Raw genomic sequence first — 72,089 nt, 5'->3', positions numbered from 1 at the left:
CAAGATGTTGAGGAATCCAAAACTCAAGAAACAAGTGCTAATCTATCATCAACCTTTGATGATCTGGATGAAGCAACAATTGATGAGGATAACTCATCAAGTCAACCCTTCGCCTCTGGGGTAAAAGAGGAAGAGATCAATCTTAGGCCCAACACTGACAAGGGAAAATCTAAGATTGATAGTAATCCATCTATTATTTCTCCATTCCAGGTTTATCAACAAAGGTGGGAGAAATTGAATACAAGGAGTGAAATCAACCCGAACACTTGCAGGGTTGATGTTGTAGGAATATATCCAAGGGTTTGGCTAAAAAACAATGTCAATCCTAAAGATGTAAAACTCTGGTATGAATTTGGGGCTTTGACCTCAGTTTATACAACGTCACCAAGCTTTCCGGAGATATCACAGTTACCAAAATGGATCCAGGAAGCAGTCCAAGAAACATGGGCAAATAATGATCATTTGTCCAGAGGAGATGTGCTTGAGTTATATTTTTTTAGTGCAGCTTCAGAACCAACAGTGAAAGGATCACATGAACCCTTTCATTTCATCAAGCTGAGGAGACCTGATATAAACAGTCATAAATTTATCAAGGATCCTAAAACTGAAGAAATATCCTTGGTGTCCACTTTCGGGGAAAATGTGATCTCAACCAGAAGGGCATGAGGTATTTGGGTCTGTCTTACTGAGATGGATAGAGTCAAGTTTCCATTCAAATTTTATTAGAATTCTGTGAATGAATCGTTCCTGTTGAACACAATGACAGGAAAAACTACAGCATTTGCGGAAGAACTCTTCGAAAAGAAGAGAAACATTTTGTGGAATAGCAAGCTGCCGGGGAGTAAAGAAACTCGCCGAAAATTTTGTAACATGACTCATATTGGACGATGGTCAGAGAATATCTTCCCAGAATGCCCAAATCAGAAGGAGCCAGAATTTGGAAAAACCTTTAGACCCCGAACGGATCGAAAGGATTTTTTCGAGACAAGCAAAGGTGGACAAGGACCACCGAAGATGCGTTTTCACAGGGGCCTACTTCAAAAGCAAAAGATGCCCCGACAACAATAAAGCAGGCATGTGAGGAGAATAAAGCCAAAAGAAAGTGGCAGACATGTGATTCCTCCACTAGTAAAAGATGCCATCAATAATGGCATAAAAAATTCCAGACAGCTGCCTCCTCCACTAGTAAAAGATGCCATCAATAATGACATAAAGAAATACAAGACAGCTGTAAGATTCCCTGAAGTTTCTCGATGAAACGAGTGGAACTACAACTATAAATACAGGCATTTGAGGAAGCTGAAGATATCGATCATTCCCTTCAGTTTTCTTACAAATAAATTGTTGTAATATTTCTCTTTCTATTGTATTAAGTTTTTTTTTATGTATTTCAAGAACAAGGCTACTATGAGTAGCTAAACAAATTATCTTCTCCTCTTCAAAGGAGTTGATTTATGTAATAATATTATGTCTGAATAAATTTCCTAAATCTCTCGTTCTTCATGCTCATATTTTATAATTAAATTTATATATCATACGCCTTAAGGTAGAAAACAAATTAAGGTTGTGCTGGGTGTCGTTGAAGGAGCTTGTGCAGAAACCATCTGTTGCGACTGCATGGTTGGGGTGTGAGGAGCACTTCGTAAAACTCGGCAGGTATGACCCGATGACATTATGGTCAAAGAGGTATTTAAATTCAATTTATCTTACGGAAGCATGTTGGACCCTTAATCCGGAGTATATCGGATGGAAACCTTGCGTAACTGATAGTCTTACATGGCCGGGACTGGTTTGATAGGTATAACAAAGCCACGTACAAAGGATGAGTTTTATTTAATTTTTAATTCAAAAATGGAGACCACTAGAGAGTGAAAATAAAGAAAAGGGTGGGTAGGGAGTTAAGTTAAAGAAAAGTTTGGTAGTGGAGAGTTTAAAATAATTTGCCCATAAAATAAACAATTTTTCATCAAAATTGATGGTCAAATAAAAGATAACTCTGACACTTTTTTTTTGGTAAAGATAAAGAAATAACAAAGTAATATATCACTGCGGAGTCAAAACTTTTTTTTTTCAACTATTTTAATTTTTTTATTTCATTTTAAAGAGAAACAAATATAAAAAAATATTTAAAAACTATGAAAATGGTGTAAATCCGCCACAGATTCCGAAAATGATGAAAATAATATTTTAATCAATATGTGCGTAAAAAAATGGTTAATAGAAGGTGTTTTAGGATTTTAATAAAATACAAAGCCATACTATTTCGCATTTAAGGCTATGTTTTATAAGATTATGTCTCAATTGAGACGATCTTATGTATTTATACCTGTTAAATAAATCGATCCAGTATATATTTATAATAAAATATAATAATTTTGACATAAAATAATATTTTTTTATGTTTGAGGTTGAAAAATATATTCGTCTCACAAAATTGATGGAATCGTTTTTTAGTAGGTCTCTTGTAACGAGACAATCTAAATCGTGAGACAAGATGATGTGATTCATACATGAAGTTAAAAGTATTACTTTTGACATAAAATATAATATTTTTTCAAATGTTATGTTTGGTCGGAGATCCATTTCACACAAAATTAAATCGTAAAAAAAATCTCAAAAGAGTTTTTGTATAAAATATATTGGAAAAATTGCATATATTACCCTTGTGAAATCTCGGGTTTGCTGATAACCCCCTATTAAAGTTTTTTAAGCTAATAACCCCTTGAGATTCTAGATATGTAGCAAGCAAATTGTTGGGTTTTGGAACAGAAGCAATCCTGATTTTGATGATCACAAAACTTGGATAAAAATATGAACATTTAAACTCAAGTAATGCAAAAAATCATATTTTTAACTAACATATTTCTCCCCTTTTTTGTGTGAATCAAAAAACACATAGTTGAGTTTTTTGGCAGCTTGCAGCGACTTTGGAAAAAATAGCATAACTCTTTGTTCAAATGTCCAAATGACAAACCGCTTTTTGCATTGCAAACTAGACTCGTAGAGGATCGCAGCGGTATAAAATTTGCAGCTTGGTTATGCACGAGAAAAAAACAGTTTATTCTTTGAATTCCGACTAGTGTGCTATCGCAGAAAACAGAGCATAGGACATGAGTTGGTGTTTTTGCCATAAAGCTCAAGGATGTTGCACTCATCGATTGAAGGGACATATTACCTCAAATCACAGTCATAAATCGTCAAGAAAACTCGGTACACTCATTTTTAAAATTAGCTTTTAGAGAGCGCTTGAGTTTGACTGTCAATATGATGTTTTACTTGTGCTAAGCATGTCCTTGATATCAAGCATGTCTAGTAATTTCTCTTACATCAGTGGTTGTGCTTAAATATTAAAAAAAAACGCTTAATAGATTTATGAATATTACAGTTGGCATGTCAATCTTGATTTTGTGTAGCTTGGCGGTCGGAGCTAATTCGGTCCATTCTTGATGAAGCTTACTTGTTGCTCAACTTGTTTCATTTGTGTTAGAAATTTTTGTTCATTGCATATTTTGAAAATATGTTGGTTAGTTACTCCTATACTCTTATCGATTTCAAATTTCAAAAATATAGGGGGAGATCTAATTATAATTTTAAGGGGGGGAATTTTTTTTTGCTTAATTTGTGTCTTTTTGATTCACACAAAAAGGGGAAGAAATATGTTAGTTAAAAATATGATTTTTTGCATTACTTGAGTTTAAATGTTCATATTTTTATCCAAGTTTTGTGTTCATCAAAAAGGGGGAGATTGTTGAGTTTCGGAACACAAGCAATCCTGATTTTGATGATAACAAAACTTGTTATTGTGTTTCTAACATATTTACTCTAAGTGTGAAGTTGATAACTGAAGATGGAAGCCAAAACTCAAATTTAGCAAAACTGAATCTCTGGCGAGCTCTACTATTTTGATGATATTTCATAGATCAAAGATGAAAATGATTATACGCCAAAACAACGGAAAAAAAGCCTCAATTTTGAACATATTTTATTTCACGTCAATTGAGAAAAAACGGATGTTATCTTGGTCAAACAGACGTCGCAATACCAAACTGAATCCGATCAGTTTAGCAGAAAATACACCATCGGTTTACCTCGAGCAGTTTTGGTATTTTGGCCATATCTTGCAGCTCAATTATCCACATTGAACGATTCACCATGCTTTGGAAATATAAGACAATGATCTACAAATCGTATTCACAATTAGAAGACTTAATAGGATCCTAAGGAGATGCTAAACTGCATTGAAGTTACTGGTTTGGAACAGAAATTCTGCAGAGCAGAATTTCTGGAACAGTCTGGTGTATTAAGCATAAAGTTCGCATATGAACTCCGAATTGAGTGATTATTGATTCCATAGAAAGCTAAAAGAAAGGGCTACAACTTTCATGTTTATCACTTTGCCCAAAAATCAACGAATCAAGATATATAGCACTAAACTGATTGTATGCACTCAACTGATTTTGTGCTAAACTGATTTTGAGCAGCTCTGGTATTTTGAGCCTAACTTTTGCATATGAACTCCGAATTGATTGATTTTGATGGCGTTGGAAAGCTAAGATCAAGGTATAAAACTTTTGTATTCATCACATTGCCCATATGTCAACGGATCATTCTAAATAGCATACATGTTTTCAACTCAGTTATGCTTGCTAAACTGCTACCTAAGTTGAAGTTGGCCAAGATTAGTTTACCTACCCAAACTGAAGCTTTCCAGGACCAGTATATCTACTAAACTGAAGATGCGCTCAACTGCTTCCAAACTGAGGTTTGCTCAACTAATACCAAACCAAAGTTTGCTCAACTACTACAGTACTGAAACTGCTACAGTACCCCGAAGATCAGTTTAGTACTTCAGAAAAAGTACAGAAACAGTACAAAAGTATTTTAACGGCTCTATTTCTGTGTCTAACGGCTATATCACTCTTGGAGCCTATAAATACAACATCTTGGAGTTCAAACACAAGCTTTTAAAAGGAGATTCAAAACATGGGCATCGAAATCAGATTTACCAACTAGTTGAGAGCAAGCCCAAGGTGTGAAGAACACATCAAAATTCTTAAGCGTGAAAAGTCAAGTTCTTCACACCCAACTCACAAGTCTGAAAAAGAGAGATTAAAGTAAGTGGGCGTCGAAACAAGATCTATCAGCTAATTGAGAGCAAGCACAAGGTGTGAAGAACACATCAAAAGATTGCTTGAGCTTCTACAGTCAAGTTCTTCTCACCCTACCCACTCACTCACATATATACGAGAGATGTACTTTGATAATTAGTTGAGTGAGAGTCTTTACACAAAGATGTTAGATATTGTGTTTATAGTCTTGGCATAAAGACGTAAAACTATATGCTGATTGTGAGGTTGCGGTCTACAATCGAGTGGTGGCTAGGAGTTCTAAGATAGGCAGTGAGTAAGTTCTAGTCTTGGAGTGGGTTTGTACAAATGAGTTGTATAAATCAAAGTCTTCAAGTGATATCATTTCGAGAAGGAAGAAGGGGTGACGTAGGAGTTGTTGAAATCTCCGAACATCCATAAACAAATCCTTGTCTCTTTATTTCTTGCATTTATTCATTGCTACTGTTTTGGATTACATTGTTGAAGCATTTTATGTGTTTGATAAAATACCTAAATGTTGCATTCAAAGTTTTTTGATAAAATGATTCAACTAAACTATGAAACTTATATATAATAATTTTATATTAATATTTTCATTTTTTAAAGCAGGGGTTTTTTCGTCATTTTTTCGTTATTTTTAGTTGAAAAGGGTGTGCATGCATGATACATATCTAAAATCACATGAGGTTATTAGTTTAAAAAACTTTCATATGGGGTTATCAGCAAACTTGGGATTTTACCAGGGTAATATATGCAATTTCCCCAAATATATTTTATGTGAAGAGAGTTGATGAAATAATCTCTCTTCTTGAGTCATATATATATATATATATATATATATATGTATGTATTTCTACTAGAAAAAGATGAATGATGGGCAAAGTTTTTTCATTGTGAATTTATAATTTTGCCCTCAAATTGCCTATGGATCAAAAAACATGTATGGAAAATTATGAAAAAATGAGGTAAAAAAACATCTATTTCTATTATAAAAGGATTAATGATGGAAAAAAAATTTTCATTGTGAATTTATAATTTTGCCCTCAAATTTCCTATGAATCAAAAAACATGTATGGACAATTATGAAAAAATGAGGTAAAAAACAAGGGTAAAAAAGTTATTAGAATTTTAGTCAAACTTTAAGGAGAGATTTATTGCATCATGAGTAGTGAAGGTGTATTTAATTTTTCATTTATATTCAACTGTCATCTCAAAATTAATTATTGATAGACAATGTATAATATATAATATAAAATTTCACAAACAATATTTGACCACAATATATTTATATTGTCAAATATTTTAATTTTTCATATATATGTTTGACACAAATTTTTTATAAGTGTAAGTATTGCTAAAAAAATATTAGTTATTTTTATTGTGATAGTGAGAAACAGGGTTAATATTTCGGTAAATTCCCCTTAAATGCCCAAACCCAAACTCATGTTTGTGCACAGTTCCCATGTCAGTCAAAATCACTTTCAACTACCTTACTCATTATTTTATTATTTCAAACTCCCCAAATACATTATACACATAAATTATATTATTTTTAAACTGTATATACCTTATGAATACATACATAAATAATAATAAACTCCATTTCCTCATTTACCGGATCTCTATTTCCTTCTCGGCTCTTCTTCTCACCGTCGCCTTGTCGTTTAGTTCGTTCTCGTCACCGGAAGGCATCGTTTCAGAAAGTTGCACCATGAAGAATTTTTCTCAGCCCAAGAAAGTTAAGAAAAAATTGAGATTTGAAAAGCAGGAGATTACTGCCGATCGTAAATCAAAAAAAGGTTTGCATCTCGAAAATTTTCTGTTAATTCGTACTCGTTTCAGGAAGATTTGGAAGTATTCATTGCTATTTGTGTGTTTTTGAGTCTTTTTTCTCATCTCATTTGTTAACCATTTTATCCCCAAATTTTAGGGTTACGTTCTTCGCGATGTCTCGGTTAATCCGTATTAGTTTCACGAAATTTTGAATTATTCATTGTTATTTACGTGTTTTTGAGTATTTTTTTCTCATCTCATTTGTTAACCCTTTTTTTTCAAAAAATTCTAGGGTTATGTTCTTGGCCATGTAGTTATTCGTTCGTTTCTATTATATTTTTGCTAGGGTTCTGATGATATGATTATTTGTAAATTTAAAGTGAATGATTACTTTTGTTAAAAATGTTTTTGATACTGAAATTGATTTTTTTGATTTCTTGTTTGCTGATTATGTATAAATTTGTAAGTTTTGTATCTTATTGTTGTTTGTATTTATTTAGGAATTGTTATTGAAGGAAAAAAAATTGATGATTTTGCGAAGAAAGAAAGTGTTAAAGAATATTGTAGTCGATGCTCTCCTATTATGTTTAAAGATGTGATGACAGAATTAAAACCAAAAATAGGGGAACAACAGAGGATTAGGATAACAGATACTCCTCTTAATAATTGGATGGACATGCCCGAACTTGCAACCAGCAGCCGTAGGATTGATTTCATCTTGAATAGATTTGAGGTTAATTCATGCTCTTTGATTGTGGGTGATGATATTAAGATTTCTTTCACTCTAAGCGAGTTTTCAGTTATTCTTGGTTTGCAAAATTTTGGCCAACCAGTGGATTTGGATCTGAAAATGGAGTCTAAATTTCTTGCTCGGCAATTTGGAGGATATCTGGGCAGAGCAAAGCGAGCCAAAATCCATGAAAAACTTATTTCTCTTGCATGTAGTGACAGTGAGTTAGAGATTGATGATTTTGTCAGACTTTACATCTTGTTCATATTCAATTGTGTAATATTTTCTACGGGAAATTATTATACTCCTAGTTTTATATTCCCTTATCTCGATGACTTGACCACATTTTTTGACTATGCTTGGGGTGATGCTGCATTTCGATATCTTTGTCGATCAATACGCAACATCGAAAGTAAAAGTTATTTAGATGGATGCACAATGGTACGTATTGTTTCTATTTAGTTTATATTGTCTTATGTTTTCTATCTATTAAATACTACTGATTTATTTTCAGGCTTGGGTGTATGAAAGGATTCCTTCATTGGCTGTTTCTCGTAGTTTAAAAATGTTCCCTCGGTTGTTTCGATGGGGTGACAGTAAGATTCCTTTGAAGACTGCCAAAGCCGAATCATTGTTGAAATCTATAGATTCAACGAAAGTAATTGTTAAGGATGCAATATGTTTATGTCTTTTTAAATCTTGTTTGAATTGACACTATTTTTTTTTTTTTTTTTGTATTTCCATGATACAAATTCTTTCGATATATCCATTTTATGAGGAAAAAAAGTTTTTGGAGCCGACAAAAGTTAACATTGATTCAATAAGGGTGGATAACATTGTGAGAAAAGAAGTGGACGAGATAAAGAAGCGGTTATGTGTTGAATTGAGGAATTGCGAGAAGCAAAAATGCTTGTTGATAAAGAAGTTCACGAGTTTGGATCAGATTTTCAATTGAAGAGTAAAAATGAGTGTGGAGTTGTGATCGAGGAGTACGAGACTTCTGAGAAAGATGAGGACGAGGTTTATTTAGTTTTTCATAGTTTGTGTTTAATAATATTGTTTCAGATATTTTTGAAAGAAGAAATGAAACGAAATGATATGAGATAATTTATTTTAATTGAATTTTGGAATGATTATTTGTTGATCTTGGAACTGATTACATGTTTTACTTGCAGGTTAATTTGTATGAAATGGAGAAAGAAATTAATGAGGGTATAGGTACTGATTCAAGAAATGTATCATTTACTGATTCAAGAAATGTATCATGTGATTCGAGTCAGATTAATGCTTTGTTGTTGAATGTTGTTACTGATATTCAAAAAGAAAACAATGATGACGTAAGAGGTGATAAAGAAAATGATGATTCTGGCACCTCTGATTTGAACAAAGGTGTGATATGTGCTGGTACTCTTGAAAAAAATGAAATGGTAGGCTGTGAGAATGTTTCTGAGACGGGTGACAATAGCAAAGGTTTGAGCTATGTTTCTAATGAGGTTGGAGCGTACAATGGTGTGGTATTTGAAAATGATTCTAAAATAGGTGATGATAGCAAAGGTGTGAGTTGTGGTGCTACCTCTGATGTGGTGAAGGAAAAAGATGATGTGTTAGCATCTGAATATGATTATGAAAGTGGTGATAATAGCAAAGTTATGAGTTCCAACTCTACCTTTGATGCGGTCAAAGGTAACACTCTTGGGGTAGGAGTTGAGAAAATCCCAGCTATTCAATCTTCAATTGTGGATATGGTGAGGACAAGGGTTGATCGCAAGAAGAAAAGAAAATCACCGATGTTTGTGACACCGCCTAGTTCGACGCCCAAACCTAAGAGGAAGTGCAAAAAGCTGGTTTGACTATCAATTTATCGTAGTTTATGTTCTACTGTATCTTATATATATATATATATATATATATATATATATATATATATATAATAACCATTTCATTTATGTTTTTTTCAATTGTGTTCTTGTGTAGGATAACATAATTGAGTCTATTGATGATAATAGCAATAGTCCAGTAGAGGATGATCTACTGAGATACAAATATAGACTCGATTACTGTGGCCATGAAGAAGCAACTGAGAAAGAGAAAAATTTATTGGCAAACTATCTTTCTAGGGAGGCTTTGAAGTACGTTCTTTATTCAATAATTTTGATTTTGGTTTCTAATATATATAGATGTATATATTTTGATGTTTTAATACAAAAATACATGTACATTCTTATATACAGTGTCATCATTTGGGAGGATGACGCAGTATTTTTAGAAGAAAAAAAGTTTTGTGAATTTATGTTTGGTAAACCTGTTGATTTCGAAATCATTAATGTTTATATGCGGATTATGCAAAAAAAAAAAGTAAGGAAAATGGGTCTGAGATATTTTGCATGGACACAACGGTTCAGGTTCGTAGAAATCCAAATATTTTGATATTATTATGATCATGTTTTGCATGGACACAAATATGAGGCTTTGGTTTGTGTGGTTTGTTAGAGGGAAGTCTTTTCTCAGTTGAAAAAAAGAGGCAGTAGATGTAAGTTGCGTAGCGATGATGATTATGCCGCCTTTGTTGCTAGTCTGACAGTTTACACGAGGGGAAGACTTCAAATGTTGAATGAGGAACTATTTAGAAGATGTAAATATATAATTTTCCCTCTGAATGAAAAGTGGCATTGGTTTCTACTTGTTTATAGAACTTCCGACGGTGTATTTAGAATTTGGAACTCAATGTGTGACCCAACTGCAAATGGAACTGCCACCGTTTATGTGAGTAAACACTATGACCATTTTACATTGTATATTTGATATTGAGAATCAGTTTTTAAAAAATATAGCTTTTGCAGGCTACGTGGAACGAATTCCTTCGCCTTTAGGTGCGGCAAGTCACCCCCTGCGTTGGGTGATCCCTTGCTCTCACGTTCGAGTATTTGCTCGTCGTTTAGGCCTACTATGTTCCTGTGAAAGATTGCCATTAGGCGATAAAATCAATAAATAAATTATATAGGGCAGAGAAAGAATAAACGGTCCCATCGACATACCATCAATGTATTAAAGAATCAAAGGAACAGGCGGCACCCCGGGCACCAAGCCCGGCACTCAGGAATGGAGTATGGCTCGACCTTCTTATCATATGAGCTCCCGAGCCCCTTTAGAGATAGGGGCGAGTACTACACGAGCTCGTAAGTCAAATTTACTTAGTCTTGTGAGACCTATCGTAGAAAATTCCCGACTGATTGTTCGCATAATGAGACTCGGATGCTATCGAAAATGAGGGTTGGGCTGCGAGAAAAGGGAGGTTCGTAGGGTCTACCGTCAAAATGATTAATTCATTTGAATAAAACTTTCCTTCTGAGTTCTTATCAAAAATTGACGAAGTCAAATGAATCGAAGCTATGAAAGCCCAGGCCGCGGAAGATGGTCAAGGCTTTTATACCAAGCCACTGCACTAGATGGGCATGTAGTCGGCCAAAAATGCCTCTGTTCTTTACTAAAATACTATTTTCGTCTGAACAAATCGAAGAACCTAATGGATCAAACTCATCCTTTTTGGTTGGATGCATCCGCTCCCAATCAGGTTTTGTTGTGGACAACAAGTCATTGGTGAGAGTAGCGTGTCGTGATCAAGGTGACACACTTGAATGCGGCGTCTATACATGCATGTGGGTCGAGTGGTTGGCACGTGACATAGATATAATGTGGGAGTATCAAAAAGATGTCACGATGAGTGCTTATCGAGCCCGTGTTGCAGCCTCTATATTATCCGATGCGAATGGATTACTGAAATAGTTATTAGTTGTGTGAATGTTTGATGGTGACAAACATATGCACGTTTTGATGGTGGCATGCATATGCCAATTTCACATTTCAAAATTTTCATTCCATGTAATTGAATAAAAATATTAATGCTTGTAGTATTCCATGTAGTAGTCTGAATGTACGAGTATTTACAAACTCTATTTAGTGCAGGTACATATGACATATTAGGTACAAATGCATGCCTATTGGGTACACTTGATCTCTTTTAAAGGTACAGATCCTTGGAAACCAGACACACTCAGTAATTTTTGACCGGTTGTAGATAATTTAATTTTCCAAGTACGCATCATGAGCCTACGAGGTACAGATGCATGAATAGTAGGTACAATTTAGCTTCAAATTCAGTACACATGAGAGTAAATCGAGAACAACATCGAGTATATATGAATATGAGTCGAACACATTCATGTATATGATATGTTTACATAAGTATGAAACATGTGATCAAATTCTTTGAAATTACTAGAATTCTTTATGGATTGTGCTCTATAGTATGAAACAAGTTTTGAATTTCATTGTAACTAGTACAAGAATGTATATGATATGACTTCATGTAGTGACCACAAATATCCAATGCATGTAATGACATGTTGAAATATGTTTCACATACTTAAATATCTGAGTTTTAGATAGGACAAGGGTGAATAATTTCAAATCCAAAGTATTGAATCTCACAAGTACTCATAATAAATTTACGAGGTACAGATGCATGCCCATTGGGTACAATTGATCTCTTATAAAGGTACAGATCCTTTGAAACCAGGCACACTAGGTAATTTTTGACCGGTTGTAGATAATTTAATTTTTCAAATACGCATCATGAGCCTACGAGGTACAGATGCATGAATAATAGGTACAATTTAGCTTCAAATTCAGTACACATGAGAGTAAATCGAGAACAACATCGAGTATATATGAATATGAGTCGAACAGATTCATGTATATGATATGTTTACATAAGTATGAAACATGTGATCAAATTCTTTGAAATTACTAAAATTCTTTATGGATTGTGCTCTATAGTATGAAACAAGTTTTGAACTTCATTGTAACTAGTACAAGAATGTATATGATATGACTTCATGTAGTGACCACAAATATCCAATGCATGTAAAGACATGTTGAAATATGTTTCACATACTTAAATATCTGAGTTTTAGATAGGACAAGGTTGAATAATTTCAAATCCAAAGTATCGAATCTCATAATTACTCATAATAAATTTACGAGGTACAGATGCATGCCCATTGGGTACACTTGATCTCTTATAAAGGTACAGATCCTTTGAAACCAGGCACATTAGGTAATTTTTGACCGGTTGTAGATAATTTAATTTTCCAAGTACGCATCATGAGCCTACGAGGTACAGATGCATGAATAATAGGTACAATTTAGCTTCAAATTCAGTACACATGAGAGTAAATCGAGAACACATAAATGTGTAAATATTTTATGAATGTAAATAATTCCATTTTACAAGTACACATAATAAATTTACGAGGTACACATGCATGCCTATTTTATACACTTCAGCTCTTCTATAGGTACAGATAATGGGAAACCAGACACACTTAGTAATGCATGCCTATTGGGTGCACTTGAGCTCTTATATAGGTACAGATCATGGGAAACCAAGCACACTTAGTAATGCATGACTATTGGGTACACTTGAGCTCTTCTGTAGGTACATATCGAGGGAAACCAAGAACCTTCAGTACTGAAAGAGTGGGTGCCCGGTTAGCCAACTTGTGGCTAAGGGCTTTTATGACTCTATGTAAAACAATCTTTTGTTTAATATAATTTACACTTTTATAATGACATTGACTTTATCTTTCTTCATATTGTTATATTATGATATACTATTGTTGTTTTGATAAAGACCTTGAATATACTATAGTGTATGTAAGATGTGGTAGCACATGGGGATGGCTATCATGAAACACATCTTATAGTCACTGTATATTCTAAACTGTTCCTAGTCAATTGAGCCGTCCGCAAATAAGGATAAGGATCGCTCGAGATTGAGACTAGCATTTGCGATGCCGAGTACCACGTTTCATTGGTATGGAACATAGAGATGTTCAAAGCATGCAAATGGATATTCATATGATGAATGATCGAACTACCCTATTCGGACTTTCCAAGTGGTTATCACTTATCGAGTGGATAAAGTCCACGGTTTTGGTTGTACACCATTAGTCCTTATTACTTGAAACATCATTGAGACTCTATATGCTAGTACTATACTTTGACTCGTTTACCAACTCTATTGGGGTCATCAGGTGTCGGGATTGGGTACAGTTACGACACATATAGGAGTCGATGCTTTGTTGTCAAGGATTCACCACATACTTGCGAGTGTGGATATCCTATGCGATCTGAGGAGATATTAGTGTGACGAATCTCTGGCCAGAGTACATGATGTGTTTTAGGTTAATGGGTTATCCTAGTAACACATGCGATGTCACTAATAGATCTCCAAGATGTTATGCATAGTTATCGAATCTCGAACGACTCTCGATATACCAATGGTTGTTGATTCGATCGGGATATTTGGTTGAAGGGACCGTACTGTACGCTAACCAAAATCTACTGGTTCTTGCAGGCACTATCAGTAATACCTAGGGAATCATGGGGTGATGTTGCTAGGCGCTCTTACCATGATTCGATGGGTAAGTCAGAAATTGTTGTTCCGAGTCACAAGGAGTTGTGAGCCCACGGCTAGCTGTATTCCTGAACCATTGAGGGTTACACAAGTAATGGATTACTAAAACCCCGTAGAGATAGTTAAATTTAAAGAGTTAAATTTAATGAAAGAGAAGTTGGACTTCTTAACTAAAGGGAGTGAGATTTCCTAAAATGACATAGGGATGAACATTTTTGGAAATCACTGAATTCGGATTCGGAAAAATTATCTTGACTTTAAAAGATGCAGAAATGGTTTTTGTGCACATTGGTAAAATCAGTTTATCAATCGGAGTCACGATGAATTTTATATTAATTTTTAGAACAACGGGCTTGACTTGTTGGGCTTAAGTTATGGATTGTGGGCTTTAAGGAGTTAGAGTCCTAACACAATTATAACTTAACCTAGTCTAGAAATTATCTATAAATACATGTAGTGGGTTCGAAAATTGCATGAGAATTCATTCATCAAATTTTCGAACACACACATATTATTTTCTAAGGGTTTTTCGAAAATCCTTGTCCCTTTCGGAGAAAATTCGGTCTTGTGATTTTTGTGAAAAATTACAATCCGGATTAACAGATCATATCTGTTTATTCTCTACGCAAACTTCTGATTGATTTTTAGTGCAGTCAATCAGAGGGTTTTGTTTTCTATTCGTGGACCTGATTGAAGAAACGTTCGTTCATCAGTTCCGGGGATATACAACAAGAGCAGATTAAATTCTGTTGGTGTCCATAATCTCGCTTCGAGATTTTAAGGTAAAATATTTAATTGTGATTATTTATTTTACTTACACAAATTTAATCGTAAAAGTTTTGATACCCAGATATGGAATCGTTCCATATTAATAAAATAAAATTTTTAAACTTCCGCTGCACCGGGTATCAATTCTAATTGATCTGAACACAGTTTTCCAATAGTGGTATCAGAGCCAGGTTGCTCAGATCAAACGATTAAATTAATCGATTGTACAAAATTTTTAAGCCTTGGTTTTTGAAACAAAACAAATTTTTTAAAATCAAAATTTTGACGGGCAAAACACGGGCAGCGAGACAGCGATTGTCGCTGCCTAATGGGCAGCGACGGGCTGCCCAGCCCGAGCCCCGGTAGGGGCACGGGCTGCCCGGGATTGTCCCGGGCAGCCCGGAAAATTAAAATTTTATTTTTAAAAAAAATTTTGAATTTTTGAAATTCTAGTGTTTGATCCGATCGAAAATTGTTTTTGATTAGATCACGAGGCATCGGATCGAATTGTTCGAGTCCGAAATTTTTAAAATTGATTTTTGGATAAATTTGAATTTTTGGAAAATTTATAAATTTTATCCGTTAAATTAGATTTTATAAAATTAATTATTTTGGTACAATTGATGATAAGATATGATCTTATGGATGGATAAGATAAAATATGATTATATCTTTTAATTATGATGTCTTTGCATGTTTATCAAATTATTTAATTATTGAATTAATTAATGGATAAAGGATGATCGATTGCCATGACCAATGTTTTAGGTGTATGTTAAGAGATTTACATTTGTCTTATTGTTGTTGGTGTTTATTAATGGGCTTGGTTTATAGCCCAATATGATTGTCATATGTAATAAAAGTGGGCCTGGTTTATGGCCCGTTCCCACCCCTAAAAATGTATCCCATATTTATCATCGAAATTTATTGTAAATTTATTAGACTTAGTGGGAGATAAAGATTTGAAGAAATGGTGGGCCCAGCAGACAATGAAGACCGAAGAAATGTAAATTGGAAACACAATGTAATAGGATTGCATTGCATACTTACATATCACCTAGGATTGGACTTAGACTCGTGATTGGCAACCATGGGTCGATTAGTTAATGGGATCGATCATCCTTAAATAATATATGATATTATTGATATATGCATGTTTAGACTAAATTGTATGAATCCCGCAAGCATACATAAATTGCATGATGAGACAAATTTTCAAAATTAAAAAATCCCTCATTTTAAATATGATTTAAAATTGATATCAAGATTAATAAAAGAGAAATTTAAATATTGTTTAAATATTCCTACATTCCATCAACGATCAATGTATGAGATGCTACCCGCGGATACGGTCCGGCTCATATTATTGGGGGGGGCCCGTTCGTCGGAAAGCTGTACATTGGATCGACACATGTTGTAAGTTGGGTGGAACTCCCTTGGGATTGGCTCATATTATTGGGGGATCCACATAGCGACCGTCCATCACAACTTAATATTGATGGGTTATCTTGACATGTCACAATAAACGGCGTCATATTATTGGGCCCTTATTGGACATGAGGTAAAGACATGGGGGTTACTTTGGAAGTAATTGGGCTCTACCTTTTGAAAATTATGGTTGGCTGATATTATTCGGGATCATGATTTGTCAATTGGACTCCATGTTCTCACTAAGGAAAAAGTTTCCCGTTTTCACTAGAGGGTAGTGAAATCATTAAAATAGTGGGAGTGTAATTCATAAAATAAAATTCGCCATATTTTATGTCTTAGTAAATTAATTAAACAATCATTGATTATTGTCTGTTTCCTTTTCAGTATACTATTACAATGACTTCTCGCAATCCACTGTTTTCAATTCTCGAACAAAACAAATTGACTGGCGCAAACTATACGGAATGGTTCCGTAAGTTGAAAATTATTCTAACTTCGGAAAAAGCTTTCTACGTGTTAGAGAAGCCGCCTCCGAAGGAAGCCCCGGCTAATACAAGTCCGAAAGAGTTGGCCAAACTTGATTTATGATGGGACCATGATATCAAGGCCAAATGCTACATGCAGGCTTCGATGTCTGATGAGCTTTCAAAGGAGATTCGAGGATGCCGTGAATGCTTCTGACATTCACAAGAATCTCAAGGAACTCTTTGGAGCTCAGTCAAGTTCGGAGAGGTATGCCACCGTCAGAGAGCTCATGACGAGCCGCATGCGAGATGGGACTTCGGTCCGTGAGCATGGGGTGCACATGATTGGGCTCATTGAAAAGTTGGTAACACTCGACTTGACTTTGGAGCATGAACTTAGCGCGGACTTGTTGCTTCTATCACTTCCTTCATCGTTTGACGGTTTTGTGATGAACTTCAATATGAACAAGATAGAGGCCACCCTTGAAGAGATGGTCAATATGCTTGTCACATATGAAGCCACACTAAAGAAGGATAAACCGGTACTCTTAGTTGGCTCATCTTCTAACTCTAAGAAAGGACCAAGTGGAAAGGGTAAGAAACGTTCTGCCCCGCCCAAGAAGATTGTACCAAATAAGAAGGGAAAGGCCAAGGCTTCAATTGGGATAAAAGATGAAAACGTTTGCCATTACTGCAAGAAACCCGGTCATTGGAAACGTAACTGCAAGGAATACCTCGAACAGTTGCGAACTGCAAAGGGTATGTTTTACATTGAAATAAATGTTTCGCTTAATACTTCTTCTTGGGTATTGGATACCGGATGTGGATCTCACATTTGCAATGATTTGCAGGTGATGACAAGAAGTCGTAAGCTAAGGATGGGTAAGACCCAGCTAAGGCTCGGGAATGGTTCTAGAGTCGAAGCCAAAGCTATAGGAGACATTTATTTAGTTTTGCAGAACAATTTTAAGTTATTTTTGAGAGATGTTTTATATGTTCCGGATTTGGTCAAAAACATTATATCTATTTCTATGCTTGATAGAGATGGTTTTTCTTGCAATTTTGTGAATGAGATTTGCAATATTTACAAGAATGAATGTTTGATTGGAAATGGACAACTTGAAAACGATCTATATAGCTTAAAATTAAAAGACGTTCCAATTAATTATGTTGATAAACCGGTAACAACAATTAAAAGGAAGGACGATAGTCAAAACCCGGCAAACCTTTGGCATGCTAGGCTAGGTCATATTTCCTCAAGGAGGATGAACAAGCTAGTGGGAGAGGGCATGTTTGATATGTCTGATATTAACTCTCTACCTACTTGTGAGTCCTGCCTAAAGGGAAAAATGACTAAATCTCCTTTCAAAGGGAAACCTGAGCGTAGTCAAAATCTGTTGGATTTGATCCATACAGATGTTTGCGGTCCATTTAGGATTGGTACTAAATGTGGCAACACCTACTTCATTACCTTTACTGATGATCATTCTAGGTATGGGTATTTATATTTAATGAAATATAAGTCTGAAGCATTTGAAAAGTTCAAAGAATTCAAGGCTGAAGTAGAAAACAAACTAGGTAAAAGTATTAAGGCACTTCGATCGGATCGAGGTGGAGAATACTTAAGTAACGAGTTTTTGGATTATCTAAAAGAGAATGGGATTCTCTCTCAGTGGACTCCTCCTATGACACCTCAGCTTAATGGTGTTTCGGAGCATTGCAATCGAACTTTGTTGGACATGGTTCGATCCATGATGAGCTTCACTGAGCTCTCACCTTCGTTTTGGGGCTACGCGCTTAAAACGGCGGTATTGTTGTTAAACAACGTCCACACTAAAGCAGTAAATAAAACACCATATGAGTTATGGAATGGCAAAGCTCCTAAGTATTCGTACTTGAGGATTTGGGGATGTCCTGCTTACGTGAAGCAGACAGTGGGAGATAAATTGGATAGTCGATCCACTTTATGTTATTTTGTAGGGTATCCGAAGAATTCAATCGGATATTATTTCTATCATCCTGCTGAAACAAAAGTGTTTGTTTCGAGGAATGCCACCTTCTTGGAGAAGGAGTTCTTATTGGATAAGAAAGGCAAGATTATGGAACTCGAAGAAATTCGAGAAGAACCCGAGATACAAAATAGCGATCCTACAACTCAAGAATCATCACAAGACACGCCTATTACTAGGAGATCCGAGAGGACTTCTAGGCCTCCTATTAGATATGGTCTTCTTCTTGAAGGGGATCAAAGTGAACCCGTCATTGGATGTGATCCAAGAAACTTCAAGGAAGCAATTTCTGATGCGGATTCGAATTTATGGCTTGAAGCTATGCAATCGGAAATAGACTCGATGCATTCTAACCAAGTTTGGTCTTTAGTAGACCCTCCCGATGGAATTATTCCAATTGGGTGCAAATGGATCTACAAGAGAAAGCTTGGGCCTGATGGAAAGGTAGTGACCTACAAGGCATGATTGGTGACAAAAGGTTATACTCAAAGACAAGGAGTTGACTATGATGAAACCTTTTCACCAGTCGCAATGTTCAAGTCCATAAGAATCCTTATTGCCATAGCAGCATGGTATGACTATGAGATATGGCAAATGGATGTAAAGACTGCATTTCTTAATGGAAATATTAAGGAAGAGATCTATATGACGCAGCCTGAGGGATACATATCCATGGGAAGCGAACATAAGGTATGCAAGCTTCAGAGATCAATCTATGGTCTCAAACAAGCATCAAGAAGTTGGAACCAGAAATTTGATGAAACAATAAAGGATTTTGGTTTCATCAAGAACCCGGAGGAACCATGCGTGTACAAGAAAGTAGTTAAGAATGCGGTAACATTCTTAGTACTTTATGTTGATGACATCCTAATCATGGGGAATGATGTAGGGATGTTGCAATCAACAAAGATATGGTTATCAGGTAGATTCTCGATGAAGGATTTAGGTGAGGCATCCTATATTCTAGGAATACAGATCTATAGAGATAGATCTAAAAGAATGATAGGACTCACTCAATCAACCTACATCGACATCATATTGAAAAGGTTTTCTATGGATGAGTCCAAGAGAGGACATCTACCTATGTGTCATGGAGTTTCTCTATCCAAGTCTATGTGTCCCAAGACTGACGAAGAGATAGAGAAGATGACACACGTGCCATATGCGTCAGCCATAGGTAGTATCATGTATGGGATGATATCTACCAGATCGGATGTGGCCTATGCTCTGAGCGTCACGAGCAGATACCAAGCCAATCCCGGTCAAATGCATTGGAAAGCCGTGAAGGATATTCTTAAGTACTTGCGAAGGACTAAGAATTTATTCATGGTTTATGGAGGGAGAGAATTGAAGTTGGAAGGCTATACCGACTCTAGCTTCCAATGTGACGTGGATGAATCGAAATCAACCTCTGGATTTGTATTCGTGCTCAATGGCGGTGCTGTCTCTTCGAAGAGTTCCAAGCAGGACACCACAGCGGATTCCACCACTGAGGCAGAATACATTGCAGCATCAGCTGCTGCTAAAGAGGCGGTTTGGATAAGGAAATTCATCCAAGAGTTGGGTGTAATTCCTGAAGCTGTTGGTCCAGTCCCGGTGTACTGTGACAACACGAGTGCCGTTGCTCAGGCAAAGGAACCAAGGTCTCATCAGAAGTCCAAACACGTACTGAGGAAATACCACATCATCCGGGAGATTGTGGAAAGAGGAGACATCAGTGTCGAGAGAGTGGCCTCTACAGACAATATCGCTGATCCGCTTACTAAGCCCTTGCCAGGACCATTGTTTGACAAACATCGCGAAGCAATGGGATTACGTAGTATGACTAGTTGGCTTTAGGGCAAGTGGGAGATTGAAAGAGTGGGTGCCCGGTTAGCCAACTTGTGGCTAAGGGCTTTTATGACTCTATGTAAAACAATCTTTTGTTTAATATAATTTACACTTTTATAATGGCATTGACTTTATCTTTCTTCATATTGTTATATTATGATATACTATTGTTGTTTTGATAAAGACCTTGAATATACTATAGTGTATGTAAGATGTGGTAGCACATGGGGATGGCTATCATGAAACACATCTTATAGTCACTGTATATTCTAAACTGTTCCTAGTCAATTGAGCCGTCCGCAAATAAGGATAAGGATCGCTCGAGATTGAGACTAGCATTTGCGATGCCGAGTACCACGTTTCATTGGTATGAAACATAGAGATGTTCAAAGCATGCAAATGGATATTCATATGATGAATGATCGAACTACCCTATTCGGACTTTCCAAGTGGTTATCACTTATCGAGTGGATAAAGTCCACGGTTTTGGTTGTACACCATTAGTCCTTATTACTTGAAACATCATTGAGACTCTATATGCTAGTACTGTACTTTGACTCATTTATCGACTATATTGGGGTCATCAGGTGTCGGGATTGGGTACAGTTACGACACATATAGGAGTCGATGCTTTGTTGTCAAGGATTCACCACATACTTGCGAGTGTGGATATCCTATGCGATCTGAGGAGATATTAGTGTGACGAATCTCTGGCCAGAGTACATGATGTGTTTTAGGTTAATGGGTTATCCTAGTAACACATGCGATGTCACTAATAGATCTCCAAGATATTATGCATAGTTATCGAATCTCGAACGACTCTCGATATACCAATGGTTGTTGATTCGATCGGGATATTTGGTTGAAGGGACCGTACTGTACGCTAACCAAAATCTACTGGTTCTTGCAGGCACTATCAGTAATACCTAGGGAATCATGGGGCGATGTTGCTAGGCGCTCTTACCATGATTCGATGGGTAAGTCGGAAATTGTTGTTTCGAGTCACAAGGAGTTGTGAGCCCACGGCTAGCTGTATTCCTGAACCATTGAGGGTTACACAAGTAATGGATTACTAAATCCTCGTAGAGATAGTTAAATTTAAAGAGTTAAATTTAATGAAAGAGAAGTTGGACTTCTTAACTAAAGGGAGTGGGATTTCCTAAAATGACATAGGGATGGGCATTTTTGGAAATCACTGAATTCGGATTCGGAAAAATTATCTTGACTTTAAAAGATGCAGAAATGGTTTCTGTGCACATTGGTAAAATCAGTTTATCAATCGGAGTCACGATGAATTTTATATTAATTTTTAGAACAACGGGCTTGACTTGTTGGGCTTAAGTTATGGATTGTGGGCTTTAAGGAGTTAGAGTCCTAACACAATTATAACTTAACCTAGTCTAGAAATTATCTATAAATACATGTAGTGGGTTCGAAAATTGCATGAGAATTCATTCATCAAATTTTCGAACACACACATATTATTTTCTAAGGGTTTTTCGAAAATCCTTGTCCCTTTCGGAGAAAATTCGGTCTTGTGATTTTTGTGAAAAATTACAATCCGGATTAACAGATCATATCTGTTTATTCTCTACGCAAACTTCTGATTGATTTTTAGTGCAGTAAATCAGAGGGTTTTGTTTTCTATTCGTGGACCTGATTGAAGAAACGTTCGTTCATCAGTTCCGGGGATATACAACAAGAGCAGATTAAATTCTGTTGGTCTCCATAATCTCGCTTCGAGATTTTAAGGTAAAATATTTAATTATGATTATTTATTTTACTTACACAAATTTAATCGTAAAAGTTTTGATACCCAGATATGGAATCGTTCCATATTAGTAAAATAAAATTTTTAAACTTCCGCTGCACCGGGTATCAATTCTAATTGATCTGAACACAGTTTTCCAACAAGTACATATTGCTGGACAGCTGTACAACCCATTATTATATTATACTGTGGATATTATTGCATAACAGCTGTAGAATCTAGTAGCTTTATCCATCCTTTTTACACATGCATATCTCACCCACTTCAACTCATTGAATGTTGACCAGCCAAACTTTATACGGCCCAATCTTACTACTTCATACATTTTTGCTTCAAGGATTTTCTTTGGTGCTTTCCGAATTCATCCAAGTATGTGTTTCTTCAAATATTTTTGAACATCGTCCTCTCATCTCACAAAGAAATTACGGTTGCAGAATGGAGTACAAGGATGCACCACAGTGCCAATGTGGTTTCGGAAAATGATTTTAAGACAAGCTGGAACTCGAGATACCCGATTGAGAAAGTATTATTACATTTGTCCTTGCGATCTTTGACACAAAAATCGATTTTATTGGTGTGATGAATATCATGGTGATATACACGACACCACGACAAATTCCAACAAGAGCACAACAATGAATCCAAGTTATGGTGAATCACCGGATCAACAATCATCATCCACCTCGGCACTTGGTTTAACTGAGCAGCTTGATCACCAACTCCCTAAAAGCAACGACATGATGGGTGTTTACATTGCACGAATATGTTGTTATTTCGGTTGTTCATGTTTTCTCATTGCAGTTATTCTCCTTCTAGTTCTTCTCATTGTTCTAATGAGACATTGATGAATGAAACTAATCTTTCATTTTAGTAATAAGTTGGATGTCATATTTGAAAAACTTATTGTTTGTTAGTTGTATACCCAATTTGGGTTCAATGGTACCTTATATTAGAAATTACTATACCTAATTTAGCTATATTTGTACTTTTTTTTTGGTCTCAAATTCAACATGCTATTGTACTTTGTAAAAAAAAACTATGGTGCTAAAAAACACAGACACACACCATCACATTAATCAACCTAATAACACAGAAAAAAAATCAAACACAATAATATCAAAAAATTTCCAGAATACAAATTCGACTTAATATAACAACACAAAAGTTTGTCCACAAATAAAAAATGTTCTCGGAAATTAAGCCACAAATAAGAGTTCAACTACTTGAGGCTATCAAAGCAAAACACAAGAGTTTTGTTTTGAATCCCTCAAAACAAAACTTTCAGAAAATGTCATCAAAATGAGGCTATCAAAGCAAAACACCACCAATGCTACGACCAGAACGTGTATGCCTCTTCTTTGGTAAATCCACGGATGATTGTACTTCATTCATCCTCTTCTTCCTGTGAAAATGTAAACACAGTGTATGTCAATAGTGTGTGTCATATAATCTATGTTAGAAAGCAAAATAACTAAGCAAGCAAGACATATAACTGCACTAAATAGTAAGACTGATTCAAGGAAAAGTATAAAAAAAAAACCTATTCTATGGCTTCTTTGCAATTGCGTCTATTATGCTCTCGCTTACGACAACGACCACACTTTGCAACACGTGTTTCAACCTGGGACGGTATCCTCTTAGTCTTCCTATGACCTGATTGACTGCGTACATCAGGAGCATTGATTATAGATCCTTCACCAATACTGTCTTCATTCATGTCAAATGTAGGTATGGGATTAATAATTCCTTTGTACGCTTGACGATACATATCAATGTGAAAATACCGATCACAGAAAGAATATAACGACAAAGACTTCGACTTAATAGCTGCACAAGCATGCTTGCACGGTAACATGTTGATCTCCCAAGCTCTACATGAACAACTCCAATCATTCAAATCAACAGCAAATGATTTATCACCATCAACTACCTCAAATTTTGAACCATATGATCTGTGAACTATCAAGTTTCGAGATTCAATATATGTGCTTGTAAGAGTTTTCTCCTTCTTTGGGCTTAATTCTTGAACCATGACTAAGGTTGTTTCACGACGCTGGTGCATCATGTTCATGATTTGAACACGTATACGATCCACCATACCCACAATTGGAAGATAACGTGCTGGTTTAACCCAATTATTCCAAGATTCAGCCATGTTATTATTCATGACACCCCAACATTTTCCACGAAACAAAGCATTCGCCCAACTTTCAGGTTCTGAATTTGTAATAAACTTTCTTGCAAGATGCATGGATTCTGAGATATTGTTAATGTGTTGCATAAAATCCTGATGAGAAGGGGCATATGCAGCCTTTTTAAACACAGAAAACCAATGCTTCTTGTTGTGTAGCGGATAGCTTCGCATAACCTACAATAACAACAAAATTAATTCATTATTAACATTGAAAAAAAAATAGACTTCTAGAAATTCATATTGCAAATAATTACTAACCTGCTTCACAAAATTGTCCACCAAGTGCCTCAAACAATAAGCATGGTGACTACCAGGAAATAATAAATTAACAGCCTTGATGATACCAGAATGTCTATCAGAGAAGAAGGTGAAATTTTCGAATCCACTGATATGTTGTGAAAGCAGAACACTTCTCAAATTAATACAAAACCATTCCCAGTTACAATCATTCTCGGCATCCACTACAGAATATGCCAATGTAAAAAGATCATCATTAGCATCCTTTCCCACAGCAACTAGGATTCTACCTTTATACTTGTTTTTGATATGAGTGCCATCCAAAAAAATCATTGGTCTACAACCTGTGGCAAAACCACTGGCACATGCATTGAAACAAATGAATAAACGTTTAAATTTATTAGTTAAAGCATCAATCTCGTACTCTGCCATACTTCCTGGATTTGTTTCTCGAACATTACGACAATACCATCTCAACTTATCATAATAATCCTTTTCAGTACCATAGATATCATGCATCGCTAATTCCTTGCCCTTCCAAACCTTGCGGTACTCTAATTCTACTCCATAATCCCTATGTATATCTTTCAACAATAAAGATGGACGATAAGATGGCTCTGCCCTTAATTTTTCTTTTATCAAATTTGCAACCCAAGTTGCATCAGCTCTTGGATGTCCTCTGCCACATAAATTATCTTATCCACATGTATGTTGTAAATTGCACTTTCGAATACCAAATAGATTGTCTGCTTTATGTCTAGAAGCATAAATTCTCCATTTGCAATTTACTTCACTACAAACAACATTAATCTTCTTGCTATCATTTTTCTTATAACAAAATGACCGTCGGGTTGCAACAGAATAATTTTTAATATACGTTCGAAATTCTGTAGCATCCTTAAATGTCTTCCCTTGCCCGCGAATGCAATGTAACCAAGATTCAAGTGAATTTTGTACGTGGATTTGTTCAACCTCATTATCACTTCTAGATTGTGTGTCATCTTCTTCAGCCCTTACGAATTTAATATTCATAAATTCAGAATTCAACATACTATGACAAATGTATTGCACATATATAAAACTACTACTTCGAACTTAAAAATGTAGAAACAATTTCATACGCATCATCATGATTGAAAAAAGAATTTAAAGATGTACAAATAATTTATTAGCTCAATCATGTTTCATAAAGGACTAACCAACTAATATAGAGTTATAAAATTAATATTTTGAACTAAAATATGTATAAACAATTTCACGTGCAAATTCATGCTTCACATGAATTACAGAAGCAAACCGATTATAAAAAATCATCACTAATAAGGTCATAGGGCAGAATAATGAAGGAAAAAAATGTATTTTACCTCTCCATATTGAACCCTCCTCGAATCTAATCTTTCAACTCAGCCCTCAATTCGATCACACTCAGCTTCATACACATGTGAAGATGGATCATATTACGGACATCATCGTTATCATTTAAGGTAACGTACATCTTGTGCTGGGGAGCTAGGTATTGTAATGACATAGATAGAGGATTTATTTCTTCATATTTGCTAGACAAGCTCAAAAATATATCCTCCAAACTACATCCACTAAAAATTGAGATGACAAAAAGTTGACCTTTGCACTTACAGGTACCTAAAAACACAAGGTTGGAAGAAGACCCAACTCCAGATTTCATTTTACCGACAGACAACAAGGCTTTTCTCCAATTAATCAACGATGAAACCTGCTTGAAGCCTCTTTGATTTTTCGTAGCATTCAGCCGAGATTGTGTTACAAACCTCGAACTCGACTCCTAAAAAATGAAGATGGCTTCCAGAGTTCCAATTTAGGGTTGCTTATCGTCTGCCTTCTTGCCCAATTTTCCAGCGTTCATAAGAATTCTTGCGTGGGGATGTCAAGAAAAATTTGGGATATGGTAAAATGAGTAGAAATCGATGGAAATGGGGGTGACCTAAAAATGGGAAAGTTGATCGAGAAGAAGGTGACGGCGATGAGATTTAGGAAAGAGGAGGGAGTTGGATTCGTGATGTAGATAAAGGGATTGTATAAGGTTTGTATAATGTATTTAGAGAATTTAACTTTTAAATTTTAATGTATTATGTATTTAGGGAGTTTAAAATAAAAAATTAATGAAATAGGTAGTGCAAACTCATTTTTTCTGACGCAGGGACTGTCCACAAACTTTTGTTTGTCCATGGGTATTTTATCACAATTCACCCTTAATATTTTCAATAATAATAAAGAGACTATATCAAAATAGTTTATTAATTGATTGCACTTATAATACAATAGTATAGAGAGTTAAATTTACAAATTTAATATGATGTTTTGTAAATAAATTAAAATATTATGTTTGACGGGTTAAAAAATAGCACAGTATTTTTATTTTCTTCAAATATAGTGTGTTTTTATTAATTATTATATTAAATGTGAAACTTATTCTTAATATATATATATACACACACACACGCACACACACATACACACACACACATACACACACACACACACACACACACACACACATATATATATATATATATATATATATATGGTGATAATATCCATCCATATAGGTCATTCATTCATTATATTTATATTACAATAGTATAGAGGGTTAACTTTACAAATTTTCTTATAATCTATTTCTACTATAAAAGAGTGAATGATGGGCAAAGTTTTTTTATTGTGAATTTATAACGTTGCCCTCAAATTACCTATGGATAAAAAAACATGTATTGACAATTATGAAGAAAGGAGGTAAAAAAACAAGGGCAAAAAAAGGATTATAATTTTAGTCAAACTTTAAGGAGATATTTATTGCATAATGAGTAATAAAGGTGCATTTAATTTTTCATTTATATTCAACTTTCATCTCAAAATCAATTATTGATAGGAAATGTATAATATATAATATAAAATTTCACAAACAATATTTGGCCACAATATATTTATATTGTCAAATATTTTACTTTTTCATATATATGTTTGACACAAATTTTTTATAAGTGTAAATATTGCTAAAAAAATATTTGTTATTCTTATTGTGATATTGAGAAATAAGGTTAATAATTTTGATAATAATAAAGAGACTATATCAAAATAGTTTATTAATTGATTGCACTTATAGTACATATAGAAGAGTTAAATTTACAAATTCAATATGATGTTTTAAAAAATAAGTTAAAATATTGTGTTTGACGGGTTAAAAAAATAGCATAGTGTTTTTATTTTCTTTCTAATATAGTGTGTTTTTATTATTATATTAAATGTGAAACTTATTCTTAATATATATATATATATATATATATATATATATATATATTAAGCAAGAAGACCTTATGGTCTCTTGGTATGATATTCAATAAATTAAAAATTAAAAAATTTAAAAAAAAAACTGTTCCCTCCACTGTTTCAATTTTTTCCCACAATTATGATTTAATTTTTTTAATTTAACTATTTCTTTTCTTTTCATCTCAATTTTTTATTTAATATATAATACAATTACTTTAATTGAAATTTTAATTGAAATATAATTTTATTATAAAAATAAATTTGCAACAAGTCGCTAGTATATATGGTAATACTATCTGTAATGCCCCAAAATTAGATTAACTGAGATTTTAAGAGATTAATACTGATAATCGGATATTAGAAAATTCGAGGATTTAATTGATGTTTGATCAGGGACTGAGTTGCAAATTTGGAAAAATTCAGGGGCCAAAATGCGAATTTCTTTATTTTACTTGGTCTTAAGTGTTTAGGGGGTGACTAGGCGTGCATCATCACCATTTGTTCCTTCCTCCTCTTCCTCTCTCTCACACCGACCTCCATTAAACGCCCATTTGAGCTTTCTGATTCCGATTTCTGCTCGATCCGTCCGATAGAATTTCAATCCGAATGTATATTCGCGATCACGACTGCAAGAGCTTCGTTATACAGTAAGTTTATCTTCGATCGGTTATACTTCGATTTTTCGGATGTTGTTAGAATTGATGATTTTTGGATATAACGTTCTTAAGCTAGCATAGATCGTATATTCGTAGTCGGATTGGAAAAAGAACGTCGTTCGGATTTGTTAGGAATTTTTAGGCTAAATTCGAGAATATAGGTTTTGGGATTTGTTGGTATTGTGTTGATTTGGATGAATTATTGTTGTTATGAGTTGTTGGAATTGATATATTGATGTTTGTATTTCCGATTAGTCGAATATATAGTAGTTATGCCGTCGGTTTAAGATTTTTGGATTTTAGGAGTTGGAATTACGCCTTTAAATCAATTTGAATTGGATGGATTGATATTGGATTCTTTTATATCTCCATACAGATATGGTTGAAGATCGTGGAGTTCAGAATTGACAGAATTCGAATCGTTGAAGATTTGATTGAGTATTGGTAAAGAGTTTACCTTAATCGTTGAATTACGATTGAATAGAATTTTTATTGGAAATTTTTGCTTTTGTAGCTTGTCCGAATTGCAGCTACGCCGAATCGAAGAAAAAGGTAAAAGACGATATCGATTGGAAAAGAGGTGAATACTCGTGTTTCAATTGATTCACGAGTCTCTAAATCACATACATGCATGATTATCTGTTGAGATTGATTAAATTCATTGAGTTGAATTTCTTAAATGTATTACGACTATCATATGCATACATATTGAGCCAATGATTTGGTCAGTTCGAACTAGACGATTTGGGAATTATAGTTGAGGGTCATATATAGTTGAGACGAACTCCAATGACCCGACTAACTCTCTATAGCGCTCCAAAGTCTAGAGGATCGAGATATGCCGCGTTCACCTCGATCGGGAGAGTCGGTGAGATTGCGGTGATATATCTTGGTCTAGGGATCCCAATCAAATAAAGAAAACCCATTGTTTATCTGATTAGATAATCTTAAACCCCAAAAGACATGCATTGCATTTTGAATTGAGTTGTTGATATTTCAGGTCGTTGGTATACTACTTGAATAGCTTGTCTTGTTGTTACGTATATCAGGATTTGATATATTACGTGGATTACGTGTTATGTCTCTTTTACTGGGAATGTTATTCTCACCGGAGTTATCCGGCTGTTGTCTTGTCTTTGTCTGTGTGCTTGGCAATAGGCGGGGCAGGTTTGAGTCAGAGGCAACATGACTAGACTGGGATGTGATGATAGAAGTGAGGACTTGGTTTTAAAAGTCGAACTTTGTATTCGAACTCTTTGTTGTATTGTATTTGAATTGTAGAACTCAGAATCTGATGCATGTTCTACTTACCGAATAGTTGATCAGATGTAGAACTTTATGTACTATTGTAAACAAGTTTTATGGATTTATGCTTGTTGAAAATGAGGATTTTGAGGTTGGTTTTAAATTGCATGATCTGCTGTCTGTTCTTTTTTTTTTCAGAAAATTTACAGGGCACGAACCCAGTGCCTACGTCCGTGTAGGGGTCCGTGTACCTTCGCACTTTGTAATGTTTCGATATTGTACATGCACGGACCTGCATCCGTGCATGGGTCCGGGTGTACTCTGTCCGAGGTTTTATGTTTATGTTTTTGAAAAGCTAGGCACGGACTCAGGCACGGAGGGTGCAGGAAGTCTGTGCCCAAAACAGAGAGTTGGGTTTTTAGTGCATTAGTTTCGTACGGACCCATGCACGGAGTCCATGTATTTTGTCGCCTCCGAACCCTTGGCTACAGATTAATGCACGGATCCGGGCATGGAGGGTGCACGGGGTCCGTGCATATCTTTAAAAAAAATTCTTGACCTTTTTGGTCCGGACTTTTTGTCGATTATTGAGTGATTTATTTTGATTAGATGATTAGAATCAATGTCCTCACACTATCTATCCATATAGTTCATTCATTGATTAAACTTATATTACAATAGTATAGAGGGTTGAATTTACAAATTTTCTTATAAAAAAATTAAAACTTTACAAATTCAATATGATGTTTTGAAAACAAATTTAAATATTGTGTTTGATGAGTTTAAAAAAATATCATAATATTTTTATTTTTTCCTAATATTGTGTGCTTTTATTATTATATTAAATGTGAAACTTATTCTTAATAATATATATATATATATACATATATGGTGATGCTCTCTATCCATACATATATATGTATATAGAGAAGTTTTAAGCTGCCCAACAAATTTCTGGCCACTTTATCTCCGATCACTAAAACTCGGTGCCGGGTTTTAGTTGTTTTTGTTTTCGTTTTTTTGCACCACTAAAGCACGGCACCGGATTTTAGTGGTCGGACACGAAGTGAACATTACTTGCTGGGCAGCTGAAAATTTATATATATATATATATATATATATATATATATATATATACACACACACGTGTGTGTATAAAATTTAAACACAACTTTTTGTAGTAGTGTAAATTTTTGTTAAAAAATTTTAAATGATTAATTATTTATTTTTTAGTATTCGTTTGTTTACAAATATACTGAAATAATTAATAAAGCCATTGACGTAGATTAAAATACCATTGAAAAATTAATAATGTTAAATATATAAGATTACTACTTCTAAATGTTTCACTTGGTTTAATTTATTATTTATGTTTTAGTATTCGTTTGTTTACAAATATACTGCAATAATTATTAAAGTTTGATTAAAAATGAGTTAATTATAAAGTATGTGTAGTCGTATAAAATTTTTTTATAATAAAATATCGTTTCATCGTATTATATTGCAGAGAACTCAATTATAATCAATATAACTTTCTATTCATATTTGATAAGTATAAGTAAATTTAATTTAATATTAATTGTGAAATACAAATATTCAATTATTAATATGATATTTGATTGAATTGACTAAAAATAACCTGAGAGCACGTGCGCACGTGCTTTTTTCCTAGTATATATATACATATTATATATATATATATATATAATATGTATATATACATATGTAGATTTGATCACTGCATTCTAGAATGCACGATTTTCGTGAGCAACAACGTGTTTTAGTGTATTATTAGTGTATTTTAGCGATTGTTCACGAAAATCTTAGACTCGAGGTGCATAGAATAAAAATTATATACATACATATAAATATTTTAATTTTCTCCCCTGTTGCTTGGTAAATGGTAGCTGAAGTCAATTCATTAAAGAATAGACCAGAAGTTGCCCGAGAAGAGTCCGAAGTGTTAGGTACGGAACATAACCGATTTATCAATTTGTTTGACAAAATATTATGAAATCGTCTTCTTTTGATATTCGTTTGAATATTACCAAGACTAAATATATTTCAGTTTTTTGAAAAATCAAAATACACATTCTGTTAGGAGCTATAATTGCCTTTTTTTGGGTAAATCAATCAAAACGTGACTTTAGTTGTTGTACTGTTTAAAAGATTTAATTTGCATCGTTAACAAACTATAATATTTGATAAAACATCAACCGTGCCCTCGATCTTACATCTTATATAGGTTTATGATTTAAATAATAATAAAAACGGACTAGGTCTCTTATGAGACGGGTATATGGATGTGTCCATCAAATATCTACTTACGGTGAGATGTAATACTTTTGACATGAAATAACAATTTTCGTCGAATCCAAATCGAATTCGATCCAATTTCTTTTTTCAATATTTCTCTAACAACTCGCAAGGTTTAATATTTAATTAATACAATATTTATATGATAAATAAATATACGTCGAGCACTTATTCTAAGTATCTCACTATTAAGAGGGTGTTTGGCAGTGCTTAAAAGCTCTTTCAAACAGCTTATAAGTTGTTTTAGAGCTTTTAAGCTCTAAAAATGTGTTTGGTAAATTTTTTTAAAAACAGCTTATAAGCTGTCAAAATAAGTTGTTTGACAGCTTATAAGCTGTTTTTAAAAAAGTAAGAGGGGAGATACTTTTTTAAAAAAGATCTTATTTTAATATTTCATATCTCTAAAATATCTTTGAATATTTTAATAAATCTCTATCTTATCCTCCACTTATTAAATATTAAATATTATTTTAAAAAAATTACAAATCACATAAATTTTTATAAAAATAAAATATTAAAACAATTTTATTTTTTTAATATAGTTTTATTCTAAAACTATTTTCGTATGTGTATAACTCAAAATATTATTTTCATAGAATTATACTCTTTTTGGTAATTTTGACAATAAAAAGATCTTATAATACCAAACATATCAACATCTTTAAGTTATTTAAAATAAGTTTACCCAAACACTTTAACATTTTATTTTTAAAATAAGTTCTAACAGCTTATAAGATCGTAAAACAGCTTTTAAGCTCTAAGAACTTATAAGCTCTTTTTAATAAGCTTAGCCAAACACCCTCTAAATTCAAAATTTGGAACGGAAGTCTCAACTCGTATTAAATTCAAGCCAAAAATATTAATAAAATGTTCTTGTTTCGAATTAAACTCGAGCTCGGATTCTTTATATATTCGAGCCAAATTAGAAACTGAAGATTTGGAAAAACAAAATATATATATATATATATATATATATATATTTGTCAAGGAAATTAAATATGAAATTTTTTGACTCTTCAAAAGCCCTGCCTGAACTCTGCTGTCAATATCGAATGTGGAAGTCTCCTCCCGTTTCCCAGTCAGAGCTCTTGCGTTCCCATGTCCGAACCACGCGTCGTGTAAATGGTCCCACCATAAACTTCCTTCAATTCCTAACTACCATCATCATATATTAATGCGGTGAATGAAACACGCCTGCCTGCTAAAACCCTTTTCATTTGATTCCCATTTAATCGGTGTTCCCTCTGCAGATTCTTCAACAGTATTTGATCGCCCCCCTATCACACTCTGCTGTGTGTTTTTGAATACGGGAACTCATGTACAAGAGGGAGGGTCCCATGTCTCCAAGCGACTCCATTTCCTCCAACGTACGAGTTTCTTTTCTTTTTTTCTTCCATGGTGAATGCATAGAATGGTTTTTTTTTTTTTGGTGGGTGGGGAATTCTACCGGATATTCATTTTCTTAGCACCGAATCAGTTTCTTGATTTCTTGTATTCTTGATTGGTGACGGTGCGTGACAGTGGCCTACTATTATTGATGTTTAATTGTTTTCTTGATTGTCGAGCATGTGGGTCGCCTACTCATTACTGGTTATGCTTGCTTACTGTTTGATTCTTTTTTCCTTGGATTCTTGACTGAAGGGTATCAGGGCAAGTACTGATCATGCTCAACCTTTACTTATTTAATCGATTTATTGTCTTCCTGAATGGCGAGGTTGGGTGCCGGTAGCTGATTATCTTTAAGTTCTTAGTGATGTTATTGACTTATTGAATATGGATTGATAAGGGTTTGTGCCAGTAATAGACTGTCTGCTGTTTAATTACTTGATTGATTGACGAGGATGAAGGCCAGTACTGGTTGTGCTTACAAATTTGGACCAAATTGGTGGTGTGTGCTCGGATAAATGGGGACATTTTAGTATTTTAATTAATTCTAAAGTTCCGTTCTTTGATTTTCGACTTGCAACTAAATGGTGAGCATACAAGTTTTTAAACCAGACTCCAACGTGCTTATGTGATATGCCATAGGCAGCTCGTTTATTTTCTTGAGTATGATCACATGTATGGTCGAAGGCTTAAGAACATAACGTAAAAAGTCCCAATTGGAGAATAATTAAGGAGAACTATTTGAGGAACTCTGATTGTGCATCATATTCAAGGACTAGTGTAATTCTCTTGAGTATAATCACATGTGTGATGAAAGGCAGAAGAATGTAAGTAATAACTCTCAATTAGAAGCATTATACTTTGTTATGACTATCAGGGAAACTCTGATAATTCATCATATACGAGGACTGCTATAAGTCTTGAATTGAAGAGATCCTATTATCCTGTGATTTATTGTACGGATCCTGTTGTTTCTTGGAGTGCAGTATGAAGTAACTAAAGATGATGTCGTGGTATAAGGCTTAAAAATTGGATGATTTCCATATTTTATTCCTATTTTGAAACAGAGGCATATTACAAAATTCTGAAGGCTAACATGATTGTTCTGTACAGGGCAATTCTGGTGTATCACCAGCAGAAAATGGTTTTAATGATTCTCCCTCTCTATTGAACTCTGAAAAGGCCGTCCAGGAGCTTGTCCAGCAGCCGCTCCTCGATGGAATTGATGATCATCTCTTTGAATTTTCAGAGGCTTTAAGAAGTGTGTCTTTTGTAGTACTTAACCATTTGAAGTATGCTGCAATCTGGGCCTGCTGCACATCTTAATACAAACATTTGATTTGACCTGTGATTTTAGCTGTAGCGAAGGCACTAAGAAGAGTTACTGAAGGGAAGGCTTCTGCACAAGCTGAGGCTGCTGAATGGAAGCGCAAATATGAACTGGAGAGAGCACGTAACTTGCTGTTGGAGCAAAGAGGTTATTCCTCATCTTGTGTGTATGTAGTAAAGTTGATTACATATTGCATCACTTGTTCAGAAAATGGAATTTTATCCAAGATGCACATATTTTTCGCGCGTTGATTATTTTTCATTAGTGATAGCTCAAAGTTAATGACGATTACGTGTTGAATTTATAAGTTGATATTTTTTGAGGTTTCTGTTAATTTCTTGGCCTATATTTTTATATGGACTTGCAAACGAATATCATGTCGAAGGTTTAAAAGACAAGCTAAAGGAATTATATCTGTTTGTGATTTCCAGCTCAGTTTGGATGAAACTAATCAACTGATCTATGTTTGGTTTGGGATATTAATGATTCCGAAATTGGGTCTAAAAAGGAAGATGCATCAATCAAGGATCATAAACATTGACTATTTTATTTTTATGCCGTCCCTTTATTCTATTTCTGTTCTATTATCTGTCTTCAAAGTTCAAACTAACAGGAAACAAATACATTTCCCCATTTTTGGCATATTTAGTTTATTAAAATTAAAACTAGCAATGGATACTTTCGAGACTGCAGTATTCGTGGTAGATCTTTGGCTATGACACGGGGAGAATCTAACCTTGTATTTAGTATGCATCTTTTGTCAACCATGGAATTGTTCATACTAAATATGTTTCTGTTTTCCTTGATAATGATATTGCAATTGTTTTCTGTTTTTGGTTGTGTTTCACTCTGCAATGGAGGTTAGTCCATGAATTTAAAGTTACCGAGGATTTTTGCAAGATATAATGTTCTGGCCTGCTTTGCAGAGCTGTCATCAAGAGGGCAATGCAGCGAGTTCAATGTGCAGAAAGCTGGAAACTTGCTTGGCCAAATCATGTTGTTTGATGAAAACAGTGAAAAATGCGAGTTGTGCAATGGGAAGGATGACATATGTGCTAATGAAGTTCTTCGAGATGGGGAATCCGATTCTGACTCTCCCGTGGTGCAAAATAAGATGATGAGGAAGGTGTGATTTTGTTTCTTAGTTCCGTCGCATTTTGGATTATGATTATTGACATATGCTCTTTAATATTTAGATTTTAACCTGCATTGTTTTTTTTCTTTCACATCTCAGCTTGTTAGAAATGGTAATAACATGCCAAAGAGAGAAAAATAAAAAGAAATGATAGAACAAGATTTGACGTATTGGTTTTTTGGACAGGCATCTTTTAGACTAGCATGGTGCTGCAATGGCGAAAAAGGTGATCGCCACAAACATGACATTGTCTCTTTTGAAAAAGGTAATATAACAACCGCGGAACGTAGCAGCAAACAGGTATAACTACTGTACTAGAGTTTATCAATTGTCATCTTGCATCCTTTTGATTGGTCTCATTGCTTGTAATTCCCTATCTTATATCATTTTATGCTCTAAAACTTTTTAATTTAAGTCTGTACTATCTTGTTTCAGATTTCCTTGAAATGGGAATCTCCCCCTCAGACTGTGCTTATATTGTCCAAGCCAAATTCAACTTCTGTACAAATTCTCTGTTTTGAAATGGTCAGGTAAGATGCTTTAAGATTTCTGGTTGTGTGTTTCCCTCATTGGCGTTACTTGTAATTTTACCCCTAAATTGTGTTAAAACTTTCGTCTTTCTAGCCACTGTGAGATAAAATGTGACAATTCTTAAACTTCTTGAAACCGTTGAGGCATCTTTAAACTCAACGATGACACAGGAAAAATGCCCATGCCCCATGGGATTTATTCCGCATTTATCTCAATCTTGTCTCTGCATTGTACCCATCTTTTAAACCTATTTTTTAATTCACAAATCATAATGTTCATAACCCTTTAAGACGTATTCTTTTTCCCAGATGGTTGAAGGAGCAGAAAAAACTAAATATATTCGTGGAGCCACGGGTAAAGAACGAGCTTTTGGCAGAATCATCGTACTATGGCTTCGTACAGACCTGGCTCGATGGTAATACTAAACGATTTAATATGACATGAGCATGCTTTTTTTCTTTGTTAACAATACTAAGTACAAGATATCTTCTTTTTCCCAAAACTTTTCATTCATGTAGTATGATTCATCTTAGTAAACTAGATAACAGATTGATGCTTTGTATCTGTTCTTTGATAGTCGATTCATGTGTTTGTTTGCTTCTGTGAACTCCATGTCGTGTTTTTTTCCACAGACAAGGAAATGCTACTCTTGCATACCAAGGTTGACCTCGTTGTAACTCTAGGCGGGGATGGAACCGTCCTTTGGGTATGTGTGATGCTCTATGCTTGGTGTTTAAGGAACCGGGAAATATTTTCTTTCTACCTTTTCCAAATTGAATTTTGCTTCTCTTTGTCCATTGTTATCGAAGTTTTCCACATAACTTAGGCCCATTGACATATTTTTGAAATTTGAGCTAGCTACGATGGAAATGACTGCGAACTTTTTTATTTTTTCCAGGCTGCATCTATGTTCAAAGGCCCTGTTCCTCCAATCGTGCCATTCTCTTTGGGTTCTCTCGGTTTCATGACCCCATTTTGTATCCTCGATCTTCTCGATTACGGTTTCTTGTTTTCATTCTTGGTTCTATTTTATATCATGATCATTTATAAGTTCTTGCAAGGATAATCAATTGTCCATTGAAAATGATATTTTCTAGACTGTCAAATGAACTTTAACACGATCAGATAGCGAACATTACCGAGAATATCTGAACTCCATCCTTAGTGGTCCTATTGCCATCACATTGAGACATCGGTTGCAGTGCCATATCATTCGAGATGCAGCCAAAAGTGAATTTGAGAACGAAGGACCCATGCTCGTCTTGAATGAAGTTACTATTGACCGTGGTATTGCCTCATTCCTTACAAATCTTGAATGCTATTGCGACAACTCGTTTGTCACCTGCGTACAAGGGGACGGTCTTATACTGTCTACTACGTCTGGGAGCACAGCATATTCCCTGGCAGCTGGAGGATCAATGGTCCATCCTCAGGTATGTGCTTTTCAACGTTTGTTTTCTGGGGGAGGGATGAGATTGACAAAACAATAATCGCCAATCGCGATTCGGTTGTGAATGACCATATCCATCAGTGAACATGATACATTATGTGATTAGGGAATTCATCTATGCACTCTCTTAAACAGTTGATAATACAGTAACATAGCCCAATGACATACAGGTTCCTGGGATTCTGTTCACACCGATATGCCCCCACTCATTATCCTTCCGGCCTCTAATATTACCGGAGCACGTGACGATCAGAGTAGTCATCCCTTTCAACAGCAGAAGCCATGCCTGGGTATCCTTTGATGGAAAGGACCGGAAACAGTTGGCCCCTGGTGATGCGCTCGTTTGCAGCATGGCACCATGGCCTGTCCCCACTGCATGTCAGGTCGATTCGACCAACGACTTCTTACGTAGCATCCACGACGGGCTTCACTGGAATCTGAGGAAGACTCAGTCCTTCGATGGTCCTCGTGATTCGTGAAAAAAACTGTCTTACGAGTGAGTTTGTAAGGATATTTGTTCCACAGGTTAAGATTCTGATTACAAGCGGGGAGTGATGCCCCTTTAAATTACTCAGGATTACTATATAGTTAGTTGTGCGCTTATATATGCATATAGGTACTGTAGTGAAAATATGGCTTAGGAAAAATTTAACTTCCTAAAATTTAACTATAAATTGTTATGCCAAAATTCCGTTGTTGTTTGCCTGAATTTGAGTTAGGATTCTTATTTATAATGTAAAATAATATTTTCCACGTAAAAAGTAGTACTTTGTGTCGGATATTCGTTTTACAAAAAATTGATTCGTGAGATGATTGTATAATAGTTTTTGGTATTTAAACATACTTCATAACGAAAAAATCATTCTAATAAAAAAAATTATAATTATATAATTAAAACTTAAAAATTAAACTCCTTGTTTCAAAATAAATTATTTAGAAGTTAGAAATAATTATGTCACGGTGTACAATATTTAAAATAATAAAATTAAAACTTTAATCACACAAAGCAAACGTTCGCACATAAATTTAAAATTAGGAAAGATGTATTTAGAGAATTTAATTTATATTCCTTAATTTATACAGATTGTATTGTATCATTGTATGTATGAATCCACAAAGTTCGTTGCATTCTTCATTCTTGGTTCACGGAAAAATAGAAGAGAGAATATTATAATGTTTAAACACACCAAATTGTAAAACGAAAAAAAAAATGTATGCCTCACAGAAGAGCAGATAGATCATTCAGAAGAGTTTTCTATGTGTATAATGAAAGTTACGTATACATTTGAAATTATGAAATTATCCCTATATTTTATTTGGAAAAAAAAAACTTTTCAAATCTTATTTGAAATAATTTTATAATTTCAAGAACGATGCTTAACCCACATTGTATATCTAACATTTTTCCGTACATGCTCGTATTTCTTGCCTCTTCTGGAAAAGGAAACGTTGTTGCCGATGTCTTAATGATTGCCGATGTCTTAATGAAAATGACTTCACAGAGCAGCAGTTTCTCGCCAAAAATATATGCTAGCTAGATAGAAATACTCAAAGCTTAGAATGGAAGGATTAGAAATATTGGTTCTACTTCTGGATTTTATTGGCACTTTGCCACTTTTGTAACATGAAATGAATGAATGATTCTTGTATTGGCCTTTTTCCAAGGATTTTAGCCTAGTTTGCTCGCTAAAACACTCTCATTTTATTATGTTAATAAACGAATTAATGTGGATCTATCGATCGAACCCATCGATTATGGATGATTGGATGTATTGACGTGAAACTGATAATTTCATGCAAACTAGAGGGGCATCATGAATTGCTACATAAGATCATTTACTTCATTTCTTCACCAAGAAAACACAACTTAAGAGAAGTTCTCAAAGCACTCTTCATTCCAACTCATTGTCAAAACTGGTGATCTGATAATTTCCTAAAGCTTCTCTGTCATTGTGGGGCTACTTTGAGGGCTGGTGAAGAGAAACATCTTTACAATGGTGTGCTTGCCTTGTCATTGGTAAAGAATTCCCGATATCTTGCAACGGTGATTGCTTTGGTGCCAAAATTCCATCCCTTTTTCTGTATATCTTTCTTCTTTCCTCAGTTAGGATCTCTTGTTTGCTGTCTATGTTGCTGGATTGGCGAGTTTCCTTTGAACGACGCAGAACCATTCTCTTCTCTTTCGCCAGGTGTTTACCTAGAGAAAGAGGCGGCAACTCTTTGTGTCGTCGTTCTTGTTCATTGTTTCGCTCATCATTGAGCTCTTTGATTTCCACTTTCTCGAAGACACATCTGTCGTTATCAAAACAATGGTTCTCCTCCAAACAATAAGTAGTCATAACCTTTTTTTCGTTTTCAAGCTGTTTTTTCAGTGGAAGTAACATTGCATCTCTGTCTTCAATCTCCTCTTTTAAAGATAAAAGTTCGAGTTGAAGTTCACCGGCATTGTTTTGAAAACCGAGAGCTTTTTCTTTCCATTCTTCCACCTAGACGAAGAAAGAACGTCATGTAAACCATGAGAAGTTAAACCAAGAAACGCCTGCTGAAAGAGCAAGAATGGTGAAGCCTTACACTGTGTCTCAAGGTTTGGATTTCGTAATCTGAACTGAGTGATCGATTTTCCCAGAAATCGCGTGATGTTCTAAGTTCTTCCATTTCTCCTCTTACCTGACCCAACATTTCTTGCATCTGTGACCATTGCTCAGTCTCGGCTCTCACCTGCTCCACAATTCTGCGAATAATGGCTTTGCATCGTCCCGAGCATTTGTTCTCGTCTTGTAAAGTTGGTTCCTGTTTATCGAACGGTTATTAACACATGGATATGATTAAGGATGTATGCGAAAAGACCATCTCGTTGCGCTAAGATATGATTATACGAATCAAATAAACGTAGAACTCTCATAAGTCGCGTTTTGCAAGACGATCCGAGGTCACTGTTAATAATAAGCCAAGACAGGGACTATAATAAGTGAACTATAAATTAGCAAAAGCCATGGAGATTAAAGGTCTAGATTTTCCAAAGGCATTTTAATGATAAAACTGCATTTTCTATTAACACAATACAGTAATCTAGGCATTATGCTGCAGACTATCGCTTGCTGCCTTAAATAGGCCAAGAAAAGGACTGCAGATGAACAGGATACTGGCAAAAAGCCATTAAGATCAAGCATGATTTGGCATATTTTTTAAAAGCATTTTAAAATCTAAACTGTGTTTTTCACTTGGATACTGGGATTTACTGTCCACCAAATTTTGAAATTTGGTCAGATTCTTTGCTCAGACTCAACTGGATATGTTCTCAGCAACATAAAAAAACAACAGAAACAGAAGAAATCTGAAACAGAATCAGATACTAGAATTGACAGCAGTGGTCCACGAGCATTAACTGGCATGTGGTATTCAGGCAGTGAGCTTTTGGGGCAGTGTGATTTGTGAACCAACCGAACAATCCACCAGCAAACCTTCTTATTTCAAAACTTTTGCTAAATATATGTTCTTCACAAATCACACACATTGACCGGATATTTGACTTGCGTCGCATAAAATAAGATTTACACCGCGAGTATGAACTTTATAAAGTAAAGCAAAAGGTTTCAACTTTAATCTATCCATAAAGCAAACACTAAGCCACAAAATATACATGTACCAAGAAACTTGAACTTAGCAGATGCGGTAAGCTCGATCGGAACCATATTCAATCTGAAATAACAAATGAAACATTACAAAATGACTGAGAAGAATTCATAATCTTGCCTGATACAATTGTCTGCTGGAGGAACTCGAGAATTCGGGGCATAAATCTATTCGCTTGGAAGTCGAAGCAGAGCTAGCTACAGAACTGTTGGCTGTGCTAGAAAGCATTGACACGTACTCTTCCTCCACTCTATCCAACACCCCTTTTGACAATCCCTCCATTTTCTTTTTCAGCATATCCATCTGCGCATTGTTTCATTTTTTTGTCAAATTCAAAACCAACTATTTAATCAGAGCCCACGATAATATTTTGTTTGAAGAACCAGTAATTCGGTGAAATTAACACACAAAAAAAAAACCGAATGAAATGATACTGAAGCATTAAGGGATTATGATAGAATGATTTAGAAACAATGTTCTTACATCAGCGGAGTTAGTTCTGATTGTGGGATTCAAACAATCCCTGCTCTCACTGATGGCCAATTCCTTGGAACAACTTTCTTGAGATAAACTCGCGAATTTCTCGAGCTGGCTCTGCAAAATGCATGCTTTCTTGTCAAAGTTGCTGCAATTTTTAACTTTAATTCTGGACTCCTTTCTCAACTCCTCAATCTTCTCTTCTAAATCTTCAATCTCCTCCTCCAAAACCACCTTCGCGTTCTTCCCGTCAAAAATCTTTTCTTTGCCCTGAAAATCAACACAAGAAGATAAACACCATCCGACCCAAAACAAGTAATCAATCAAGAAACCAATGGTGGGATCATAGATGGAGAAATGGAACTTACGGAGACAAGTGTCTGAATAGCTGATCTAAGAGTCCTCTCCATCTTCACCCTGTTCCTCTCCAATTTTCTCAGAGCAAACTCTCTCTCCATTCTCAAGAAATTACACTCGGCCCTCAGTATTTCAGCTTGAAACCTCCATTTCTCCTCCTCAAATCCGCCACCACCGTTGCCGTAGCCTCCTTCCTCCTCTCTCTCCACCACTCGTTCTCTCCTCTCGGCTGCTGATGCATTTGAGGTTGAGCTCAATAACACAATCGCAAGTTCTTCATTATTTTTCTGATCAAACAGGTTTCCGAGCTTCCCTTTGGAAGGAGAGAAGTATTCTTGCTCCATCACTAATGGGTTGCCGCTGCCGCTGCTGTTGTGGTTGTAGTGGGCGGCAGCCGTTGGTTTCAGTTGCTTACGGCGTGTTCTACGGCTGCGGGGGAAGTTGAGGATCTTGGGGCTCGGCGGCGGCGCTGGGTGCCATTTGGGTCTTCTTGAAGTTGGCGGCATGGTCTCTCTCCGAGTGGCAGTGGGCATAGCAACGGTGCAATGAGGAGTTGCTTTTTTGGGGTTTTGCAGGAGTTTTTTGAATCAACGCCAACGGTACAGTTTATATAGCCTGGTCTTCACAATACCTTGACCTTCACTTGCTTCAATAACATTCAAATATTTATTAAATTCAAATTTTATGTTTAAATTACTTTTTATTAAAATTATTAGTGGCCTCTTACATTTATTTAAACGATATCATAAACCTATGATCGACCCCTTACCATTTTTTTGGTAAATAAATTTCATAGATTAAAAAAATGTCCAATACAAATACATTAGACATATATGGATAAACTACATTACCATATCAACTAGAATAACAATAAAGTCTCGAGCAAGTTTGAGTTCGTCTAAAGTAAACAACTCCATCTAATAAAAAAAAATCAATAGACATCATCGGAAAAAGCAAGTGGAGATAATCGAGCACGAAAATCTCGATCTGAAAAAAAGTGCGTCAAAGATTGGATTTTTGTTTTAAAAAATTTTAATATATGTTTCGAGTCTTCTGTATTTCATAGACGGTAGAAGTCAAAACAAACTAACTAACCATGTTCACAACATTGCACGTTTTGTGATCCTTATAAAACTATTTCATAGTAGCTTGAATAGTCGTCATCGAGTGAAGCATATGAAGCCAAGCTCGGATCTTGAACCAAAGGAGCTTGCATTAAAAGAACAATCGACTTGGTAATCATCCAACAAACAGAAGTTTACACCGAGTAAGAACTAAGAAGCTTCCCATGAGCACACAACCACATAGTAAAACCATTTTACTAGAATGTATAGCTGATGTTTAATATCACACTTCACTTGTTTTTTTAACACTTATAACAATCCAATCGACATGTTTTTAAAAATATTATCAGTATACTTTATATGAAAATCGAGCATGTAAGCTTCATGTTGATTTCAACATAGGATAAAGTATTTGTCAACACGTCGGAAGTTATAACTAGCGAAAATAATGCAATTTATATTTTTTAAAATTGTAAAACAACTTGATCGCCATATATATTGAGGATTTTAATTACTTGCAGAGATTAGTATTATAATCTGAGATCATTAGATCCATATATTTTTCCAAGAAAAATATCCAAACATTTCAGCCATTTAAAAAATCTTTACAAAGATAATTTAAAAAATTCTCAACTATAACAATAATATGTAAGCTTAATGTAACTTAATCAAAATATTCGACACGTGCACGTATATATCAATTCATTTGTATATAAACATGCTTCATATTCACTTATTAAATCTTAAAATTTTAAATTTATGTAAAAAAAATTATATTATGCATATTTATAATTGTGCATAAATATAGGAGGCAAGCAAATTCGTAACATGGTAAAAAAGAGGGGGGATTTCGAAAGAGCAAGTGAAGCTGCGTGACGCCTTTTTATTTACTTTTTAAAAAGACTTTTCTTGGTAATTTAATTGCGTCACCACGATTCGTGTTTATTTTTCTTGGAAATTCGAGAAACATGCAGGGGTTAAAAGGGGGAAAAAAGCAAATAAAAAGTAAAGAAAAACCCACAGTCTTGTGATTATTTAGGAGAATTCAATGACTTGTACTTGTATTCCTTTTACAATTTTATTCTTTGTTTGAATATTAACTGACCTAAATTTAATGCTGCTTGTTGAATTCTGGCTACTTTTGATAATGTTAGATTTATAGAAATCTAAATAAAAGCGATGTTTTTGAAATATATTATCTAGTACATCTTGAAAAATAACAGCTCCGAGTTTTATCGTGTGCATTATTATAACCGTATAAATTAAATATATATAATTTAAATTATTTTAGTAAATTACAATGATGCTTTAAAGTAGTCGTTTTTTTTTAGTTACTGTAAATTTCATTAGGAAAAAAATGTGTTGCACGTAGGTGTGGGAGCCTAGAGGCATTACTAGTGCCTAGTGGTGTGAAGGTAAATAAATAAAATAGTTATTATGGGGGCAGATAGGAGACATCACAGGGTACGAGGTGGGCTTCATCAATTTTCCCACTGTACAATTGATAATTTTTTTTTTTTACACATGTAAATGCAAATAGTTATTTATTTACTCTATTCAATATCTATTAATTCGGAAATTTTGAAGCTACATAGAGGGGTATTACCCCTCTGCTGCATGGATGATTTTGATTGACCAAAATTCATGTGAATCACACATGTATGTGTGGTCAATTGTTGGCATACAGTTATAGTGAAAGTATTATCCCTACTCTAGCATTGACATTTCCATATTAATTTTTCTTCTTCTTCTTTAATATATTTTTATTACAGTCATATTAATTCAAAACATTTTAATTGTATTCACATTTATTTATTTATTCAGCAGGGCCCGTGCCGTTTCTGGTCCCTGTCATACTTGGTGTTCTTTTAACAATTATTTGTCCCCATCACATTTATTTCATTTTGAAATCTCATGATATAATACTGATCCAAGTGGATAAAGTTAATGCCGAAATTTTTAAAAATTTTACGTGGAAAAAATCAATATTTCTGAATTAAAAATAAATATTTTTCATCGATCGGGTGAAGAAGATGTTTGGTTAAATTTATAAAGAGAAAACTGCAAATTTGGTCATGTATGTTTGTCACTTTGCGATTTTGGTCCTTTATGTTTTCATATTTCAGTTTTAGTCCTGCATGTTCTTATTTTTGGCAATTTCGGTCATTTTTATTCGAAAATGCTTATGTGACACTGTACACGTCAGCTCCACGTCATCACTGAATTTGTTCCACGTCAGCGTCAAAACGGAAAAAGGACTAAAATTGCCAAAAAATAAATATAGCGTACTAAAACTGAAATCTAAAAATATAAAGGACTAAATCGCAAAGTGACAAACATACATGACCAAAAAAGTAATTTTTCCAATTTATAAATTGTTTTCAAGAGCTTATAAGTTTTTTTAAATTTTGTTTGGCGGATTTTTTTTTCGCCAGCTTAGGACTTTTATGAGTTGTCAAAATAAGCTTTTGATAAGCTTTTTTAAAAAGTTGGATCACCCTTATTTTTTGATAAATTATTTGAATATATTACTTTTCCTTTCTGTCTCATATATTTTCTTAAATACTCACTATGTCCTTCACCAATTTTTTCCATGATTTATCAATTTTTTTTATAAATTAAAATATAAATATTTTATTTTAAAATATATGTTTAACATTTATGATAAAATTATAAAAATATTTTTGTATACACATAGTTACTTAAATTACTTTCATAGTATATTATTTTTAAAAAAAATTGACAATAAAAAAATCTTGTAAAACCAAAACATTAACATCTTTAAATTGTTTTAAATAAACTCATCCAAACACTTTAACAAAAAAATTTTAAAATAAAACATGACAACTTATAACTCTTAAAAAAACTTATAAGCTCTTGTAATTTGTTTATAATAAATTTAGACAAATACCCTCCTTCTCCTGTAAGTTTTGTGTCGAATATAATGATTCAAATTTTAGATTTAATTAGAAATATATATATTAAGTACAATTCCACGATAATGGCCGTTTTAAAAGGTAAAATATATGTGACAAATTAACACTTTGAAATTCAAAATTTGAAAAAGGTAGAGCAAAATAATTCAGATTCACCGAAGTCAAATAATAGTTTAGGGTAATAATAATAATAAGAGATAATTAGTTGTCTTATGCACGGAATTGTATGGAATGTCATGTACGATGGCTGATATAATTTCCTACCTAAGGTTGGAAGGTAGTGATTATACTGTTCTGGGGTTGAATCATCGTTTCGAACACCCTCCATCCTACGTGTCATGCCATCATATATATATATATATATATATATATATATATATAGAGTTCTTTTATGGTGCCCAACTCATATGCCCAACTCCATGCCCACCATGTACAATATGTGAGTTGACCAACACAATTGATGAGTTGACTTATCACATAGTGTACATGGTGGGCATGGAGTTGGGCATATAGAGTTGGGCACCATAAAAGAACTTTATATATATATATATATATATATATATATATATAGTTTCGATCACATGAGCAACCATCATGGGCAACTATGTGAGCAACAGCTGACGTGACAATTACTCACTGGATGTATAAGGTGTCACGTCAGTTGTTGCTCACGTAGTTGCCCATGTGATCGAAACTCTCTATATATATACACACATATTTTAAATAAAAATATATAATATCAAAATTAATCTATTTATATCAAACAATCGGGAAAGATTCCTAATATTACTTACACATAAATTAACACAAAATTGTTGTTGTTATCGATTAGGAGTTGTGGTGCAAACTGCAACTTGCAAGTGAGTTAATTAACGTTATTCGTGAGCAGTTCCGTCAAAATTTGATTAGAGTTTGATCGAAGTTTGAATAGTTCGAATTTTTTATTCAACTCGAGCTTGAAGAACTCGACATTTGCAGGAGTACGAACCGAACTTGAACATGAAGTTAGTCGATCACTCAATTGAGTTCCAGCATGAAGAATTAAAATCAAGTCTAACTCGAATATGCTCGAGTCAATTGCATCCTTAATTCTAGCCTTCTGGGAACCTTAGTCAGAAATCATTCATGTTAGAATTGTGTTTACTGATCTTTATGCTCTTTTTCAGTTTTATTTGGGACATTATCAGAGGTAAGTTATATGAATCACTTAGCACTTAGCAAACGATAATCACTTTTATCATGTGTAAATGTTTATATAATGATATAATTATGATGGATGGATTGGAAACATTAATTAAAAAATCAAATTTGTCAAATTGTTTAAAAAAAACAAAAAAAAAATTTATGAGACGATTTCACGAGTCAATTTGTGAGACGGAGCTCTTGTTAATGAATGATATAATTTTTTGATTAAAAGAAATAGATTTGTGAATAAAAATAAATTGCATATTGTGTGACCCTAAGTATGTTATAAATTTTCCCATGCGAGTAAAGTTTAGGCCCATTATATATATTAGGTCTTTGGGAATTTGACCCAACTGACAAAAAGAGGTGGAAGAATTCTGTGAGGCAATTGTAGTCTAGATTCCTGCTTTTAAAGTCTAGATAGATAGATTTCCAGTTGCATTTCTCTATATTACTTCAGCTTTGTCTCCCATTGAAGTTGTAAAAGCTATGTATGTTAAATTTTCGTTAACAGTGAAAAAGTTGAATCGATTTGATTCCTTAGTTTATCGTTTTACTAGGGAGATTATAACAGATGATCAAATCGGGATTCACTTTACTTGATAGAAATTCAATTTTTCTGCAAATGATTCATATTTTGGCATATCGTTCTTCTTTGGTACGTCCATAACAAAATGATGCGAACATGCGTAGAAAAAATCTAAATTTTTTTTAAGAAAAATAATTTAAAGATTCAATTTTTTTTATGACAAATCATATATAAAATAGATTGTTCACGGGATTTCAAGTAATTTTTCCATGGCATAAAATTTATTTTGTAGCACTAAATTTTGGTATACTTATAATTTGAGCTTTGGTGTTTAATTAAAATTAAATAAAAATACATATTTGCATCAAGAGGTATCCAAGTTCGTAGCGGATGAGTGTTTGACTCATGGTTAAAATTTTAATTCTTCCTACAAACATCTTACCGGAGGAGCAAGTTATGTGCAAGTTATTTGTCTGGCATGATTTGCAGGTTACTATATTAGTCTGAGAACTAACTCGATATCTATCAAAGAGTATACCATATTTTTTTTTTAAAAAAAACGTCAGCCCGACTAAGAGTGCGTTTGGATTAAGAAGCTAGAAGACAAAAAACATTTTTTTTTAAAAAAAATGTTTTAATTGTTTCAAATGTGTTTGGGTAGGTCTGAAATGCTTTTAAAAAACAATTATTTAAGTGCTTTTTTAAAGCCCATATTTATAACTTTTCAAATGCTTTTCTTATAACTCAACAAAAAAAATGTTTCAATTTATTTATCCAAACACAAAATTATTACAACTAAAACTTAAAATAGTACTTTTAAAAATCAACTTTAAAAAAGAACTCTTAAAAGCAAAATGCTTTTGTAACCAATCTGAACCTAAAATATTGAAATACAATTAAGGGTTTGAAAAACCAATCCAACCCGCCAATCCGACACGATTCAACTCGAAAATATCAGGTTCGGGTTGGGGGGGGGGGTGATTTTTTGGGTTTGGGTTGAATCGGGTTGACCCGAAAGCCAACCCGAAAAAATTATTCGGGTTCGGGTAGGCTTCGGGTCAACTCGGGTTGACCCAAAATTTTTTATTATTTCTTTTTTATATATATAATTAAGAAATAATTGCTACAATTTCATATGTTGTTTATTTGAAAAATATTTATTTTATATTGATATAATATATATTCTTGATTTAATGTTTATTTTGTACAATTTGAATTTTTTAAAATAATTTTTTTATAGTAAATAAACTTTAAATTTTCTACAACTAAACTTTCAAATTTAAATTATATATAAGCTTAGATTCTGTTATCATATGATTAAATATAATATTATTATTATTGTTTTGTGTTTTGCATTTTTATTCAATTATTTTGCTAAAAAAATAAGAATAATAAAATCTGGTTGTTCGGGTAGAGCGGGTTGGTTCGGGTTATACGGGTTCATGTTCGGGTTGAAGAATTTTTAATTTTTTTTTCAAACCGATCCAAACTCATCCGACCCACCCGAATTGACAACCCTAAATACAATCAGGCTTGCTTTGTTTGTCTCAACTGTAATAAAAGAATATTATTGACATATTCTATAGTTTGGGTCGACCTAACATTCAATAATTTGGGCTTAAAGCCCAGTGGGCCTACTATTTCTTGTTATGGTATAAAATTAAAATTATTATATTATTATAAATGAAAAGAAGAAAAAACATAAGAGAGAGGCAAAAATGAAGAAATCAGGCGGAGGCGGAGGAGGCGCCGGAGATAAAAAGCGTGCACGGCGTTCGTACGGAGACTCCGCCACCGACACTCCACCTAGGGTTTGTTAATTTTAAATGTATACGGATTTGTGATCATGCATTCTTTTAGTATAATAACGTTTCTCATCTGTTTGTCTTGCGGTAATGTTTCGTGGAATTTTGGCGTTTTGTGATGCTCTTTGATTTCTTTGAAAGATCGGATGCCAGTGAGAGGATTAAGCATAAAATGCTTATAAGAAAGCTTGGGATTTTATTGTTCATGGGGGGTTTGAAATCCACGGTTATGTTGGGATTTTGAAGATTTATGCAAAAAGATGGCGGGTTTATGGTAAAATGAATGTAATTTACTTGATAATTGGTCTAATTTCCACATCTCATTTTACACTTCTATGTGTATAGAGACCACTATATGTTGTGGTATTTCTGGGAAATGAAATTTATTTGCATCTTAAATTTCAGAAGCAAGCTGCAAAAAAGGACGTGTTTCAGATTTTTGCTGAGAAAGTGCGAAATCACAAGGATCTGGGATCTAGGTGGGCCGTTTTACAAGAGTCCCGAGTTGAATACTTTAGAGGAAAAGATTTTGTTAGCTTTTTGAGAAATCATTCAGAACTCAAAGATGTACTTGAATCAGATAAGGATTTAGAGATTGAAGATATTGCCAACATTCTTCTGAGTAAGAGTCTTATTGTGAGGTGTGATCGTGTTGTCAAAATTGTTCGGCCTGGAAGAAGAAAACTATCAACTTGGCCAGCTCATTTGGAGATATTCGGTGTAAGTTCAGTTTTAGTTTTCCTTCAAAAGCAAAAATGATAATTATGGTGATGATAAAAGATAAACTTTTTCCTGTGAGTTTGTGTTTTAGCTTAGGTTATCATTTCCTAATTTCCCTAGCTCGCAGTGTGGATTGAAAAGCTTCCCTTTTATTTTGACAACTAAGAATAAAATGAATATATTTAAGATATTTATTGTTTTGTGGGTGAAATCATCTTAGCATGTGCACAGGTCTTTTAGACTGTAAAAACTTGTGGTGACGTTGCAACATATTGACAAAAAATACCACCTTTTGGTTAAGTTGATGATCGATGCATAAATGAGTGATGGAGTTATTGGAGAATCTTACGTCAATCTTGTTATGCCTGTTTGTCATTTCTGAAATTTTAGTTCAGAAATTTTTGTCACGTTCTTGGTCGTGTTGTGGAAAAAAGGGAATCCAAGTGCCAGCAGCTGGTTTAAATGAGGCGCCAAGATTTTCTTGTAAAATTCGAAAGAACTTCTCTTATTATTACTTTGTTTGCATAATGTGAATGAATGAGCCAAATGTTTTCCTTTATTGGTCCAAGTGATGCCTTGCCTCCATGTTTTTCCCTCGTCTTTGCGCACTGTGTTAGCGGTAATGATTCACTCGGTCCATGTGTTGAGAATATTTTGTTAATATTTGAATGTATTCCTAATTTTCCATCCATTATCATTACGCCTTGCAGGATCAAGTGTTTTCGGATAATGATGCTTTTTTTGCATGGACTTTTGTTAATCGAAGACCGTTGTGGCAGACGCTTCTCTCATTTTCCTGGCCTGTTTTGACTCTAGCCATCTGCTTGTTTCCTGTGTATCCCCACCAAGTTAAGCTGCTCATTCTCTACTTGTGTGCAGGTGTACTGCTGCTTATATGTTGCCTGCTTTTAGGTATGTTCATTGGTTCTGGTGTTTTCTTATTTTAGTTGATTTATTTCTTGCATTTTATTTTCAATTGCTCTGTGAACTGTAATGAGAAGCAACTATATTTGTTGGGTTGCAGTTTTTGAAACAGTTGAATTTTGTTCCAAAAGATGTAGAACTAAAAAACTGAAAGTTAACCCGGTGAGGAACAGTGTAGATTGAAATGAAACTTAGGATTTCTGAATATCCTGACTTAAGATGTGGTTCATGACTTCCCTTTGCTGAAAATTTTTGCAAAGAAGGAGATTGTCGTGCTCAGAATTGAGAGGTTATAATAGTGGCGTTCTTTGTTAAATTATGTTTCTGTGTCCAAACGAGAGTCTATTTTGGCTATTAAGCTATTGTCTATGGCAAATATCTTTTTTTCCTCCACTGCTTTGGGTCGTGTGGCTTACTTCTAGTCCTAGTCAGAGTGGTTACTAGCGCACGGATAACTGGGCACCAGAAGGTTACTGCAAGCAATTCAGTTTGGGAATTGAAGGCATCTATTATTGATTCGTTTGTTGCAGTCTGCCTCCAAATTATACACCAACTTTGCTTTAACAAAATTATTCTTTTGAAGGTATTTTCAGGGACGTTGTTGACCATGTTGACCCACTATCGCATCCGTTTATTTTAAATGCTAGTGCTGTAAAACTCTGGGGAATTATTTTAGATTGTTATGTGGATGTGTCAATGTTAACTTTGTGGCGTTACACAAATCACCAACCTATACTGCTCTTTTTATTTCATGCTAATTCACTTCATTTATGTAGTCAAATTTGAGTGCAACTGCTAGTTGGTTAACCGTCATGTGACTTTTAAGGTTTCTCTTTGACGCAGTGAGATCCCTCATCTTTGGAGCTCTCTGGATTATTCTTGGAAAGCATGTTTGGTTCTTCCCTAACATTCTTGCAGAGGAAGCAACGCTCAAGGAATTGTTCCAGTTTTGGCCCAAGAAAGAGGAGGGTGAGCGTCCAAAGTGGACAGCGAGGTTATTTTATGCAGTAGTTGCTGTGCTAGTCATTCTACTATTGAGGCACCATGCACCTGATGAAGCTGCTAGATTAAGGTATGCGTATTCCTCATGAACATGGCCAACCAGCATTTGAATAATAGAATGGATTAAGTGAAAGTCTGTAGGATGATATAAAGTTCTTGGTCACATATAAAGTCATGGGACATAAAATTTGAATTCTCGTAGTAAATGCAAGAGCGCAGAAAGAAACATTAATTGCACAAGAAAATTTGTCACTGGACCTTTGGTGTTTATCTGCTAATGGTGGTTAACAGTCTTCATTTATGAATTTATCGTGTGCTCTATGGTATGTTAAGTATTTTGAGCAGTGGCTTGATTGTTGTCAAAGGTCGAGAAGGATGCTGAAACTAGAATGGGTAGCATTATGAAGTTGGACAATTGTTTTCCTCTTTCACCATCTTCATGTGTAGAAACCTACTTGACTCAACCGGACCTTGTGCAAAGCTATCTGCACGAACAAATTTACCGGGCTGAACTCGTGTTTCATTCCTGCAGGTACCAGAAACGTGTTTCCAACATAATAGATGACGTTCTTGAGTGGTCCCCTAGCCTTGCGCTCTCGGGTATGATGGAGAAGCAAACCTTGTTTAACGTGACTAATTCTCAGAACAACACTGAGGATAGCACTGAAGAATCGGATCAAGCCGAAAATAGAGAGGAAGTAAACCAAGTAGAAGATGACGGGGAAATAGTAGATGAAACATATTGAATGCTACATGGTACAAGGATATGTAACAAACCATAGGACCTGAAGATTTATTCACAAAATTACAGCTTTATCTGTTCATCTATGCTTTTTTGAGACAGCTTTCTTGTTTTTACTGTGAACCTTGTGTATGACTTTGTAAACTGTAGTTTTAAAATCAATCAATGTGATGATATGTTCTAGTTTGGACAAACAAAGTCTGTGTTTCTGTTTCTTGTCAAGACACCGCACAGAATATTATTATATTGGAAAACATGAATTTTCTCTCCTGAGAAGTGTCTTCCCCATAACTTATTCTGTTTGATATGAATATTTTGTTTCTCCCATGGAGAATGTCTCGTCACTTGCGTTAATCGCCTCGTATAGAATCAATGGTCCAAAAATAATGCAAATCATTCGTGCGTCAACACGATGATAGTCTTTGGCTTCGAAATGAATAACATAATTCCGTTAAAAAAAAATATTGACAGCTTTCAGAACTTGCTTCTCCTGCATAAAGACACTAAAAAAAAGGTGTTTTGCAAAAGTTTCTACTGATTTTGAAGTGAGATTACAAAGAAGTTTCTACTTATTTTGAAATAGAAGTCCAAACTAATATGAGTTTGTATTTTTTGGAAAAACACAAGTGTTAGGACGAATTTTGGATCGATGTTAAATTATAACAAAAAACTTTCTTCCACTGAATTTTTTTTTTTTAATATTTACCATATTCTAGCAAATATCAATCCAAGAGAAGCAAATAAAATTTGACCGATAATCACTGCTACAAAAAAAAATTATATAGTAAAATAAAATATTGAAGTAAAAATTAATATTTTACATAATTTTAATATTTTATACAATATATTTCATTAAAAAGACATTATAAATTTATTTAATATTCTTATATTAAATTAAATTTTTTGATTTTATGATATTATTAACTCATTTATTTCCTGTTTTTACCTAACAAACCACACCGTAATCACCATTACAAGATGCATCATGCTCATAATCATCATCATAATTAATAAGGAAACTTAAAGGTTTGCAGCTGATGTAAACAAGACTTCAAAATATAACAAACGCAACAAAACACTGCTCTCCTACCACAAACTCTATAAAATAAAACATGGATTTTTCCTACTCAGACTACGTTTCTAGTCATTTGTACACTGAAAGAAGCTAAGAAAATCCAAGCATTCCTCCCCCCCACAACCTATAAATAAAACAGCCAAGAATGAATTGCCGCCCAGCCTAGAAGCCAAGATTTATACTTCCTTCAAACCAAACCTACCTTCTTACCACAGGAGTCCAAGTATGCGTAGAAAGTGCATAATTACATGGGATTCCTAACCGTCGACTGGGGCCGTTCTCTCATCTCACCAGATTTAGCTTGATATGCTGGCTCCAGCAGAGACTCAGGTGCTTTTGCTCGACGAGACTCAGAGAGCCATGGATCAGAACCTGATGAACTGATTGATCGTGAAGTGGTGGCCAAACCAGTGTCAGTTCCCTTGGATGTATCAGCATTCGTCTTTTTAGCAAAACGCCCACCAGAGCCTCTTTCCCTCCTCAAGGCATGTTGATGTCGGGACTCGTGGAGATAAGGCTGTAGGTTAAAAATACAAAAGCTTTATGGCCCATAAAACGAACATAAGAAAAGTTTGTCAATGAAAGTTTTTAGAACAAGTCTTTTCTCATGACCAAAGGTAGATTCTACCAGAGGCTTATTTGGGGAACCAAAAAAAGTACCTTACGAGATTTAATCATCTTCTTTTCAAGCTCTGCTTTAGCACGTGACTGTCGTCTTCGCATGATACCATGGTACTGCTTGGCATTCACATAAACAGGCTCCTCTGTCATTTCCAAGGGCAGCGGCATCCTCGTATTATGTATGTCATATAAATGAGGAACCTCATAAAAAAAGCAACTCTCAGAACCCCATGAATAGCAAAAATGGAAAATGGGTAATTGGTCTCAATGAGTGCATTCATATTTCTTCCTTTAAAAGTAGCAGTCCTACCCATGGAAGTTCATTTTTGGATGCACAAAATGGAAGGTTCTTTGTAGGATAAAATTCAAAATCATATCAAGCATTCGTCTCTTCACAAGATTTAACAATGAAAAGTAGAACAACTAAAAGTTCATGCACATACCAAAGGCTGTCCATAAGCAGCCACCATCCCTCCATAATAAGGATCGTAAGGATTTGAAGCACAGCCCTGAAAACGGTTGTTAAACAAAATAAAACAATTTCTGGATTACAAAGACAAACTTCAATATTACTGCCACGACCATCTTGCAGTCACCAGCCAATACAATTATTTCAAATCGCCAATTTTGAATTTCATATATTTATTTAAAATTCAATATTTCTAATTGTGACAATCTTACAATTGAATGTCCAACAAGCTCGAACTGTTGGGGGAGTTGTGTGAGGCTTCCATCATTTCCTTGATGCAAGCTTGGTGCAACTTGTTGAATATTCTCCCCGTGCCTATAACTCGTGTCTGATTGTGACACGCATGATCATTAGTATTGCATTCATAAACGTCAATGCGGTATTGATCAAAGGAATATTTTTAGATAAGTTACTGGCTTATTGAAGCTACCTACCTGGTTGCAAAGGAATAGCACTTGGTGAATGTTTGACTGCATCATCATCTTCCTCATTTATTCCACCCTCAGATTGTGAGTGGCCATCTGCAGATTGTTCCAGGGATGATGAGTCTGATGCTTTATCCCGCATCATTGCAGGAGAAAAGGAAGTATTTCCACCATTATTCCACCATGGTTCTGAGCATATATTGGAATTGGTAGCGTCGAACAACTTAGATTCTACTTGATTAGCACCCTTAGACTTAGGTTGCATGCTCTCCCAACTTGTCCGATAACTCAATGACTGAACCCTTACATAAGCCAAATATAAGCCAGACAAAGCCCTGTCAGTCCAAGCGAGGGGGAAATTTCAAAGCATGGGGCCTAAACTTTAATGGGGAAGAAGCAGTAATAGAGGCTCAGAATAGCAAAGCCTTTTTCTTGTTGGATATTTTTCTAAGCATGAAAGGCATCATCAAAAACATTAACAAGTGATGCAAAACCCCTGATCAAACATACTTGAACCAAAAGCATCTTTATGACCATACAAGTTGTTGGTAAACAACCATGCAAACCAGTTACAATTCGCATATAATGTTTCCTCTCCAAAAAGTTCACACAGGCATTGACTCAATTTACACTATTGCTGATATTGAATTCCTAATTTATGCTATAACTAAATTCAAATAAAAGTAATCTGAAATGTGACGTGAAGTCCAATCCTTTGTCACCAATGCTTTCTTCTGAGAATTTAATATGATACTGAAAGAAGAAAAAGTTATCATGATATCATCTAATCATCATTCAAAACGTAAAATTCCCATTCATTGGCATCTCTATTCGATGCAATCAAAGGACAAAAACCATGTTAGTCTCAGAAAAAAGAGCATTTAGAGCTTCTTCTCAAAGAAAAATTTGTTTGTCAAGAAACGATAATGAGAATATGCTTCCAGTGAGCAGAGAGAGCTTAGAGAAGGCAACATGAACAAGATCGAACAAAAAAACAATTTATAAATGCTTCAAACCGAACAATTGTTTAATCCAATAGCCTTTTTCATGCCCAAAGCCTAACAATTGCCTAATCCAATAATCTCGATTATTGACTGATGGTACTTAAACCCAAGAATGCACCTGCACACTGTACTCGCTGAATATACTGAATATTTTCAAAGTCATCATCATGCATTTCCTGATGTACTGGAGAGAGACTAAAAAAGAAAGAAATGTTGTGTCTTTCCCCAATAGTTAGAGCTCATAAAATGCAAAAAGTCCTTATCAACCATTTCCTCCGCCAATTTCTCGGTTACTTTACTTTCCCCAACAAGAAACTCACCCTCAGGGATGAAATTTCTGATAATGAACAGGGAAGCATTCCACGCAACAAGGATAACATTCAAGATGCCTTGTTGTCATTGGATCAGGAAACATATACAAGGTGGTCGCATGTAAATTTTATCATCCAATGGCCAATTGCTCCATCTATCTCATCTAGCACAAGATCAATCGACAATCGAGAGACACAAACCCCGGGAACCAAATGGCAAAAAAAAAAAACGGAAAAAAAAAATCGTAGCCATTTTTATTCATGGTTCGCCTCCCAATTCTAAATCCGGAGCCGCACAGTTCACCTTCCGGTAAATATTCCGACTTCAGTTACAATTAAGCCAAGAAAAAAATTCAACTTGAGAATCAAACCACTCCAAAAACTAATCTTAATCACCATCTCACAAACGCCCGGGTAGAAAAACAAAAACAAACAAACCGAAACAACAATCCAACTACTAATCACACATTCACAATGGTCAACCCGACACAAAACCAAAAACCCAGATCAGAAACCCAATCATATGCAAAATAATAACCATGCACACCACACACACTAACACTAGGTACTCCTCGTGCAGTAAATAAAACAGAGAAGCAGGGCAAAGATGGACCTTTACCAGAGAAGACTGGTAAAGTTGGAAACAAGCCCTAGAATTCAGGGGGTGATTTGAGATTGCCTTGAATAGAGAATTTAGAGAAAATTGATGCTGACCCTGATGTAATAGTACTCGGAGGAGAGTTGAAGAGTGAAAATTAAAGAGAAATGAAATGCGAATTGTTCATTTGGAGAGAGATCTTTGTTCTGCTGAGTTTTGCTATTCTCACCATCCCTGGATGCACATCATCCGACACCAACCTCATTTGTCGTATAATTTTATGAATTAAAATAATAATTTTTTAAATATATATATAATACTCTTCTAAAAATATATATATATATAATACAATATATTTATTTATCTATCTATTTATTTTTTTGGACATTATTTTATTTATTTATTTATTTATACTATAATAATAAGGAATAACATGTTAGCCACATAAAAAAATAAAAAGGAAATTCTCAAAATCTCTTTTTTCCACAATTTTCTTTTTAACGAGAAACAAGTCAATAAATCATCAAATATTAACTTCATACTTTATTACATGCGAAATTTAATTGTGTGCACTGATTGCATGCAAAATTTTGAAAGTATTAAATTGAATGTAAAGCTCATTTGACTGATTATGTAACAACTCGACTCCTGTTTAAGTATTTAAACTGTCTAATTAAGTATGTTTAAATAATTAAAACATGATTAAAGAATCCTTATTTGAGGAAAATAAGTTGAAAATCGGATTCGGGATACCGGCAATGCTTTGGAGGTACTGATGGTCCCGAGCAATACGGAAGATCCGAACCCCAAGCCAAGATAGTTCGGAAGGCCCGAACCATTCGGAGGGGTAGGATGCAGTTCGGAATCATCGAATAATTCGGAATCACCGAACTTGAGATCGGAATATTCGATTCATTTGGATAAGAAGTCATGGGCTTCTGATTGGTGAATTTATGAGATTCTGAACTCTCAGATCGGAAGCTTCGAACTCACTCTGCACAGTGAATTTTCCAATCACATGACACGCGTTCGGTGAGTAGATATCGGAAGCTCCGAACATAGATCAAAACATCCGAACGCATATCGGAAGGTCCGAAATTATGCCTATAAATAAGGGTCGAGGCTGCCATTTCCAATTGCTCATTTCCACAGCCCCTCTCTCGTTCAGTCTTTGGTTTTTAGGCTTTTAGGGCGTCGTTTTGAGGGTCGAACGATAGCGAGGCGCTACGGGATCGTAGCGAAGTTGTACCTAGAATTTTGGTTCATCGTCATCAGTAGGCTAATGATGGGCGTATGTAATACTCCGCAATCTTTGATAAGTTTAAGAGTATATAATAGCTTAGTTAAGACTTTTTAAAATTGTATAAGTGATACGGTATACATTTGATTATAAGCTCGGATCCTTGGTGGTTCACCTAAACTTGACCTATAGAGGTATGTAAAGACTGACTGAGATATTCAGTTGAGTATACATTCTTATATGTTGCATTTTATTTGTCATGATATGCATGTATTGCGTTCATATGTTGCATGTACATGTATCACGTTGAGACGAATCTCCTTCGAGATAGTCACATTTTAGCAGGGTCACTCAGCCCTAGTTTGTGGATAATTGGATATCATAATTCACATTGGTCGATGGGTCGGGAGGACTGTGATGTTTTCAGAATATTTTCAGATTCACGTCCGGATTTATTTTGTGCTAGTTATCTAGAAGAGTATTTTCGAGTTGGTACTATGCACTCTGACGCCTCTAGTCTGAGCATGATTTTTTCTTGTTGATTCAGTCACCCAGTTCACTTCATATACATGTACATATAGATATGTATACTCATATTTATGTACTGGACGTCAGCGTTCATGTAGTAGCCCGATTCCATTTTACAAGATTAAGTGATTTTAAACATGTTAAAAAATGATGTATATTTTTAAAAGTGTCAAAACATGTTTAAAGAGTCATTATTTGGTGAAAATAATTTAAAAATCAGATCCGAAACATCTAAAAATGATAGGAAAGGTCCAGGGGGTCTCAGACAGTCCAAAAACAGCCAAACGAGAACGTTGCATCCGATCCAGAACGGACGCAATGATCCGAGAACGGATCCAACGATCTGGGAGCTTACAGGTGTCCTTGATGAGGTCAACAAGATGACGTCAGCAGTGAGAACGGACGCAATGAAATACCAACGGACGCAACGTTCCAGGTCAAGGACAGATGTGCGGTTTGCATATAATTGGATCGACACGTGGCAGGACAGATGGAGAATGGACGCAACGTTCTCCGCCTACAAATAAGCCCTTCGAATTTCAGAATTATCACACCATTTGCATATTTCTCTCTCGGTTATAGGGTGTTCTAGGTGGTTCCAGCCTTCTTAAGCTTGGTCCGGAGGTTGGCGAGGCGCTCCAGGGTTGCTGCGGAGCGGTGCCCAAGTTTTGGGGCAGTCGTCCTCAGCGGGCTGACGACGGACGTAGGTATAGCTGTGGCTCCTTATAGTAAATAGGGAGTATGATATAGTAGTTAAGACTTTTAGAATAAAGGTTATAATGCATGAGTATTTTGCATTATAATGTGGACTATAGGCTTGGATCTTAGAGCTGATATAGCTTTTTTAGTAGAACTAAGGTACGTAAGTACAGACTGAGATAGCCATCTGAATATACATGTTTATGTGTTGCATAATTATGTGTTACATTATTATTTGTCATGATATGCATGATATACTGTTCATGATTTGTATACGACATTTGCATACCATGTTGAGCCTGTTATCCTTTTGAGATAGCCAGTTGTTCTAGGATCGCTCATCCCTAGGGTTGTTGTTATTGTACGATCGGGTACCGTGTGACATCCACTGAACCAACGGGGCAGCGTGTGCGGTTTACCCAGGACGGTGATAGTTCAAGATCGAGTTTAGTATGTGTGGCACCCACTGAATCTTCGAAGCAGCGTGCGCATACTGGTGGCGCCTATGTACTGAGCATGATTTTCCAGATATGATCCCAGTTACCAAGAGCATTCATAGTTCATGTTGCATGCATCATATAGACCTGTATATTCAATATTTTACGTACTGGGCGTTAGTGCTCACGTCCCTACTTTTATCTCGGACACCCCATTCGACTGGGCAGGTTTGCAGGTGGACCAGGAGCGAGAGCTGTAGTTGGTCGGTGACCAAGGCTTGGTAGAAGGAGTCTTCAGAAGAGTTTTAGATTAAGATTTTATTCGGTATTTATTCGATTTGGTTTTATTTAAGATTTAATTATCTTGGACTATATATATTTAATAGTTTCCGCTGTGATTTCTCTGATTTTGTTTAATTAAGTTTAAATACATGTTTAAACTCTTGATTAGTAGGTGATCACGGCACGTGTCACTACATTTATGGTATCAGAGCATGCATAGTAATCTTGGGATCTAGATTAGGGGTGCAAACGAATCGAACCTGTTCATAAGCTTTACGAGTCTGCTCGATAAATATTTGATTCGTATTCGAGCTTATCGAACTCGAGCCGAATTCGAACATGTTCGAACTTTTTTTCGAGCCGAGCTCGAGTCGAAATTACTCTGTTCGATAGTTCGCGAATAGTTCGCGAGCCTTAATATTTAATTAATATAATATAATTATATAATAATATATATACATTTCGAGCTTTCGAACCATAATATCCGAATAGTTCACGAATAGGTTCGAATATTTCGAACCGAACTCGAACTCGAACTCGAACTTCATTTCGAGCCGAACTCGAGCCAAAATATTTGAAATTATCGAATTTCGAATCGAGCTCAAACTCGAATATACTCTTACCGATCCGAATTCGAACCTTAAAATTTTACCATTATTCGGCTCGATTCGGTTCGTTTGCACCCCTAATCTAGATTGTTGAAATTGGGTTTAACCTTTTGATCATCGTATAGATGGCGGAACATGGTGACGAAAGTAGCCATAATAGCGTGGGTGGATGCTGGGGCGATCAGGACGATTGGGAGCATCGTCGAGGCTGTCATCACCATCGCCATGATGATCGCAGGCGTTTCAGTATGCATAGGTTTATGTAGATGGGTCTGAAACCCTTAGTCATATGAGAGTCACTAGAGGATGCAGGAAACTGGCTACGTCGTATGAAGGTTTGTTTCCGAGAGTTCCGATGCACTGAGGAGCAGCGGATGGAGACTCTTGATTTCCTGGTAGAAAGACGAGCTCGAAAGTGGTGGGATTCTATATCTGCACCTTTTATTGCAGCCCGAGGAGTTGCTACCTGGGATGAGTTCCGCACGGCTTTTCATAAGCTGTATTTTCCTCCCGCTCGCCGACAGGCGAAGGCAAGCGAGTTGCTGGGTTTACGACAGAGATCGATGTCAATTGATGAATATTAGCTTAAGTTCTTTGAGTTTCTGCCCTATTGCCCCCAGATTTCCGACAGCACTGAGGCCAAGTACAGTCTGTTTCTTCAGGGCCTTAATCCGGAAATCCATGATCGAGTAGTTGTGGGTAATGACATGACTTATGAGGGATTAATTAGTCGATGTCACTAGACGGAGGATAGCATTTGACGCAACAGATCTTGCATCTCGTCTAGACCCACGAGTTCTTTGGGTCCCCGTACTCAGTCATTTAAGAAGTCCGGATCTTCTTCATCTACTGGTTCTGGTGAGACTCGTCAGTCGGGTAAGAAGAAGTTACAGTGTGATCACTGTGGAAGAGATCATCCCACCGAGAATTGTAGAGCCGCTGCTGGAGCTTGTTTCATATGTGGAAGTATTGATCACTTCAAGAGATATTGTCCCAAGCGTAGTGGACAGAGTGGGCAAGCATCTAGGATGGGATCTCAGGTGAGTAGACAGTCTGAGGCATCATTGCAGCAGAGGACCCAGAGTAGGCATAATGGAGATGGCCAGTCATCTTGGATGCAGGGTTCAGATATATGCTTTGTAGGGATCTCAGACGCAGTCAGAAAAGAATGATGACACTCAGAATGATTTTGACGGATGATGTATTTGATTTTCCTGTTTGATAATTCTGTTTTGTGATAACAGAATGGTAATAAGTTGTATTCTGACAGTTCTATGGAATTATGATTTTGGTATTTTTTTAAAATTTAATTCCAAGTATTTTCAGATCGATATTCAACTGTGTTGAATTAGTTGATGTTTGCATAACCAAGGATTAGAGTTGTGCTAGTTTTCAGATGATCAGTTCTAGGCATTTTCCTGGAATGATTCAAAAAGTCTGTGATTTGACATAGTGCCAGAGTTGACTTGTTTCCTCAGAGACTCAGTGTTTGGGTCATTGGTTATTGATGATGGATTTTCATCATACATTCAGTGATGGATTATACCAGGTGCTGAGGACTGTGCTAGGTTGTTCAATACGGGATAGGAAGCGCGATCTATGTCGGTGTTTTTCGGGAGGTTTATTCCATATAGGCTATTGGGGGAGGCTACCTCAGTCTTGATATTTTGCACAGTTATAGCAAGGGGTATAATTACAAAAAGAAATGTTCCTATGAATTTGATATTGGTACTTGATTAATGCCAAGGGATTTGAATGATATCGTCTGACTTTATCAGAGATACAGATTTTTGTTTCTGTTGACAGAATAGTCTTGGAAAAGATTCTTTGACAAGTGTACATTCTGGATGGATAGTTTTCGCATGTGGTACTGGGGGAGAACCAGGAGATTTGATCAGTATCGTCTGGCCTTATCAGAGATACAGATAGTGATCAGGGACATGATCAACATGATGATTTGTGTTTCTTATTAAGTGATTTTAAGACTTATTTGGGTGGATTCCCTATGAGAATAGAGATATGATTTTGAGTTGTCAAGTGATGACAATTTTTTTCAGGACACAGTGATGATTGATAATGAGAGACATGGACTGTAATCGGGATTGGAAGTGGTGTTGTGTGTTCCCAGTATTGCTCTGGAAGTCTTTTGTACTTCAAAAAGGTTATTGGAAAGTTACCCCTGTCTGGAGACCATGATGTTTCTAGTGATTATTTAGATTCAGTGAGGTCTTGTAAAATAATATGAGAGAATAAAGAACTTGTTGTTCTTATTCAAGTCCATATTGGTACTTAAGATGTATTTCGAGGACGAAATTATCTTAAGAGGGGGAGAATGTAGTAGTCCGATTCCATTTTACAAGATTAAGTGATTTTAAACACGTTAAAAAATGATGTATATTTTAAAAGTGTCAAAACATGCTTAAGGAGTCTTTATTTGGTGAAAATAATTAAAAAATCAGATCCGGAACGTCCAAAAATGGTAGGAAAGGTCCATGGGGTCTCAGACAGTCCAGAAACAGCCAAACGAGAACGTTGCATCCGAACCAGAACGTTGCGTCTGATCCAGAACGGACGCAATGATCTGGGAGCTGTACATGTGTCCTTGATGAGGTCAGCAAGATGATGTCAGCAGTGAGAAGACGCAACGAACTACCAACGGACGCAACATTCCAGGTCAAGGACAGATGTGCGGTTTGCATATAATTGGATCGACACGTAGCAGGACAGGTGGAGAACGGACGCAACGTTCTCAAAACGGATGCAATATTCTCAGAACGGACGCAACGTTCTCCGCCTACAAATAGGCCCTCCAAATTTCAGAATTCTCACACCATTTGCATCTTTCTATCTCGGTTCTAGGGTGTTCTATGTGGTTCCAGCCTTTCTAGGCTTGGTCCGGAGGTTGTTAAGGCGCTCCAGGGTTGCTGCGGAGCGGTGCCCAAGTTCTGGGGCAGTCGTCATCAGCAGGCTGAAGACGGATGCATGTATAGCTCTGTCTCCTTATAGTAAATAGAGAGTATGTTATAGTTTAGTTAAAGCTTTTAGAATAAAGGTTAGAATGCATGAGTACTTTGCATTGTAGTGTGGACTCTAGGCTTGGATCTTAGAGCTTATGTAGCTTGCCTAGTAGAACTAAGGTATGTAAGTACAGACTGAGATAGCCAGCTGAATATACATGTTTATGTGTTGCATAATTATGTGTTGCATTGTTATTTGTCATGATATGTATGATATATTGTTCATGATTTGTATGCGGCATTTGCATACCATGTTGATCATGTTATCCTTTCGAGATAGCCAGTTTTTCTAGGGTCGCTCAGCCCTAGGGTTGTTGTTATTGTACGATCGGGTACCGTGTGACACCCATTGAACCAATGGGGCAGCGTGTGCTGCTTACCCAGGACGGTGATAGTCCAATATCGAGTTTAGTATGTGTGGCACCCACTGAATCTTCGGAGCAGCATGCGCATACTGGTGGCACCTATGTACTGAGCATGATTTTCTAGATATGATCCCAGTTACCCAGAGCATTCATAGTTCATGTTGCATGCATCATATAGACTTGTATATTAAATATTTTACGTATTCTGTGTTAGCACTCACGCCCCTACTTTTATCTCGGACATCCCATTCGACGGGGCAGGTTTGCAAGTGGACCAGGAGCGAGAGTTGTAGTTGGTCGGTGACCAGGGCTTGGTAGCATGAGTCTTCAGAAGAGTTTTAGATTAAGATTTTATTCGGTATTTATTCTATTTGGTTGTATTTAAGATTTAATCATCTTGGAATATATATATTTAATAGTTTCCGCTGTGATTTCTCTGATTATGTTTAATTAAGTTTAAATACATGCTTAAGCTCTTGATTAGTAGGTGATCACGGCGCGGGTCACTACAGTTCACGTCATTATTTTCTTCTCGGATGCCCCATTCCACGAGACAGGCCTCAAGTTGGATGATACTGGCAAGAGTGGTCCTTGAGGCGAGATGCAGCGTACCCTGATGATTTTCGATTTGGTTCTGTTGTTTCCTTTGGGTTTTAATTATGATACACTTTTTGATTTGGTTTTATTGAATTAATACTTCAAATGTGAAAGAGTGGGTGCCCGGTTAGTCAACTTGTGGCTAAGGGCTTTTGTGACTCTATGTATAAACAATCTTTGTTTAATATAATTTACATTCATTAATGACATTTTCTTTGTCTTTCTTCATATTGTTATATTGTGATATACTATTGATGTTTTGATAAAGACCTTGAATATACTATAGTGTAAGTAAGATGAGATAGTGAATAAAGAGTGATCACTATTATGAAACACATCTTATAGTCACTGTATATTCTAAACAGTTCCTAGTCAATTGAGTCGTCCGCTAATAAGGATAAGGATCGCTCGAGATTGAGACTAGCATTTGTGATGCCAAGTACCACGTTTCATTGGTAATGGACATGGAGATGTTCAAAGCATGCAAATGGATATTCATATAATGAATGATCGAACTACCCTATTCGGACTTTCCAAGTGGTTATCACTTATCGAGTGGATAAAGTCCGCGGTTTTGGTTGTACACCATTAGTCCTTACTACTTGAAAAATCATTGAGACTCTATATGCTAGTACTATACTTTGACTCGTTTACCGACTCTATTGGGGTCAACAGGTATCGGTATTGGGTACAGTTATGACACATATAGGAGTCAATGCTTTGTTGTCAAGGATTCACCACATACTTGCGAGTGTGGATATCCTATACGATCTTAGGAGATATTAGTATGACGAATCTCTGGCCAGAGTACATGATGTGTTTTAGGTTACTCGGTTTTCCTAGTAACACATGCGATGTCACTATTTGATCTCCAAGATGTAATGCATAGTTATCGAATCTCGAACGACTCTCGATGCACCAATGGTTGTTGATTCGATCGGGATATATGGATGAAGAGACCGTACTGTACGCTAACCAAAATCTACTGGTTCTTGTAGGCACTATCAGTGATACCTAGGGAATCATGGGGCGATGTTGCTAGACACTCTTACCATGATTCGTTGGGCAAGTCAGAAATTGTTGTTCCGAGTCACAAGGAGTTGTGAGCTCACGGCTAGCTGTATCCCTGAACCATTGAGGGTCACACAAGTAATGGATTACTAAACCCCGTTGAGATAGTTAAATTTAAAAAGTTAAATTTAATGAAAGAGAAGTTTGACTTCTTAACTAAAAGGGAGTGAAATTTCCTAAAATGACATAGGGATGAGTATTTTTGGAAATCACTGAATTCGGATTCAAAAAAATTATCTTGACTTTAAAAGGTGCAGAAATGGTTTCTGTGCACATTGGTGAAATCGGTTTATCAATCGGAGTCATGATGAATTTTATATTAATTTCTATAACAACGAGCTTGGCTTGTTGGGCTTAAGTTATGGATTGTGGGTCCTAAGGAGTTAGAGTCCTAATACAATTATAACTTAATCTAGTCTAGAAATTATCTATAAATACATGTGTAGTGTTCGAAAATTGACACAATTAATTCTAGCTATTTTCGAAATTCACATAAAATAATTCAAGGGGATTTTCGAAAATCATCAGCTCCTTTTTGAGAAAATTCGGTTTGTGATTTTTTCGAAAAATTACATTCTGAATTAACAGATCAAATCTGTTTATTCTCTTCGATAAACATCTGATTGATTTCTAGTGCAATCAATCAAAGGTTTCTATTTTCTGTTCGTGGACCTTATTCCGGAGATTGATCGTGAAGCCATCGGTTCCCGGGATATACAAGAAGAGCAGATTAAATTCTGTTGGTGTCCATAATCAAGTCGTTGCTTGAAGAGGTAAAAATTTAATTGTGATTTTATTTTTACTTGCATAATTTAATCGTAAAGTTTTGATACCCATGATATGGAATCGTTCCATATATAAAAATAAAATTTTTAAACTTCCGCTGCACCGGGTATCAATTCTTAATTGATCTGAACACGTTTTCCAACAGTGGCGTCAGAGACAGGTTGCTCAGATCAAATGATTAAATTAATCGATTGTACAAAATATTTGGCCTCGGGTTTTTGAAACAAAAACAAAAATTTTAAATTAAAATTTAATGGGCACATCGGGCAGCGCACGGTGCTGCCCAAGGGGCAGCGATGGGCTGCCCTGCCCGGGATTGTCCCTGGCAATCCCGGGCAGCCCGGAAAAATTAAAATTGATTTTTTAATTAAAATTTTAATATTTTGAAATTTTAGTTTTTGGTCCGATCGAAAATTATTTTTGATTGGTCCACGAGGCATCAGATCAAATTGTTTGAGTCCGAAATTTTTAAAATTGATTTTTGGATAAATTTGAATTTTTGGAAAATTTGTAAATCTTATCCATTAAATTAGATTTTATAAAATTAATTATTTTGGTACAATTGATGATAAGATATGATCTTATGAATGTATTAGATAAAATATGATTTTATCTTTTAATTATGATGCCATTGCATGTTATCCAATGTTTTAATTATTGAATTAATTATTGGATAAAAGGATGATCGATTGCCATGACCAATGTTTTAGGTGTATGTTAGGTAATTTACATTTGGTTTTATTGTTGTTGGATTTTATTAATGGGCTTGGTTTATAGCCCAATTTGAATTGTCATTTGTAATAAAAGTGGGCTTGGTTTATGGCCCGTTCCCACCCCTTAAATATGTATCCCCTACTTGTCATCGAAATTTATTGTAAATTTGTTAGACTTAGTGGGAGATAAAGATTTGAAGATAATGGTGGGCCCAGCAGACGATAAAGACCGAAGAAATGTAAATGGAAGTTCAATGTAATAGGATTGCATTGCATACTTGCATATCACCTAGGATTGGACTTAGACTCGTGATTGACAACCACTGGTCGATTAGATAATGGGATCGATCATCCTTAAATAATATATGATATTATTGATGTATGCATGTTTAGACTAAATTGTATGAATCCCGCAAGCATACATAAATTGCATGATGAGACAAATTTTCAAAAATTAAAAATTTCTCATTTTAAATATGATTTAAAATTGATATCAAGATAAACAAAAGGAAATTTAAATATTGTTTAAATATTCCTACCTTCCATCAACGATCAATGTATGAGATGCTACCCGCGGGCACGGTCCGGCTCATATTATTGGGGGGGTCCGTTCATCGAAAAGCTGTACATTGGATCGACACATGTTGTAAGTTGGGTGGAACTCCCATGGGATTGGCTCATATTATTGGGGATCCACATGGCGACCGTCCATCACAACTTAATATTGATGGGTCATCTTGACATGTCACATTAAACGGCGTCATATTATTGGGCCCTTATTGGACATGAGGTAAAAACATGGGGGTTGCTTTGGAAGCAATTGGGCTCTACCTTTTGAAAATTATGGTTGGCTGATATTATTCGGGACTATAGTTTGTTAATTGGACTTCATGTTCCCACTAAAGAAACAAGTTTCCCGTTTTCACTAGAGGGCAGTGAAATCGTTAAAATAGTGGGAGTGAAATTCATAAAATTAAATTTTGCCATATTTTATGTCTTAGTAAATTAATTAAACAATCATCGATTATTGTCTGTTTCATCTCAGTATATCATTATGATGAATCTTCGTAATCCACATATTTCAATTCTCGAACAAAACAAACTTTCTGGCGCAAACCATACGGAATGGTTCCATAAGTTAAGATTGTCCTGAGCTCGGAAAAGATTTTCTAAGTGTTAGAAAAGGCTCCTCCGAAAACAGCCCCGGCTGTTGTAACTTTGGAAAGTTTGGCCGAACTAGAGAAATGGTAGGACCATGATCTCAAGGCCAAATGTTACATGCAAAGATGGACAAGTCTAAATAAGTTTACCATCACTGCAAGAAACCCGGTTACTGGAAGCGCAACTGCAAAGAATGTATATCGAGTAGTTACGAACTACAAAGGATATATTTTATAAATGTTTCACTTAATACTATTTCTTGGGTATTGGATACCAGATGTAGATCTCACATTTGCATTGAGTTGCAGATGATGACAAGAAGTCGTAAGCTTAGGATGGGTGAGACCCAGTTAAGGCTCGGAAATGGTTCCAGAGTTGAATCCAAAAGTTATGGGAAACATTTGTTTGATTTTGCAAAAATAATTTTAAGCTATATTTTGAGAGAGATGTTTTTATTTGTACCAAGATTTCATTAAAACATTATTTCTTTTTCTATTCTTGATAGAGAAGATATTTCTTGAAAATTTGCGAATGAGATTTGCAATATTTACAAGAATGAATATTTGATTTGAAATGGACAATTTAAAAACGATCTATATAAGTTAAAATTAAAAGACGTTCCAGTTGATTATGTTGATAAACCGGTAACAACAAACAAAAGGAAAATCGATAGTCAAAACCCGGCAAACCTTTGGCATGCTAGGCTAGGTCATATTTCCTCAAGGAGGATGAACAAGATAGTGGGAGAGGGCATGTTTGATATGTCTGATATTAACTCTCTACCTACTTGTGAGTCCTGCCTAAAAGAAAAAATGACTAAATCTCTTTTCAAAGGGAAGCCTGAGCGTAGTCAAAATCTGTTGGATTTGATCCATACAGATGTTTGCGTACCATTTAGTATCGGTACTAAATTTGGTCAAACCTACTTCATTACCTTTACTGATGATTATTCGAGGTATGGGTATTTATATTTAATGAAATATAAGTCTGAATCATTTGAAAAGTTCAAAGAATTCAAGGCTGAAGTAGAAAACAAACAAGGTAGAAGTATTAAAGCACTTCGATCGGATCGAGGTGGAGAATACTTAAGTACCGAGTTTTTGAGCTATCTAAAAGAGAATGGGATTCTCTCTCAGTGGACTCCTCCTATGACACCTCAGCTGAATGGTGTCTCGGAGCATCGCAATCGAACTTTGTTGGACATGATTCGATCTATGATGAGCTTCACTGAGCTTCCACCTTCGTTTTGGGGCTATGCGCTTGAAACGGTGGTATTGTTGTTGAACAATGTCCACACTAAAGCAGTAGATAAAACTCCATACGAGTTATGGAATGGCAAAGCTCCTAAGTATTCGTACTTAAGGATTTGGGGATGTCCTGCTTACGTGAAGCAGACAGTGGGAGATAAGTTAGATAGTCAATCCATCTTATGTTATTTTGTAGGATATCCAAAGAATTCAATCGAATATTATTTCTATCATCCTTATGAAACAAAAGTGTTTGTTTCGAGGAATGCCATCTTCATGGAGAATGAGTTCTGATTAGATAAGAAAGGTAAGATGATGGAACTCGAAGAAATTCGAGAAGAACTCGAGATACAAAATAACGACCACACATCTCAAGAACCTTCAACGGACACGCCTATATCTAGGAGATCCGAGAGGACTTCTAGACCTCCAATTCGATATGGTCTTCTTCTTGAAGGGGATCAAAGTGAACCCGACATTGGATGTGATCCAAGAAACTTCAAGGAAGCAATTTCTGATGCGGATTCTAATTTATGGCTTGAAGCTATGCAGTCGGAAATAGACTCGATGCATACAAACCAAGTTTGGTCTTTAGTAGATCCTCTCGATGGAATTGTTCCAATAGGGTGTAAATGGATCTACAAGAGAAAACTTGGGCCTGATGGTAAGGTACTTACCTACAAGGCACGATTGGTAGCAAAAAGTTATACTCAAAGACAAGGAGTTGACTATGATGAAACCTTTTCACCAGTCGCAATGTTCAAGTCCATAAGAATCCTTATTGCCATAGCAACATGGTATGACTATGAGATATGTCAAATGGATGTGAAGACTGCATTTCTTAATGGAAACATTAATGAAGAAATCTATATGATGCAGCCCGAGGGATTCACATCCATGGGAAGCGAGCATAAGGTATGCAAGCTTCAGAGATCAATTTATGGTCTCAAACAAGCATCAAGAAGTTGGAACCAGAAATTTGATGAAACAATAAAGGACTTTGGTTTCATCAAAAACCCGGAGGAACCGTGCGTGTACAAGAAAGTAGTTAAGGATGCGGTGACGTTCTTAGTGCTTTATGTTGATGACATCCTACTCATTGGGAATGATGTAAAGATGTTGCAGTCAACAAAGATATGGTTATCAGGTATATTCTCGATGAAAGATTTGGGTGAGGCCTCCTATATTCTAGGGATACAGATCTATAGAGATAAATCTAAGAGAATGATAGGACTCACTCAAGCAACCTACATCGACACCATATTGAAAAGGTTTTCTATGGATGAGTCCAAGAGATGACATCTACCTATGTGTCA

At 35.3% G+C, this 72,089-nt stretch overlaps 5 protein-coding genes across 17 annotated transcripts; 2 read left to right on the top strand and 3 right to left on the bottom strand.

The window, feature by feature from the left end:
* Nucleotides 1-23,902: 23,902 nt before the first annotated feature.
* On the bottom strand, nt 23,903-25,312 carry LOC140877284 (uncharacterized). The gene is made up of 2 exons (XM_073280824.1): nt 24,815-25,312; nt 23,903-24,730 (listed from the first exon to the last, which is right to left on the bottom strand). Exons 1-2 carry the CDS (start codon nt 25,310-25,312, stop codon nt 23,903-23,905), a joined length of 1,326 nt encoding a protein of 441 aa, XP_073136925.1.
* An 8,100-nt stretch (nt 25,313-33,412) lies between these two features.
* Nucleotides 33,413-38,953, top strand: LOC140880794 (NAD(H) kinase 1). 2 transcript variants are annotated; one of them, XM_073285562.1, is made up of 12 exons: nt 33,413-33,431; nt 33,564-33,680; nt 34,813-34,960; nt 35,057-35,176; nt 35,956-36,155; nt 36,351-36,464; nt 36,600-36,694; nt 37,004-37,110; nt 37,328-37,401; nt 37,594-37,672; nt 37,821-38,128; nt 38,316-38,953. In XM_073285562.1, the coding sequence occupies exons 2-12, from the start codon at nt 33,630-33,632 to the stop codon at nt 38,622-38,624; spliced, it is 1,605 nt and encodes a 534-aa protein (XP_073141663.1). In that variant the 5' UTR covers nt 33,413-33,431; nt 33,564-33,629; the 3' UTR covers nt 38,625-38,953. The 2 variants fall into 2 exon arrangements, with proteins under 2 accessions (XP_073141663.1, XP_073141662.1); XM_073285561.1 differs by lacking the exon at nt 33,413-33,431 and having other exon boundaries at nt 33,499-33,680.
* A 1,012-nt stretch (nt 38,954-39,965) lies between these two features.
* Nucleotides 39,966-43,159, bottom strand: LOC140885100 (uncharacterized). The gene is made up of 5 exons (XM_073292030.1): nt 42,624-43,159; nt 42,262-42,525; nt 41,899-42,081; nt 40,717-40,935; nt 39,966-40,631 (listed from the first exon to the last, which is right to left on the bottom strand). Exons 1-5 carry the CDS (start codon nt 43,143-43,145, stop codon nt 40,104-40,106), a joined length of 1,716 nt encoding a protein of 571 aa, XP_073148131.1. The 5' UTR covers nt 43,146-43,159; the 3' UTR covers nt 39,966-40,103.
* Nucleotides 43,160-50,016: 6,857 nt separating this feature from the next.
* On the top strand, nt 50,017-53,717 carry LOC140882280 (translocation protein SEC62). Of its 4 annotated transcripts, XM_073288193.1 has the most exons (6): nt 50,138-50,154; nt 50,273-50,405; nt 50,537-50,851; nt 51,562-51,763; nt 52,619-52,847; nt 53,310-53,717. In XM_073288193.1, exons 2-6 carry the CDS (start codon nt 50,382-50,384, stop codon nt 53,521-53,523), a joined length of 984 nt encoding a protein of 327 aa, XP_073144294.1. In that variant the 5' UTR covers nt 50,138-50,154; nt 50,273-50,381; the 3' UTR covers nt 53,524-53,717. The 4 variants fall into 4 exon arrangements, with proteins under 4 accessions (XP_073144292.1, XP_073144294.1, XP_073144293.1 ...); XM_073288191.1 differs by lacking the exons at nt 50,138-50,154; nt 50,273-50,405 and adding an exon at nt 50,017-50,137; XM_073288192.1 differs by lacking the exon at nt 50,138-50,154 and having other exon boundaries at nt 50,165-50,405.
* Nucleotides 53,718-54,513: 796 nt separating this feature from the next.
* LOC140880548 (nuclear transcription factor Y subunit A-1-like) lies at nt 54,514-58,253 on the bottom strand. Of its 9 annotated transcripts, XM_073285102.1 has the most exons (7): nt 58,044-58,247; nt 56,119-56,411; nt 55,897-56,012; nt 55,659-55,724; nt 55,255-55,416; nt 54,797-55,111; nt 54,514-54,718 (listed from the first exon to the last, which is right to left on the bottom strand). In XM_073285102.1, exons 2-6 carry the CDS (start codon nt 56,372-56,374, stop codon nt 54,839-54,841), a joined length of 873 nt encoding a protein of 290 aa, XP_073141203.1. In that variant the 5' UTR covers nt 56,375-56,411; nt 58,044-58,247; the 3' UTR covers nt 54,514-54,718; nt 54,797-54,838. The 9 variants fall into 9 exon arrangements, with proteins under 9 accessions (XP_073141203.1, XP_073141201.1, XP_073141200.1 ...); XM_073285100.1 differs by having other exon boundaries at nt 54,514-55,111; nt 58,139-58,253; XM_073285099.1 differs by having other exon boundaries at nt 54,514-55,111; nt 56,119-56,404; nt 58,038-58,247.
* Between the last annotated feature and the right edge of the window lie 13,836 nt (nt 58,254-72,089).

This window comes from Henckelia pumila, chromosome 2 (genome assembly GCF_033568475.1).
Source record: "Henckelia pumila isolate YLH828 chromosome 2, ASM3356847v2, whole genome shotgun sequence".
Classification (NCBI taxonomy): Eukaryota; Viridiplantae; Streptophyta; class Magnoliopsida; order Lamiales; family Gesneriaceae; genus Henckelia; species Henckelia pumila.
Note: the sequence above shows the minus strand (reverse complement) of the source record. Positions and strands in the feature narration are given on the sequence as shown.

Bases quoted from the DNA above. Each gene is read 5' to 3' on its own strand.
- LOC140877284 (XM_073280824.1), bottom strand. From the start codon at position 25,312: ATGCATGATATCTATGGTACTGAAAAGGATTATTATGATAAGTTGAGA. The intron at 24,731-24,814 runs GTTAGTAATTAT...TTGTTATTGTAG, and splicing joins TGGACAATTTTGTGAAGCAG to GTTATGCGAAGCTATCCGCT.
- LOC140885100 (XM_073292030.1), bottom strand. From the start codon at position 43,145: ATGCCCACTGCCACTCGGAGAGAGACCATGCCGCCAACTTCAAGAAGA. The intron at 40,936-41,898 runs GCAAGATTATGA...TTCGATAAACAG, and splicing joins CCAGCAGACAATTGTATCAG to GAACCAACTTTACAAGACGA. The intron at 40,632-40,716 runs GTAAGGCTTCAC...TTCTTCGTCTAG, and splicing joins TCCAAACCTTGAGACACAGT to GTGGAAGAATGGAAAGAAAA.
- LOC140882280 (XM_073288191.1), top strand. From the start codon at position 50,045: ATGAAGAAATCAGGCGGAGGCGGAGGAGGCGCCGGAGATAAAAAGCGT. The intron at 50,852-51,561 runs GTAAGTTCAGTT...TACGCCTTGCAG, and splicing joins CTCATTTGGAGATATTCGGT to GATCAAGTGTTTTCGGATAA. The intron at 51,764-52,618 runs GTATGTTCATTG...TCTTTGACGCAG, and splicing joins TATATGTTGCCTGCTTTTAG to TGAGATCCCTCATCTTTGGA.
- LOC140880794 (XM_073285562.1), top strand. From the start codon at position 33,630: ATGTACAAGAGGGAGGGTCCCATGTCTCCAAGCGACTCCATTTCCTCC. The intron at 35,177-35,955 runs GTTATTCCTCAT...CCTGCTTTGCAG, and splicing joins CTTGCTGTTGGAGCAAAGAG to AGCTGTCATCAAGAGGGCAA. The intron at 36,695-37,003 runs GTAAGATGCTTT...TCTTTTTCCCAG, and splicing joins CTCTGTTTTGAAATGGTCAG to ATGGTTGAAGGAGCAGAAAA.
- LOC140880548 (XM_073285100.1), bottom strand. From the start codon at position 56,374: ATGCAACCTAAGTCTAAGGGTGCTAATCAAGTAGAATCTAAGTTGTTC. The intron at 55,417-55,658 runs GTATGTGCATGA...TTTTTTTATGAG, and splicing joins CTGCTTATGGACAGCCTTTG to GTTCCTCATTTATATGACAT. The intron at 55,112-55,254 runs GTACTTTTTTTG...TTTAACCTACAG, and splicing joins AGATGATTAAATCTCGTAAG to CCTTATCTCCACGAGTCCCG.